General features: G+C 44.4%; 2 protein-coding genes and 1 long non-coding RNA gene across 4 annotated transcripts; 2 read left to right on the top strand and 1 right to left on the bottom strand.

Moving 5' to 3' along the window:
* Window positions 1-2,062: 2,062 nt before the first annotated feature.
* Window positions 2,063-35,049, bottom strand: LOC147006273 (uncharacterized). Its single transcript, XR_015048458.1, has 5 exons — window positions 34,948-35,049; window positions 23,251-23,348; window positions 4,297-4,385; window positions 4,013-4,096; window positions 2,063-2,449 (listed from the first exon to the last, which is right to left on the bottom strand). It is a non-coding gene; the product is annotated as an uncharacterized LOC147006273 (long non-coding RNA).
* Cadm3 (cell adhesion molecule 3) lies at window positions 6,657-37,050 on the top strand. 2 transcript variants are annotated; one of them, XM_029479784.2, is made up of 10 exons: window positions 6,870-7,077; window positions 25,111-25,212; window positions 27,713-27,853; window positions 28,160-28,312; window positions 29,004-29,141; window positions 29,516-29,686; window positions 32,234-32,324; window positions 32,771-32,940; window positions 35,843-35,968; window positions 36,766-37,050. In XM_029479784.2, exons 1-10 carry the CDS (start codon window positions 6,996-6,998, stop codon window positions 36,882-36,884), a joined length of 1,293 nt encoding a protein of 430 aa, XP_029335644.1. In that variant the 5' UTR covers window positions 6,870-6,995; the 3' UTR covers window positions 36,885-37,050. The 2 variants fall into 2 exon arrangements, with proteins under 2 accessions (XP_021015407.2, XP_029335644.1); XM_021159748.3 differs by lacking the exon at window positions 25,111-25,212 and having other exon boundaries at window positions 6,657-7,077.
* Window positions 37,051-38,984: 1,934 nt separating this feature from the next.
* Ackr1 (atypical chemokine receptor 1 (Duffy blood group)) lies at window positions 38,985-42,027 on the top strand. The gene is made up of 2 exons (XM_021172053.3): window positions 38,985-40,520; window positions 40,983-42,027. Exons 1-2 carry the CDS (start codon window positions 40,500-40,502, stop codon window positions 41,964-41,966), a joined length of 1,005 nt encoding a protein of 334 aa, XP_021027712.1. The 5' UTR covers window positions 38,985-40,499; the 3' UTR covers window positions 41,967-42,027.
* Window positions 42,028-60,948: the final 18,921 nt, after the last annotated feature.

Here is a 60,948-nt window from a genome sequence, read left to right as displayed (position 1 = left end):
ACTCCCTCTGTGTTTCATATATACATTTTCCCATACCATCTTGTGAACGCGTGTTTGCAAGCCTGTCTTCTCTATTGGATGATGAGTTCCTCTAATGTGGTTTTCATGACTTCCTCATCTTTCCGTTTTGCTTTTACCAAAGGGTGATGTTTTATAACAGCATTTAAAAAGTCGCCCTCACTTAAGGACTGCAAAAAGCAGCCCATTCCTCTTAGAATGGTCTTTGCTATCAGTTATTGGTGTTCCCAAATTGTAACCTCTCCTGGACTCATATTATTCCTCACAGATAAATATAGTTCAAACCTGGAGTGGGATTTGGGAATGGGGTGAGAAAAATCAATCTACTGAGTGTTTCTTTTTTTTTTTTTTTTTTTTTTTTTTTTTTTTTTTGGTTTTTCGAGACAGGGTTTCTCTGTATAGCCCTGGCTGTCCTGGAACTCACTTTGTAGACCAGGCTGGCCTCGAACTCAGAAATCCGCCTGCCTCTGCCTCCCAAGTGCTGGGATTAAAGGCGTGCGCCACCACCGCCCGGCGTGTTTCATTTTTTAACTTAAAAAAAAAAAAGATGAAGCTACCATTACCTGCCTATAATCTTCGAACCTATGAAGTAGAAGCAAGAGAATCAGGAGTTCAAAGTCATTTACAGATGGGGAGTGGGAAGTGAGAGGCCAGTCTGGGCTGCTTGAGGTGCAGTGTCAAAAATAAACAAACAAACAATAGTTTATATCATTTCTTAATAGGCTACCACAAAATGCCTAACCACTTGCAACCAGTATTGTTCATCACATAGAAACTTCTCAACAGGCTATGCACAAAGGAAGGAATGATCTGAGGTTGGAGTTCAGATCTGGAGAGAACCTGTAATGTTCTCACAGAGCCTGGGAATGTTTGTTCTCCAGGTGTGTTTATAAAGACTCTCGTTTTACTTACTCTATATTTACAAATGCAAAAGAATGCAATTGTTCAGAAATGTCTTAGGACTTCTCTTTGGGTCGTCCCGAGAGAAACAACACATAAATCAGCCAATAAGCCTCTGACTATTATTTTACAGCCAGTTCTTAGTTCTTGCGTTGAGAATGAACCACCAATTTGTATATAAAGTGTGGATCCTTAAAGCTATTTGTCCAAATTACGAATGATGGATGTCTAAATGATGAGTGTTTTCCACAACTACAGCAATACAGAAGAAAGTAACAGGCTGATAAAGATGTAGCTCAGTGGTAGTATGTCGGATTAGCAAACTCCAGACTCTGGGTTAGAACACCAGCAAAGACAGATAACAGACAGACAGACAGGTAGACAGACAGATCAGAGACAATTATAATACTTATAAAAGGTATTCTATATACATGTGTACACATACATTACAATCAGCTACATCATCTTATAAATGGAATATTCAAATAACTTAATGCGTACATACCTGTGTGAAAAATTCCAATGAACTATGGTTATATGCATTATGTTCTTATGTGGAAAATGTTTTATTGAGCCCACGTTCACACATTTGTCGTTTGGTTTAATTCATACTTAAGTGAAATTGTGATTCTTTTAGTTTTCACACTGGCAATAATGAGATTCATGAAATATCATTCCTGCCCTCAAAGAGTGCACAGTTAGAGAAGAAAATTACTGCAAAATCATTGCAACACAGTGAGAGAACTGTAATAGTTGAGGTATACATTTTGTACAGTGGTAGCACCCAGAAAGACAAGGTTACCCTCGGGTGGAAGGCTTTAAGCGGGTGGGAGCACCTAATCAAAGTTTGGATGAATAAACACGATTTTCATCAGGCTTGATGAGATGGGCGATCCAGGTATAGAAAAACAATGTGTGCAAAGACACTGAGGCATGAAACAAGGAAGTATCTTGGAGAAATTACAAGCAGCTTGATATTGCTAGAACACAGAATCAAGGTGAGCAGTGTGGAAATATTTCTCTGGAGAAGGCTACCGATCCCCATGTAACTGAAAATGTGCATTTTTGTTTGAAGATGATTATATATGTCTACTGTCTTTCCATAATACATCAATCAGCCAGAAGCTGGAGCAATGGTGACACACATATTTATTATATGATTTTGTTTTTGCTTGAATTTATCACAAAACAATTTCCCCAGTCTCTGCTCATATTTGTATATTTCCCCTCTGCTCTCTCACCTTTTACTCATTTCCTCTGTAACATAGTGATTCACATCCCTTCTCCCTCACATTGTCTCCTTCTACATCAATCTGAGTCCATCGACAGCCTCATAGGTCATCCTCTTGTCTAATGCCAGGCAACTCCACTTCTCTGACATTAAGAACTAAGCCCACACGACCTTCAGAGTCAGAGTCAAGCCCTGAGCAGCTCTTCTGGCTAAGTACAAAGTTAATGTAGACTTTGAGGCCTGGATGTGTTGTTCCCCATCATTGTGCAAGTGGGTTTCCTCTGGTCCCCGGGTCCTCATCTGTAATAGAGAGGTGATAGATGCTGCACAAAAGACATAGGAATATTAAAAATGTGTGATAAATGTAAAGAATTGAGCTGGAAGCTTGACCCTTAATTGTTGTGGCTATTTATAAACTCAAAGTATCTAGTGATTGCCATGCTTAAGTCACACACATACCCAGGGCGATTTAATTTGGTAGATATTTACCTTGACTTTATCTGCTTGCCTGGAAAGCTGTGGGAGGCAGTGCTGCCAAGTTATGCAACTCCAATTAGAATGATGCCCCCTGGGGTTGTGCAATATGGCTGCTCCAAGAAGGCGAAGGGGAGGAGGCTTTTCTCTGCAGTTAGTTTCTTTCTATAGTCTGAATATTTTAACTTCATCAATAAATTAGTTTAATGTCTCAAAGTACCAATAGGGTCTGTGGGCAGGGACATGTGGGGATTTTTGTAATTTGCACCATCTCTGTACCATTAGTTATTTAAAAATAAATCAAAACCAGGAATGATATGGAGAAGTCAAGCCAGGGTGGATCCATTAGGACTTTTAGGAGCCGGTTGCTCAGAATTACTTGTTGGCGGAGAGGAGGTGAGTACAGAGTCACCTATCAAGCAGGCCTGGCTTGGATCCTCTGATTACAGTTATAATCATGTTACAGCATGTTTTGCACTGGTAAGGAACTAATAAATTTAACTACATTAGGTAGCTTCCAGTGCCCACAGGAGATACTGTGTATATAAAGCACTCAGCATGAAGGCTGGCAATGATGGCTTCTCCGTTCATGGGACCATGTTTTAATCACGTGCAAGTGGCTTCCCTAGTTGCCAGCTCAAACCTGGTTAGAATGAAGATACTGGTTAAAACTGATAATTGAGTTGGGGCTGCCATTAGGACTGGTGGTTAGAATCCTTAATAGATTAGGGTTAGGATTAAAATTAGAATTCAATTAAGGTTAGAATTAAAATTCGTACCGAGGTTATTATTAAGGGTGCTGTTAATTAAAGCTGGATAATAGAAGCAAGGGGTGGCATTGGCAAGTACTGGTTTAGTTGGGTGGAAAATTGAAGAGGAAAACAGTGTGCGAACCTGCATAGAGTCTACCAAGTCACAGAGAGGAGAAGGGTCAGAGTGTGAGGGGGGAACTGAGTGAGGGCTGAGTCATATCTTCTCATAGGTCTCCTCTATAGGCGCTGCTGATCTCTACCAGATGAATACACAAAACTCACCCTCTACAAACTGAGTTCCTTCTCTTTCCCCGTTCAGCAGAAGCTGCGTGGGGAAAGAATGCCCAGGGCCCACACAGCTGTGTCTAGCCCAGCATCAGTGCCAGTATCACATTCCACACCCCCAGATACCCAGGCTGTTGCTGAGTGGACAGGGGCATGCCGGAGGCCAAGCTCTCTCCCTCTCATCACTCCCCTTCTTGGCTCCCCACAAATCTCCTTGTAGCTGCCATCTCTGTAATCCCACAGACAACCCCCCTCAGACCTTGTGCAAGTCTCTGGGAAACGCAAATTGTATGTCACGGCATTTTCGAGTGCTGAGTAACCATAGAGATCACAATCCAACACAGATACTTACATTCTACCTATTTTTATGATGAGATAATCCTTGCAGGTCACTCTTTCTTTGGCGGAGGCCCCCTTTCCTAAGCAAATGGCATGCCTGTAAAATGGGGGTGGGATCAGTGCAGATAGTGCAGTAGTAGAAGAATTATAGAGAATGGGTTCTTCCAAACAGAGTGTACACCATGTGGGAGAAATTACCATTCCGAGGTAAACAGAAGAGAGCACTTCAAATTAGACATTGTTCTCAGATACTGGATCTGATTCTCCTCAGTCCTCCTACCTCCCAAGGGTACTCACTCTCTGTCCTTCATCCAGTCCTGTTAGTCTTTACTAGGTAGCTGCAGAACACAGGAAGCCACTGGGTGTCTGAGCTCCATTTCCTTCATCTGTTCAAGAAAGACACCATCTAAGAGGACAATGATCTTGGAGGTCTTTCGCAACTCTAACATGTTTTTATTCCATAATTCTAAAAGCCAACAGCAACCTCATATTACCAAGAACTAAAACACTGCCAAAACTCATACTGATGATGATACAGGGAAGGGAAGAGGAGCCAGTAGGAAAAGAGCAGTCCAGAGTCTCATTTGCTAGCCTTAATACAGTCTCTCCAAAACAGCTCCACTTCCCCCCTCCCACCCATAGTACCCATCCATCCCTTGCAGTTACAGTAGAGGGCGGGGCCAGAGCAGCAGTCATCAGAGAATTAAGGACAGGCAGAAGGAGACCTCTGGGATGCAGCAGATGGAAGGAAAAGATGGTTAATTAGAGGACTTTGGGACTTAATCCCACATCCAGCCTACCCCCATCTAATTCACCTCCACACACACACACACTTACCCTGTTCTACCTAAATCCACTTACATGACAGCTAAGCTAAGGTTTCTTCTAGTTCAAATATAATACTCTTTATCCATCAAGAGCCTATAACAAGAAAAGCCTGATTTTTCTCACCATGGCTGGTAAGTTTGTTTTGCTTTGTAGTTAGGTTTTGTATTATTTTACCATGCCCCCTTCCTTTTCATATCGTAACTAACCTCACACCAACCTAGTCCCACCTCCATCAAAAAGTCTTATCTTCCTGCAATCTCCACCTTCCTGGTCCAGTCTCCTCCCAGTCTTACATCCGCATCTGCATATTCCTGCAATATTCACTGTCCTATCTCCTCTGCTTGGGTTTCGAAACAGTAGTGATGATCTCAGAAAGGTAACGACATGATTTGGTGTCACCAAGACAGGTCAAATTGAACCTTGTTCAATATTGCCTGGGAAGAAATAATAACCACCTAGACAGTCAGGAAACATCCAAGAGGCAAGCAGATTTCTTCTATAGAAACTTTAAACTCCAGAAACAGTGAGTGAAAAATATCGGAGCAGACCCAGACCAGCCTGCAGGGGTGCCCTGAACAGTACTCTCTCAGCCCCAGATAACTGCCTGTCACTTAGACAAGGCTTTACTGGTTACGAAATATGTTCCGCAGGCTGTCCCCAGGTTCTTAGATGACAGAGACATTGGTAACATCACCATAAAGAGTTAAGAAGCCTTGACATAAGGAAGGAATGATTACCCAAACATTAAATGCTAGCACAGGAAGGCAGCACAGAAAATGGACTGGAGATGTTAGTAGAACCACCCATATCCCACTTGTAGAATAAAGCACTATGTACTTTTCTTTACCATTCCTAATGCTGGATCTTTTATTTCTCAGTGAATGTAAAACCTGGATTAGATCTGCTAACTTCCTTTGGGTTAGATCAGGTATTCTCTAAGAATTCTTAACATACCTAAAATTCCCTGATTTCTACAATTCTAAAATTTAGAAATGTATTCTCCCAAGCTAAATTTCGACCTAACGAACCCAGAAAGATCCTCTTTTTAAACACACCAAAACTCTTTCAGAGATAACCTAGAAGAACAGCAAACACTAGGGACTTGGGACTTTTTGAATGTGAGCAAGTGCAAACACAGTCTTTCTCATCCATCTTCTCTATAGCCTCAGGGAACAAGAGTTGCATTACTCACTGTTTCTTGGTCTGTAAGAGGGTCTGTGAGTCTCGCTTTCACCCTGGGTTCTTACTAGCTAAAAGTTGAGAAGAGCCCCTGAAAGACTGAGCAGAAAGGATATTGAGGGGCGAGTTTTGGGAAACAGGGTCTAAGACAGAGCACGGAGGAGGAAAATACCAAGTAACTTTACAGGATACTTCCTTGTTTAGTGTCTGGAATAACGTCTTTAAAGAAGGCTTGAAGGAGATTAGGTCCGGTGGCCTCCTGGGGTCGGCTTTGCAAGGGATGTTGCCTGGAGCCACAGATTGTTGCTGGACAGTTAAGAAGAGGGTCTTGAGTAAGAGAACTACGGAGGTTTATGCTTCGGAGAATGCCTTGAGTAATTAGGTACCCTGGGGAGGCATCCTTGGTCACACAGTGGAGAGGGGTGTCCTAGCTTTGGGGATCCCGGTTGCCTAAGGAGAAGGCGGGGCCGGAGGACCTCAGGCTAGTGGGCACGCCCTTGCCCAGGCCTGCAGTGGACTCTGTCGCCAGCTGGCCCACCGCCCTGTCCACCTCCCCTCTCTCCACCCCAAGACTAAGAGGGGTGCGTATGGGGTCCCACTTCTGAGTCAGCTCCCTCCCTTTGCTCCACACCCGAGTGATGCTGGAGGAGCTCCCGGGGGAGAAGATGGAAGGCACCACAAAAGCGTGGAGGGGGTGTGGGAGGCGAGGGGGAGTAGGGAATGCGGCATCCAGACCCCCCCGCCACCAGCCCAGCCCCCCGTCACCACCCCTCCACCTCCAACCGAATGGTTTGCTCCGAGCGCCCTATTTAATCCCGGCGACTGCAGCAGCGCCGGCTCCCTCCCGGTACCCGCCTCGGCCCCGGGCTTGGAAGCCGCTCCGGGGTCGCCCCTTTGGACAGCGACGCCGGCTACCCAGAACCCCCGGCCCCAGTCCCCGGAGATCTAGGCTCGCCAGCGCCCAGCCAGGGAGGTGGCCAGGAAGCGCGATGGGGGCCCCTTCCGCCCTGCCCCTGCTCCTGCTCCTCGCCTGCTCCTGGGCGCCCGGCGGGGCCAATCTTTCCCAGGACGGTGAGTGAGGGAGGGGGCGGCGCCAGGGGAGGTGGCCAGTGCCCCGGGGTGGGGGTTCAGACGGGGAGCCAGGCGCAGGGAGCCTGTTGGCTTTGTTTGGAAGCGAGGGTTCAAGTCGCCAGCCTCTTGGAATACCCTTGTGTCTGTCTCTGAGCATCGCTGTCTCTGAGGACCGTGGGGTGTGCCGGCGTGTGCACCCTCCTGTGTACACGGCCGACTGTGTATGTCTACGCGTGCAGCAGGGATGTGGATCTCGGGGGTTGCTGTCTATTTTGAGCAACCGGGGTCTGGATGTGTTGATGTCCGTGTGTGTCTGGGTGTGCGCGTCTATGTTGGTGTCTGGTGCTGCGTTTCTGTGTCAGAGTCTGTGTGTATGTCTGTGTCAGTGTGTGTTGGGGGCGGAGTGAGATTTGTCGCTGTTTCAGTCAGGGCGTGTGTTGGGTGTTTGTGTATGTATGTCTGTAGGGGTTGGGTGGCCAGAACGATCCCCAAAACTGCTGTATGCAAACATTTCTGCTCCCCCGCGCGTCCCCCACCCGCCGCGGAGCTCTGAGTGGGCAGGCAAGGGGGCCTGGGTGAGGCTGTCGAGGGGGGCGTGGGCAAAGGAGAGGGGGCTTCTCCTTGAAGCAAAACAACAACACAGGGCGGAGGGGGCCCCACTTTGGCTCTAGTCCTAGTGGTGGTAAAATCTGGGCAAGGAAACCTATACTTGGGTGCGGGGCAGCAAAAGGAGAGAGCAAGATATTTGGGGAAAAGGATCTATGGGAAAACCAAAGCTTTCCTGGGCTGAACATTAATTTCTCAAAATTTAGGGTGGGGTAGCAGACTAGCCTCTTTGCCCCAGTCTGAAACTCAACCCTTCTTGGGTTTGTAAAGGTAAAGAGGTGAAGGAAGGGAGTCGGGGGAATGAAGAAAGGAGGCGGGGCCAGGGGAGAGGGGACTTGGGGAAGAGCCCCTCCCGCCCCAGGCCAGGCTATGTAGGTCAGCGCTGTGGGGGCACCTCAGCCTTCTTAGAGGCTGCTGGTGGTTAATGGGGTGGCGTGAAGAACTGTGTAGAGATAGGAAGAAAGACGCCCCAGCTCAGAGCCTCAGGTTCCCGGAGGAGGGAGGACCAGCAGTGGAGGGACTAAAGGAATGTATCCTCCTCACTCCCGCGGCCTGTCAGAGGTGGGCTGGGTGGGGGAGGGGAAAGGGAACAAGACCAGTGCGGAGCAAGGGGAAGTGGGGAGAGTAGAGGGAGGGTGGTGGCTGTGCCCGGCCAGATGCCAACGGTGGGGAAAACCAGAAAGAACCGCAGGGGAGGAGAAAGGGGAGGCGGTTCCTGGGCGATGGACCCAGTGGCCAGCAGGGATGGGCACAGGGCGGGGCGGGGTGGAGAGAGGAGGGGTTGGAACTGGGGAGGATGATGTAGAGAATTTCATCTGAGGAAAGCCGGCTGAGAGCCAGGGTGCTGGAGGAATAATAGCTCCACCTTGCCTGACCTCCTCCCCTTACCCTGTCTCTGTCCTGGTAAAGAAGCTTCCCCTGGTAAAGGGGCCCTGGGGATCCCCTCTCTACAGTTGGTTGGCTGACTCTTTCCACTCTCTACTCCCCACACTCCCCAAAGGGAGTTCCTACTATCACCACAGAGATGGCAGTCCCTTCTCTTGTACATGGAATCCCCAGTCCCCAGAGGACTGAACTGATGACCCCACTCACAGGGTAGATGAGCAGTCCTGGGGGACACTGGGCTCAGTGCAAGGCAAAGACTGGATACTGGGTGCCTGTGCCTCAGTAATGACACTCTTATAAAGCTTTGACTTTCAGTGCAGTCCCTGGCTCCCCATACTCATACCTGAACCAGAGAAAGCTAGTGCCCAAGCTACAATCTTTTGGCAATGCGAGCTATGAGTGCCAACCTTAGACGTGAAAAGAAAAAAAAATTACATCAATAAGCTGCAGGGTCTTTACCTCTAGGGAGAGCCTAGAATAAACCTGCTCAGTGACCACATCTTCATATGTCCAATGCATGACTTCGACTTGGGAGCCTAATCTTTATTTGATCTTAAAGTCCAAAGAATGAGAACTTATTATCTCAGCTTAGAAAAACAGGGCAGATGCTTATAGGAAAGGACAGAAATCAGTAACTTTAGCATGAGGATTTGAAGAGTATGGGTCAGGAAGAGAGTACGGATTCAAAGAAAATTCAACCAAGCTTCCCGAACATCTGTGTAGAGTAGAGAACTCCAGGAAGCACTGATGTTTGTGATATAACCATTAGATATCCTCTATTACATTGACTTTGTACCTTGATTTCTGAGCTAAGAAGGTGAGCTCCAATGGTGGAATATAAATATACTCATGGATGGCAGTCTGGAAGGCCATTCTGGCCAGCATCAATTGGGTGCTTCTAGTACCCCTGAGTTCACCTGGGGCTCCTGAGCAGGGTGCTAGATGATACATAATTCGCCCTGCAATGTTTGACCCAAACTAGGATAAGATGTGGCGCGAAGACTAAAGGACAAAATAACCCAGCAAGCTGATGTTTAGATGGTCAAGGATGCTATGATTGGGAGGCTAACTCCATTGAGAAGAAGAAAAACAAACTTCATGTGCCTCACAGGCGTCAGTCTCCCTGGGGCACGGCATAAATATTTCAAGTTCATAAAGATGAGCAGAGATTGAGAAGCTGGAACAAGACAGAGCCAGCTAGTTCTATCTAAACCTGGCCATTAGTGCTGTAGCCACATGCTTAGGAATTTGCCACCTGCCCTCCCTTCTGGTCTTTCTCCACTAGTACTAGCAGAAATTGGCAGCTCCAGTTTGAGAAACACAAGGCCTGTGAACTTCATGCACCCTGTGGTCATGTCTCTGGTGAGCAGCTTGACATTCAGCATTGTGGTCAGCCTTCTCAGGGTTCTTTATTCCCAAGTTATTATCAGTACAGTGATTTAACCCAGCATAAGGACAACCTTGCTTTGCTTTACCCAGGTTACAGCAACTTAACCTTGTATTTTAACTATCCCACACATGCATATCTTTTCTTCCCAAATGACCTTCTGTCCATTGCCATGCATTCTGCAGCCCCCTGGCCAGATGCCCAGTGAGGAGATCATGCCCAATATGCTGGAGAAACTCAGCATTCTCTGTAGTGCTGCCCACGGATCTGCTTGGCTGCCTACTGGCTCCACAATCCCTTTTCTGTCATCTGAGCCTCAGAAAGGAAACGTCATCTAGTCATCTAAGGATGGCAGTCTTGATTCCTGATTCTCCTTGAAGCAGTCAAGAAAAGAAACTCCATTGAGTTTCTTTTCCTTGTTATAACTGTAAGGGTTCTGTCTGTTTTTATCTCTGTTCTCTTCCTAGTTCCAGTTATCACTCTTGGGAAGGACACACTCTCCCTTAAGATTTGCACATCATCTGACACACGGAAGTTGAGGCCATTAAAGAGACACTGGAATGACAGTCTAGTTAATTTAATGAGCATCCAGACGGTGTAATGTAGGATATCAAATGGCCTCAAAAATCATGGCCAAGTGTTCTGTCCTAAGTTCTGCCTAGTCCTGGGTGGCACTGTTCTTTTTCATATTTTTCCCTAGGATCCTGATCTTTCATTCATTAAGGAAAACAAACCACAGGGAAAATTGCTGAAATTTTAAGATATGTAGTCTTTGCCCCATTGCTGGCTTCTCTGTATTCTTTAAGCTACACCTGGGGTTTGCTATAGTCTAAAGTTCTCTGCCCTCCACTGAGGACCAGTAGACTGCACTTAGATTTTCTCTCTGCCCTCTTCCAACTGAGGAAAGAAGAAATCTTATTTCAGGACTGACATGTTGGAGATATTCAGCAGCCACTTGAAGTGTGTGACTCATAGTTCTGCAGCCATAAAATTCCACAGATGGCTTGCTTCTTTTTGGTGTTCTGGTCATTTTGAAATAGCATAAGGGACATGATGCCATTGCTCTGTAAATCCTTAGATTGGACTTAGGCATTTTTTTTTTTTGCTCTCATTCACTGTACTTTCTGTATCTAATATGTAGAATGGTGTATAAAGCTGCCTTTTCTCAAGTCACGTGCTGGGGGAAAAATCTTCACAGTTGTCAGAGAAAGAAAACCCTTGGGGCTGTGCCTAGTCACATTCTTCACTGTTTCCTACTCCAGCGTAGCTGCCTACTGGCTCCACAATCCCTTTTCTGTCATCTGAGCCTCAGAAAGGAAACGTCATCTAGTCATCTAAGGATGGCAGTCTTGATTCCTGATTCTCCTTGAAGCAGTCAGCTTCTTGCTTAATGAATAATCTAGAATATTAGAAAAGTAGAGTAATTATATTTTTATTTCATTTCTCTGTAGTTCTTGTTGATTTAACCTGTAGAATCTTAAATGATAGATAATCTTTCTACCACCAATCTCTACCCCAGCCCAAAATCTTCTTTTCTTTTTAATGTCAGAGGCTAGTGCTTCCTGCTTAACTATTGTCTACAAGCCAATACACTGGAATGTTTTGCTTCCTGTATGGGGTCATCTCCTAGAGGTTCACCCATAGGCCGTGAGAACCAAAATCTCCACAGAAATGCTGTCTGAAAGACAGGGAGATAAGGGGATGGAAGGGAGGGAAGAATGGAAGAGAGAGGAAGTAGGGAGGAAGAGGAGAGGAAAAGGGAGGGAGGGAGAGGGTGATGGTTCTTTGTAAGGTCAGATGTAGCTGAGGCTAGAGCTCTTTCAACTATGCAAGTAAAACCACAGTATTTGTATGTGACAAAGCAGTCCATCCATTCTGGTCCTGAAAAACCAACCTCTGAGGAGTAGAACACATAAATCTGTTGAGTTTTTTTCCCCACACATAGTGGCTCATTAAATCTACATATTCATCATTAAACCAGAAAGTATTAAAGACTTATTTATTAATTTACCAAAATTCCCTTAATTGTAGAAGCCAATGCCTAAATATCTCCTGTAAAATATAGGGTTCTAAGCTCTAGTGACACCACTCTTTTCAAAAGTTCCTGGTCCCATATCTCCTCTCCTTGTACCAGCAAATGTTAACTACTTATAGAAAATTGGTGGCATCAGAACATCTGGGTATGCCATGTAACCTATGTGATGGTTATAACGTTTTGGCTCCCTTGCATCCTAGTGTTTCTAGGAGGGTATGGGAGTGGGTCACAGGAATTGTATATTATTTCCTTTTATGGACAATAATCCTAAGTATAATTTCAGTAGCATATAGCAAATTAAAACCACTTCCATCACAAATGAAATCTGGTAGTGGTCCTCAAAATATTTTGGATGTATACAATAGACTCAAACGAAATCCTTTAAAAAAAATGGATGTAGGATAATAATGATCCCAACGAAAGTCCGACATTAAGTTCTGTGAGCACTAGAGCTTGCTACCTTAACTTGTCCACTTTCAAATAAAATACCTGTGCTTTGAGCTCTCCATGGTGCTGGGCCCTCATGGTGTCACTCCAGGCACTTCTTGTTGCTCTCCATGGTCCTGCTCTACCTTTTGCTTTATAATCTGTGCTCTCACAGGGCAGTCCTCAAAGCTGGCTGAACTGCCCCCCCCCACACACACACACACCTCCTGCTCTGTCAGAAATATGTGTGGATCTGATCTTTTAAAAGGAAGACCAAACCCTGATACAGGGACATTGTGAGTCCTCATGACTGTAGGAAAGAAACCGAAAAGTAATTCTCAGGTTATAGATGTTCAGGAAACTGGGGTCTAGAGCGTCCTTACATGGCCTAAAAAATAACTGCATGCTTTATGGTAACCGGAATCATAGTTTAAACCAGATCTGCATATATTGTGGTTTAGATTGAGATGGCATTGCTCCTGTATGATGTGGAGGGTAGAATGAGTCTTCCTTGGTCATCAACCTACAGCACCTAATAGCACCCCGAGTCTTATGCCAGCTCTACCTTTCTTGATATAATGCTTGATTTCCTTCCACCCTCCACATCAGCAATGAAAACATGATATGTAACTGTTTAAAAACTAGGTAATAGAGGACCCCACCATATGAGAGGAATAAAAACTAAATATCAGAACCCTGATTCATTTCTTCTACTTTTATGGGAGAAGATGGCTTTAATCATAAATTTCCTGTCCTAGGTTAATGTCCGTAGCCAAATCTCAGTAGATATATCTTTAAGGTGGACTCTGGTACACTTCTGCCAAGATTCTGATGACGTCGAGTGCCACCCAGCCAGTGTGGCATCATCACATCAGATCAGGGCGAGCTCCCCTTTCCCTGAACGTAAAATGCCCCATGACAATTTTTACACAAGGGTACATTTTATATGTACAAATGACCTAGAAAGGAGCCTAGCTGGGGAGGCAGAATGTCAGAATGAATTTTCAGGGTGCCTCCTTCGTTTCCTCACTTGAAGCAAGAGGCTTCATTTGTCAAGGGCAGGTAATGGAAGCGATTTATCTCTATGAGTGAGCCTTCTGGAAGGTAGGGTTGGGGTTACAGCAACAGCTGGAGCATCTTGCATCCACTCATTTCCCTGAGCCCCTCCACTCCAGTGAAGAGCAGGACCTATTTCAAGAAGGATTCAAACGCAAAGATGCTAACTTTGCTCAATATGTCCTTCATCCCTCAGTGTGAAATCTCGCATCTGGGAAGGTAATCCAGGAGCATAACAAAGCTATACATATATATTTTAAGAACTAAAAGATTGCATTTGCTAAACACTTATTTTTTTCCCTTCTCCAGCTAGACTTGTACTAATTATATATTGATTGCTAATTATAAGCACCTTTAGCTCATTTACTTCTAGTTCAGGGTCAGGAAGGTCAGGCGTATCATTTTGCCCTGGGAAAAGGAAATGTGATGGAAGCCTGTGTCCTGGCTATCCATCTATAAGGAGGCCACAACCCATCTCTTATTTGTTTCATAATTGTCTTAGACATTAGCAAAGTGGGATGGAGAGCTCATTCTTTAAATATCAGGTGGCACTGAGAATAGACAGGACTCTGTCTCATGTGTCTTTTTGTTTATTTTACCTCCTGTGCCTTGGCCCTTTGCTTTGCAGCCTAAGCTTCACCCAGGTTAAAAACAAACAAAAACAAAAACAAAAACAAAAACAAAAACAAAAACCCTAAGTGTGAGTTTGGTTTTGGAGCTTCTGATTTAAATATGTGATACCCTTTAGAAATTCAGAAAAACTCTAATGAGTGCATCAATAACAGGTAACATGGAATGCATCATCATGTCCATCCTTTAAAGAGCCTGAGGCCAAGTTCTTCCATTATAAAATGAAGGGCCAGTTTCACCATCTGTTCCAAAGCATTTGTCATTCGGCAATGCAAAATTACAGTGGGACCATGGTGCTTGCTAGTTCTTACACTTCCTAATAATGAAATCTCCCCAAGTACCTAGGATATGTTTCCCCTCCAACTTGCAACCTATAATCTCACACAAATATAAAACACACCATCACTAAGCCCCTGAGCCTTCCATGTTTTCATTTATCCTCAACTGCTGTTAATGCCAAGTCTTTTCTGGTTTACAAGCCCTGGAGTCCAATGTCAGTGACAGATGGACTGAGCCTTAGCCCTGGGGAGGAGCGGATTCTGGCCCTTTCCTGGGGAGTTTGAGCAGAAGAAAGAGACTAAATTCTGCTTTGGGGAGAAGCTCTGAGGTTAAGCCATATGGTTTTCTGGAAGTAAGGGGTTCTGATTAATATGAGCATGTGAAATGGGCTCTGTATCTGGGTCATAATAATAGCTGTGTATCTGTGTCAGAAAAAAATAAAAACAGGCCTATGAATAATGAGAATCGTAGTGTGTTGAAGGACACTTGCCGAAGGAGAGAGAAAGGATGACCACGTTGGAAAATGCAAGCATCTTAGGGAGCAAACAGGAGACAACCACACCGAAGCTGAGACATTCAAGGAGGTTTGAAAGGAGGGGAAGAGGGGCCTTTCTGTCAAAACAACATTATTTATCATCTTGGAGACTGTGAGATTTGTAGACTTGGAAAAATGTGTCTGTCTCATAGAAGAGTTAAACTTTCAGAAAAGCATGAAGTAGGGCTGGCATGAACAATGCCGCATTCTTAAAAATACAGATCTTCTTTTTTAAGTGATAAGAATGAAGGAGAGAGAGAGAGAGAGAGAGAGAGAGAGAGAGAGAGAGAGAGAGAGAGAGAGAGAGAGAATAAATTTCAGTTAGGCTTAGGGGAGTCAGGGGAACTCGAGTAGCGTGAGTGGGTGTGTAGAGCGGAACACATATTTTTCTTCATGTAGCACTCCTAACCATTGCCCTGAACCTGTCATTCACACTCTGCCTCTGATCATCCAGTGAAGGGAAACAGTAAAAACAAGTCAGGAATATTAGAGCCAGCAGAGATAAATGCCTTCCTGCATGCCTCAGAAGAAATTAAACTTTTCCAAACTATTGTTATCACATCACGCCAAGCCATCACTCTGAGAGATCTGAAACACCACCCAAACAGCAATGCATGGGGTGGGACACTGTAAGAAGGGAATTTCCATATGCATGCAAAAAGGTTAGGTACACAGGTGCCATGTAGTTATGGCAGGATGGGAGAAAGGTGCTGAAAGCTCTACTTGAGATCTCTCACACTCCTGAAATCTGTTTGTTTGTTTTCTGCAAGTCCCTCCCTGATTTTCTGAGCTCTCCGGCTCAGTCTCAATTTCCTATCTTCCCATAACCTTTCAATACACTAAATGAATTCCATGTTCAATGCTGTTTTGTTTCCTTTCCAAAATGCTTTCCTAAAGTATGGGGGATGCATATTTTCCCAGTTTATCATGTGCATGTGCGTTTGTGCATGCATCTCTCTCTCTCTCTCTCTCTCTCTCTCTCTCTCTCTGTGTGTGTGTGTGTGTGTGTGTGTGTGTGTGTGTATAAAAATAACAAATTTATGGGACAGGTGTAATACTTTCCTGCTCAGTTTAAGGGGCACACAAAACTTTACACAAAACCAGCCTTTTAGCTATTGTGCCAGAATGCACAGCCCTTATCAAACCTTCCATGATTTCTGAAGAACGTGATCATTATGGGAAGGCATTGGGGAGACAGACCCTGAAAAAGGCTATCCCCATCCCAGGTACAATCGTATACCTACACAGAGTCTGTTCTCCAGAAGTTGTTAGTGATGTCCTTCACTGCTCTGCCTTCTGGCTCCCTCACAGGCTGCTGGTGCTGAATGCTAGATGCTTGTGAAGGGGCTAAGTTGAACGAGGAGCTGTTTGGGATCAGATGTCCCTCCTCTTTGTCTCCCAACTGCATTTGTCCTCGTTACAACTCAATATTGGCTACAGAGGGGCTTGTTTTGGTTGGGGGCCAGCCCAGGGCTCCCTCTCAGCGCTAATGCATCAAGAACACTGACTCAGTAGCAAATCAAAGCAACAGCTGTCCCCACCTCCTTCTCTGCCACCCACTTCCCAGTCTCTCTGCTCCTCAGAATCTTAACTAAGTCTGTGAGCATTCCCGCCCCCCACCCCCCAACCTACAGCAAGCCCACTTCTGCCTTCAGGTTTTTTCCTTCTAGCTCAAGAATAGGACACGCTCCTCTGCTTCTCTCCTCCCATCTAGTCCAACCCTTTTCTCTTCCACTTCACACTCAAGTGCCTGCTCCCATGACTGTGAACCGTGCATGCTCCATCAGGTAGATTCAGGAGTACATTTGAAGTCATATGTAAAAACATGTGCATGTTGCACATGCACACATACACACACACTACAGTCTTATTCTCATGGCCACTGCTTTTAGCTCTTAGCAACACAGCAATAGCCTCTGCCCTTCAAATTCTTCTTCTGGGGAAACTGCAGTCTGTAGGTAAGACTCCATGCCATCTGACATAGCTGCAGAGATCTATTCTTCATTTCACCCCAACTTCTCCAACCTGTCTGTTAGTTAGTATTCCCTTACTTCCCTTAAGGTTTGAGGTCCTTCCCACATGGAGGATGAGAAGGAGCATAGATATCACCAGATAAGAAAAATCACACTCCATAGTGGCAACTGACTCTCCGAGTTAGCTAGCCCACAATACTCTATATGATGTGGTGATAAGAACAACAGACTAGAGTTATAACCAAGGCTCCACTGACTGCCTGTGGGACTTGTTCGGATTCTTACACTTCTTGGCGGTTTGGTTTCTCATAGTTACAAGAAGCAACTGCACTTGGGCTGTAGTTCAGCAGTTTGCACATAGGCATGCTCACAAACACACATACATAACAGTTTTGGACTGACTGCTACTTAAGATCTTGTCAGTTCTGAAAGTCTATATTTGTGAGAGTCATGGTGGAGAAACTATTTGGGGCAATTCAATTTTAACAGAAAGAGGAGAAAAGTTATTGCACTCAGGTGCCAGAGTCAGAGCAAGTTTTCTTCTCATCCTAACAGTGAATGCTCTTAGGAGTAACCAGCTTTGGCCATTAGGGGTCAGTAGAAAATACTGATAGAATATGGAATCTGACTGTGGGGCTTAAGAACGCGTGTGTGTGTGTGCGCGCGCACACACACACACACACACACACACACACCTACCTTCATAACATGATCAATCTTCCTAAGATTTGCATATAAAGAATGTTTTCGAATGACTGGATTTTTGTTTACTTTTAATTTTCATGAGAAAAGAGTATTACACCAAGATCAGGTTTTCATTTTAATTCCCTTTCCACACCAAGATAGAGGAGTTAGCCAACTAGCCTGAAGGTGCTTCTCCTCATTTAGCCTGGAAAACCTTTTGTTTCCAACCTGCTGTGGAAGGAACCAAAAGATGTATGTGAAATTCATCATCATAAAACCTGTTGGAATCCAGACTTAGTCTCTCCTAACCTGACTCTGAGGTACTTTTAATAGTGTGAAGATGATACACTCCTCAACTCTTGAAGTCTCTGGCCCAGGCTTTGTACCAAACCAAAGGGTTAATTACCATAATAGAAGTTCCTTGGAGGAGGAGTGGAAATCTACCCTTCCCCCATCTGTTTCCACTTACATCTGTGCCTCTTAGGAGAGTAAAATCAAGCCAGGAGAGAGTAATGACTTTAGGCCCAAGAGGCTTCTTGACAAACAAGGCTCCAGGAGGGAAAAACTAGACAGCAACAGAAATAATATAGGGAGAAACAATAAGGAAAACCTTCTCTCAGCAACCCAATGACAGAGAGAAAACAGGGAGGGGAACAGGGAGACAGAGATCAGAGAGCAGCAGCCAAAGCATGACTGAACTCCAGGGTTCTGAAGTGTTCCTGAGTGGTGGAAAGGAGGGTGTCCGTGAGGACTTCATGATCTCACTGTGGACAGAATCCCATCCCAATGGGAAATAAAAGGAAACACACTTGAAAAAGCAGAGGGTCCCAGAATCAGAATTGACTCCCCTCGTAAGGCCTAGCCTCCCTCTGGCTATTCCTTAAGGTCACACAAGTATTGGCAAACAGGGATCTAAGAAAAGAAATAGGTGATGTGAGCCAGGAATGTAGCACAGGACGAGAATACATTGGTAGCTGTCAAAGGATGTCAACAGGGAGGAGTTTGGTAAATGTGGCACATTTGTGGCTGCCAAAGACCAGCTGTAGGAAGTTGAGTGTAAAGAGAGTCCTTTGTGATCTGAGTGTTTTTGCTCTGAAGTCAAAGTGACTCCTCCAAATCTTGGAGTTATCTTCTAAATCAGGATTCGGATGGAACTGGTCCAGTTTCCTCCAAATGCACATTCAAACATTTACTCTTAAAGAAAAATGTGGCTCTGAGAATAGAAAAACCTCCAGGGGCCAAATTCCAATTCTAATTTTGCTATGGCCATTCTCTGCTGCCTGTGACCCACATGTACACAGCAATTCACTAAGGAGCTAAAGCTGGGTGAGACTGTCAGATCTGGGAGCCCAGCAGTGAGACTCCTAAGGGTGGATACTCCATTCTAAAAGAGATTCAGTATTCTAGGCCACAGCCCCCAGTATGTTTTTCGCTTGGAGATAACACTTCTCCACCCACCTGTCATGGTAGTCGTGAGGAATAACAAGTAGGCTGGGCTGAACATTATTTTTAACTCCAGAGTTAGAGAAATGCTGAGTCATCACCAGCAGCAGCAGCAAACAGCAGCAGCAGCAGCACCATCACCATCATCATCACCATCATCGATGTCACCATCACTATCATATTAATCACCCTCATCATTACCATCAACATCATCATCACCACCATCACCACCATCATAGTCAACTCCTACTCAGAGAGCTGGTTTTCTCTAGAGTCAAGGAAGTGGGGCTCTGGATACAAGCATTCAGCTCTGGACTCAAACATTCATGAGTCCAGCTGACGTTATGCAGACCAGGACTGGTTCCTTTGTCCCACCATGCCAAATGTGCACCCATGACACTGTTAATAACGCCACCCATTCATTCTGGATCCTTAGAGCAAAGGAGACAGGGAAGATACATAAACCAACCAGTCAAGGGTCACGGTGGTATACTCTCATAGCTTTGCCTACCAGTCACTGCAGACATAATACATTTTTATTCATTTGAGTAACTCACTTATTTATTCAATAAATATTTATTGAGTCCTTACTATGTGTGAAGTCTTGTGTTTGCAGTGAAAAACTGAGTCATTGGTGCCAATGCATGCTTTGTAGAGGGGCATTATTAAGTCTGAAATCCTTGCCTGTGCTACTCCCCATAAGAACAATCAATCAGAAGAAGACAAGTATAGGGAAAGGATTATTTTGTCCTTTTAATGCTAAGAACTCTAAGGATATCAGAACCCACAGGTAAATAAAAACAAGGATTCAGAGCTGGGCGGAGGTGGCACATGCCTTTAATCCCAACACTTGGAAGGCAGATTTCTGAGTTCGAGGCCAGCCTGGTCTACAAAGTGAGTTCCAGGACAGCCAGGGCTATACAGAGAAATCCTGTCTCAAACAAACAAACAAACAAACAAAAACAACAACATTAAAAAAAGGATTCAGACCTCCCCCCCACCCCCGCCATGAAGAATGACTGAAGGCTAACAAGACAACCTTTTTGCTTTTAGCCTAGATGCTAGAATGTGGTGAAAACATAAACAAGTTTTGTCAAAAGTTTTAAATAAACACATCTGTTGTTTGGTTAACCAAAGAGCACCACATTATAGAAAATTCAGGATTGACAAAATATACCCCAAAGTGAAGGCAAATTATACAATCCAGTTAAAACCGTAATTCACTGGATGCCAATCACAGCACCACCACTACCACCACCACAAGCACCCACCCTAGCCTGATACTCTGTGATTTTTCACTGTGCAGATAAGAGCTTTGAACATTGTTTAGTTAAACTGTTCCTGACTAACAATGTAAGAGAGTCTTCCCTCTCCTATTCCTAACCTAACACCACACACACACACACACACACACACAATGCATGTTTTCACAGGCAGTACCATGAGAAGAAGCAGAAATCTTGGTCTTCATGGCCAGAGAGACCTATAATTAAAGCTTGTCCCATCCTAACCCTTACTAGATACATCACATAGCTTTCTAGTGAGCTTGTCTGGAGTTAGGACTATGGACCTCTTAACTTGAATCTTGAGATTAACACTAGGGGGCTTTATAAATATCAAGCCCTGCCTTGTAGATCTCTAGAGTCTCCATGTTCAGGGAGTCCATGCTTTTCTTTGCCTACTTCTTGTGCTTTTGGATTTTTTTTTTCACTAACAGATTCTGAGCTCTGTTCTCACAACAGAAGACACTCAGCATCTGATTCACTTAATCAATAAATATTTATTAAGCACCTTCTATGTGCAATATGCTGTATTAGGGCTAGTATTGATACTAAGATGAATCAGATATCAACTGTTCTTGTAGCATCTTTATGATTTAGGAAGGAACCCGATTGCAATGCAGGGAAGAAGGCGCCACATCTCATAAGGAAGGCAGAGAATGTAGTGAATCTCAGAGATATGGGGACAATTCCCATCTGGGACCACCAAGATGGTGGTCTTGAAAGAAGAGTTACATAAAGTAGGCTTAAAAGCTAGAGCAGAGACCCATAGAGATGGGTAAACAGCATTAAAATCAAGTTATTATGGAAAAGGGAATGGACCCAGGATGGAAATACTTTAAATGAAATTCTAAATAGCTGCTGTGCCTAGAATGTACAATCAGTAAAAGAGACAAAGTTGACAGGTGGGTTTACATCAACCTATACATGACCTTGAAGACCAGGCTAGCCAATCTGCAGAAAAATGTAAAGTCCGATGGGGTTATGGCTCAGTAAAATTCTTGCTATGAACCTAAATTTGGATTTCCAGCACTCGTCATGTAAAAAGAGCCTAGCATAGCATGTCATGTAAAGAGCCTAGCATAGCAGCATGCATCTGAACACTCAGCATCATGACTGAAGAGGCAGGTGGATGCCTTAGAAAAAGTAGGTAAAGAGCAGATAAGATGGCAAAAGAGCTTACTTACTGGCTAAGGCTGACAATTTGAGTTCAGTGCACAGGACTGCTATGGTGAAAGACTCCTGCAGGTTGTCCTATAACTTCCACACAGACACTATATGTATGTGTACATATGTATATATATGTATGTGTGTGTAAAACCATATACATATATACACATGCACATGCAAGTACACATACATACCCAAATAAATTTAATTTTAAAAGCCAATTAAAATATGAGCTGGAGAATGAGTGAGGAAGACACACTATGTTAGCTTGTGACATCTACATGCACACTTGCATGCCCATGTAGACATATACTCATGAACCCACAAACCTACATACAACACACACACATACACAGAGAGAGAGAGAGAGAGAGACAGAGAGACAGAGACAGAGAGACAGAGAGACAGAGAGACAGAGAGACAGACAGAGAGAATGAAATAGAAAGTCAAAAAGGTTTGTGAGCAGATAACCAATGTAACTAGTAAGACTGGCATTTCCCAACCTACATTGCTAGTAAGACTGGAGCTCGCCTTCATGACTCTCCCCATATACAGAGCCAGCAGCTCTTTCCAAAGTCCCCGAGTAGAATCCTTACCAACTCCACTTCAAAGTCCATATGTCCCTTTTAGAATACGCCTCAGCTTCTTCCCTTTCCTGTCCAAACATTTTGAGGGAAATCATAGTGATGTCATAAATGACTGGCACAATTTTAATCCGACGATAGTTGAAGCTTTTCGTAAATCGGCTTATAATTTATGCTATTTATCCACAGTCCTGATGATAGCATTACAATCACTCACCTGCTCCCATGGGAATGGCCATTCAGAACGTATCGCTAGCAGCCTACAATTTTTGTAAAACTGGGTAACTTTCAGACATATTAACAGAGGTCTCAAGAGTAGAGATACAAGATCGCAAGTACATTTCAGAATTAGCAGATACATCACACGTACTCCACAGAAGGGGGAGTGATGTCCCAGCCACATCCTAAATAGTGAATTCTGATAGTAAATAGTAAATAGCCAGTCTAAAGTGAATTCTCTGCAAATATACAGAGGCAATAAATGGAACACATCCCAAACACTTCATTTATTGAAGGTTACTCGTTGCTTTCTGGCTCTGAAGAGTTCAGCTGGGTTTCAATGCTATACATCACCATTTTACTTATTTATCTTATGCAGGGGAAAAAAAAACGCCTAATGAACAGGTCAGAGCAAGGAAAGGACAAGACACAGACCAAGGACAGACGAAAGAGTAGACCTGAAACAGGCTCTGCCTGATGAGCAGTATGTACAGCCTAGTGTGGAGGTGGCAAAATACTAGGCTAGTCACATGCACCAAGAGCTCATGAGGATGGAAATCTTAAGGAAATGTAGATTTAAATGGTATCGTGTCTGCTCTTAACCAGCTCAGAGTTTACATGAGGAGCCTGGTCACTGAACAAACAAGCAACAGTGCAGTGTGTGGAAATGCTCTAGAAAACAGGGAAAGCTGTTGAAAGCTGAGGAGCCCCCAAGGGGCAGGAAGGGTTCTTGAGAAGTGTGCTATTTGGGTTCCTTCAGGTGAACCAAGGAGCCTTTTTAGATGTCAACTTTAAAAGGGGTTATACCGGCCTGTCTATCCCTTGGAATTGTTCTGAGATGACATCATGGGTGAAAATCTACTCTGCAAACTGAAAGCCCCACACTGAAGTATGACAAGGCTATTTCATCAGCCCATTTGAATAAAAGCCTGTGTCCTTAGACTATCTGCTGGGTTGTATGAGGGAGCATAGGCCCCTTACCTGGCTTCTTCTCCCTGTCCCTCCAGCATCCCGTGCTCCAGGAAAGTCAATCCTGTTTCCTACTTCATATTGACACAGCACACTCCAAAACATATAACCTGGAAAATGATATGAAACACTCACTAATGTCCAGATTTCCACATCCTTGGCCTCCACACACAGCATTCCCAGAATGAGGACTTTGAACCTCAGGACTGCCTCTCTGCTGGAATCGAGAGCCCCGCCCCTCTTTCTTTCTCTCATCCTTGTCTCTCTTCTCTGTCTTCATCAATTGCTTTTGTCCCACTCCTCAACTCCTCTTTACCTGTGAGAGATGTACCTTGTCTCTCAACTTCGCTCAGATCAAAGTAAATTCACAAATCTTCTGGGAGACCCAGGTCAAAAGCAGTGGGGGTGGGGGGAGGGAGGGTGTTTACACTGCTGCCCACTGCTGCCAGCCCGCCCACGAAGCTCTTTTAGAGCTTTATCTGATGTGAGCACTATCTCGCTCTCCCCTCTCCCTTCCCCCCTCTTCCTCCCTATATGTCACCCTCTTTCAAAGCTACCCTTTCTTCTCTATTCTCTCCGCACCAGCTTGCTTTCTCTTTTTTCTTTTTTACCCTTCTCTCTCCCAAGTCCTGTCCATTTTCTCTTTTTCAGTTTTGACCAACCCACCTGCCCTCTCTCTTAGCCCCACCTCCACTTTCTTATCCCTTCGCCCCAACCCCAACCCCAACCCCAACCCCACCACACACACACACTTACTGTTGTGCATGCTGGGACCACTGACAAACTTCTCCCTGCACTGCTGTCCCAGGAAAAGAAACAATTCCAGTCTCTACTCAGCAGCTGATGATCTCACTGAAATTTTGCGATGTGATTGGCTACTCTAGGTCTCTGTGGCGGGAGATCTTGAGAAGGTGCTTAGCTGGGTTCTTTGTCTCTCTGCTCTCTCGGTTTGGGTTAGGGCTGTGAACCCCAGACACCGCTGTAGTTCACAACACAGTAAAAAAATGGATATAGTTCTAAGAGAAGTCGTGACCATTGCCTGGGTGACAAGGTTTGGTGACATCCGAGGAAGGCACAGACTCAGTGACTCAGTGAGAGTCAGTGAGAGCCTGGGAGTCTAGCTTGAAAACTTAAGAGGATCTGAGTTTACATAGAAGCTTATGCTCGGGATAGCTATAGGCGACTTCTAGCCGCAAATGTGATCTTTCCTCAGTGAGGAGGGTCTCACCTTGGAACAAAGAGCATTGGATTTGAAATCATGCATTTCATTTCTAGTCTCTATTTAATTTGTATGGCTTTGGGCAACTCATTTCATTCTGCTTCCACATGGCAAAACAGGAGTGATGACATCACCACTTTTTATAGGTTTAGTGAAAGAATTAACTGTGGAAATACATTCTAATGTATTTAAACCTGCTGTTGTGTTAATAGATAATGTGGTATAACAAAAAAGAATCCTGGATAAGGAGTTTAAAATGTGTTTTTGGTTTTCCTTTTTTTTTTTTTTTTTTTGGTTTTCCATTTTTCAGTAGCAAACCCCCCACAATCTTTTGTGGGATTCTTTGTCCTTATCTGTGAGATGGGAAAACTGAACCGAATGGTCTCCAAGACCTTTTTATTTTTTTTATTTATTTATTTATTTTTTTGTCTCGAACACCATGTGATTGACAGATAAAGCTTAGCATCCTCCTTAAATGGCCTATCAGAGACGTCATTTCCTTTCTCAGAACTCTTGCTAACGTCTCACTCTCCCTTAGGTTTGCTGATGAAGCTCCTTTCCCTAGGGGCCTACCCCTTCCACACCCCCACCATGAAAGTGTAGACACTAGCAGTTTGCACAGGGCTCATCCTTGATGGAGATTCTTTCCCCAGGCTACTGGCAGGAGCAGGATTTGGAGCTGGGAACTCCGGCTCCACTGGAGGAGGCCCTCAGCTCCACAGTCTGGAGCAACCCTGACCTGCTGGCCAGTCAAGGTGAGAAACCAGGCCCTTCATCTCAACGTTCTACAGATGTCTCTCTCATCCTCACACCATCTCCCACTCATGGTACCCCACCCCATGGTCTCTCTCCACTCATCACCACACAGCTTTCTCCTTTCCATCTGACGTCTAGATCTTAGCTCTGCACCACTACCACTTTTCCCATGCACCAACTCTCTCCCTCACTCTGCTACAGAGACCTCTGTAACCCTACACCTCTTTCCAAAAATAAAGTGACTCCAGGGGAGTGGATTACTCAAAACAAAGAGGTCCTGGAAAGGCCCTGGTAAAGAAGAACTCTTCAAGGGAGACAAGGACAGAGGGATCAGAGGTTGGAAAGTGATTTACTTCTGTTGCAAATGAACAGGGCCTCAGACACCTTCCATTGAGAAGTTTTGAGAAAAAAAGGTCACTTCCAAATGTGCTCAGTGACTACACAGAAACCTCAAAATCTGTCACAGGTTTTTAACTCTCCATTCAGGGGATCATTTAAAAAAAAAAAAAAAAAACTCAATGAGAACAGCTCTGTGCGGAGGACAGAATATAATTCCGGTGTTCAGAAATAGTGAGCTGATCTTAGGGGGTCTCTTCACCTCTGCTGCCTTGTTGTCTGTACCTGTGAAATGGGAGACGCTCCCTCATTTCCAGCTTTTACTATCTTAGGCAGCAGCAACCATCAGGCTTCATACTCCAGTTGGGAAACCACTGCCCTTAATGGCATGTCTTGCTTGACATAATTTCCAGTTTGCCTTCCCTCTCTTAGGATCAAGCAGGGTGTATTTCCTGGAAATACTGAACTAGGAAAGTAAGACACTAGGAAAGCAGGCTGAGTAGGGGTCGAGTCTGTGACAAAGAAAGCATTGGACTGACCGTCTTTATAGTGCTCTGAGGAGGATGCAGTGTGTGTGTTTCCTGGTTTCCGACGGAGCTTTGTGAATAGTGCTGGCTGTGGGATTCTGTGACCTAGAGCAGACTTTTGCACATTCCTGAATCAGAGTCTGGAGAAGGTTATTTTAGATTGGCTCTGAGGAGGTCAGTGCTGTTGGGTCACTAAAAGCGATTCTGAAGATGAGGGAATCAATATTAGGAATCAGAATCCTTGCTGGGGAACTTTAGCACAGTGCCTGGTGGTGGAAACAGATATCCTTGTTGGAGAGGTTCACAGCTAGACCTTAGGAGAAGGTTCATTTGGCATTCAATTGATTTATCAAAAAACAAAACAAAACAAAACAAAACCCTGGATTTTTTTCCTCCCTCCCTCTCTTCCTTGTCTTTCCCTCCCTCTTTCTGTCCTCCCTGCTCTCTCTCTCTCTCTCTCTCTCTCTCTCTCTCTCTCTCTCTCTCTCTCTCTCTCTCTCTCTCTCTCTCTCTCTCCCTCTCTCTCTCTCTCTGTCTCTCCCATTTTTGACACAGGGTGTATGCAGTCCGAGTTGGCCTCAAACTCAGCACTTAGCCAAGGATAACCTACAACTTTTGCTCCACCTGTCTCTACTTCCTGAGTGATGGGATAACATGTGTTCCACCACAAGTAGCCATTGTGGTGCTAAGTGTCCAATCCAGGGCTCCATGCAGTGCTAGGCAAGGACTCTATCAACTAAGCTTTTGATTTGTTGAATTTCTCTAAGGAGAGAGGAGGTAGAAATTATGCTTAGGCACACTAAAGAGAAAAATTTTTAGTCTTTTAATCTTTAAATGATATCAGGATAGGGACTTGGGTTTGTAGTTGGGGTGACAGGCAGACCTACCAGGAAAGAGAACAAACAGTTGGATTTGATTTTGCATGCCTATAATCCCAGCACTTAGAAAGGTGAGGCAGATGAACTTTGATAAATTAAAGGCCATCTTGAATACACAGTAAGTACCAGGCCAGCCAGGACTGCATAGTAAGACCTTGTCTCCACAGCAGCCACAGCACCTAATAACAGTGGTAAAGCCTGGTGAGAGATTTGATGATTGGATTAAAGTAAATGCTGGAAAAATTATAAAATATGCTAGAATGTTTCCAATTTTTAATTTCTATTTTGTTTGCTTTGCTTTCTTTGTATAGATCAAGAGCTGGTTTAGGTTTTACCCCATTACAGTTTTGGTGATTAGTCATAATTTCTTCTGCTGGTTTTGTTCTTATAATAGATGGTAACAGGAAGGCAAGATATAGGATGGAAGAGATGCGTGAGTGTTCTCAACGGTGAATGGCAGAACCATATCTAAAGAGACACATGTGTAGTAGTATGTTCAGATATGGGTGCCTTTATCCTTTCAGTGTTTGTGACCCTGTCTGTTCATCCAACATTCAACAAGAGGTGAAGCTTTCTGTGTATCCAAAGCAAGAGAAGATCAGGTTTGCCTCCCCTCCACTACCACCACCACCTCTGTTCGCTCACCCATGAAGCCTCAAGAGAATACAGAGACCAGAGCCTTGGATAGCCTGACTTAGATGAGATGGGTAGACATCCTCATAGCTCCTTGGGAAACTAACTCTACTCTACCCCTGCAGATAGCCAGCCCTGGACATCTGATGAAACAGTAGTGGCTGGTGGCACAGTGGTTCTCAAGTGTCAAGTAAAAGACCATGAAGACTCATCTCTGCAGTGGTCTAATCCTGCCCAGCAGACCCTATACTTTGGGGAGAAGAGAGGTAATGTCTCATGAATGACCATTCTCTGTGGGAACCATGGGCTAGGGGTAAAGGGGAGGCTGATGGGGAATTTTCTGTGTAATTCAAAGGCTAAGAAACATGGGGCTGTGGGCTGCTTAGTTGTTTACCAAAGAAAGACCAGTACTACAGTTCTGGCCTGGGCATGCATAGTCTTATTGGGTGCTGGAGAAGTATCACCCCAAAGAAGCTCTTATGAGGTTCCTCAATGATATTGGCCCAGGAATGGAAGGTAAACATACAAGGTACTGGCCGAATCCTGACTCTCATTTCTCCTGATTTCCCCAGCCCTTCGAGATAATCGGATTCAGCTGGTTAGCTCTACTCCCCATGAGCTCAGCATCAGCATCAGCAATGTGGCGCTGGCCGATGAGGGGGAGTACACATGCTCCATCTTCACTATGCCTGTGCGAACCGCCAAGTCCCTTGTCACTGTGCTCGGTGAGGTTCCCAAAACCCCGTGTCTCCACAGCATGCTGCTTTGCAAACAAACCTCCCTCAGTGGGTCCCCAAAGCTTCCCAGAGCCAGGCAAGCCTCCAACAACAACAGGGAAGTCCTGAACATTTCCCTTTAAATATGAGGGAAACGGAGTTCTGATCTGCAGCACTTACTGGATGATCTGGAACAAATCTCATTCTTTAAGTACAAAGTTTGTAATTTATAGCAAAGAATGATCATTCCACTACAATCCAAAAATTATATGACGAAAACACAAGCTCTATATGAAATGTCTAATCCCAGTTTCCAAGAAGATTCTTTAGTTGTTTGAAAATACAATTATCTTCACCCTGTATTCCAATTTCTATCTCTACTCTCTTGAGCCTCTTATTATCTGCAGGGCCCCTACCTGCACTCTGCGTTATCCAGTCACTATCATCCTTCAGGTGTAGCCCCCTCCACCCCTCCTACACTACCACACTTCCTCCCTTTAGTCTTCCTAAGGAAGACTTGTCCTCAGGAAGTAGATAGATCAACAGGAATATTAACTCTTTATGCTTCTATCCATCTTGCTAAACCAAAGTAGAACTCAGATGTCCTGACCCATGTAAAGGACATATCAACAGGGAGAGCTTGAACTGTGACTTCATGGTGCCTCTCCTTCCTATCCTGGCCATTCCCTATGCATGGCAGGAATCCCACAGAAACCCATAATCACTGGTTATAAGTCATCATTGCGGGAAAAGGAGACAGCCACTCTAAATTGTCAGTCTTCTGGGAGCAAGCCTGCAGCCCAGCTCACCTGGAGGAAAGGTGACCAAGAACTCCACGGTGAGTAATTCCTGCTCTGGAGTTACAGAGATGAGGTGGCTAAGGGAGCGGGTGGCTGAGATATGACGTGTGTGTGTGTGTGTGTGTGTGTGTGTGTGTGTGTGTGTGTATGACATATAAGAAATAGTGGAGATGAAGGAAATGAATGGCAGACACTCTGTGAACATGTGTATGTGTGTGAGGCTGTATCTTCTCTTTATACATTCATATCCATTTCTAACATTTTCTAAGTTTGTCCTAGAAAGACTCAATCTGAAGGGTTCAGACAATATCTATATGTGAAGATACAGTCTGTGTATACTTAAAGTGTGTGTGTATATATATATGGTGTGTGTGTGTGTGTGTGTTTCTATCTGTCTGTTTCTGCATTCCAGGGGACCAAACACGAATCCAGGAAGATCCCAACGGGAAAACCTTCACTGTGAGCAGCTCAGTGTCATTCCAGGTTACCCGGGAGGATGATGGAGCAAACATCGTGTGCTCTGTGAACCATGAATCTCTGAAGGGAGCCGACAGATCCACTTCTCAGCGCATTGAAGTGTTATGTATGTCATGGGCTTTGGGCTGAGAAGGACCGGGTGTGAGGTAGGCAGTGAGGAACGAAAAAGCTGCTGGCTGCAGGGGATGCCCCGTGCACAGACAAGGCAGCAAGCAAGGCTTCACAAGAGAAGCCCTTTAGTAAACACTGAAGGCTTGGAGAGCTGAGGTCTTTGTCTCCATGTCTGCCTGTGCTGCAGGAGAGCAGCCACAGACAAATGGGGAAACAAATGATTTGGGCTCCAATCCAATAAAACTTTATCTACAAAAGCTTGCAGCTGGCAAGATTTGGCCCATGGGCAAAGTTTACCAACCCTTGGGCTGCACCGGTGAACATGGCACTAGACTGTAAACTACGGTGGTAAATGTAGCAAGCCCAGAGTCTTGGGATATATATATATCATTACTAGTCTTGTAGTCCATTCCACTATGCACTGGCTGTGTGGTGTGAAGACAGCTCTCCCCGACTGATCTTGGTTGTTTTTTTGTTAAAGGAGTGAGGTAGGCATGGCCGTCTTTATGGCTTCTTCACACTCTAATGGTCCATGAAGTCAGGAGGTGTATGTGGAAGAGAAGCCCAACCCTCTGTGGTGCTGAGACATTCCGAGGGCTTTTACCTCCCAGTCTCTATGTTTCTCTATGTGCCCCAGTTCCGAGCTTCCACTTGGGATTCTGATTGAACATGGCCAGTCATTAGGGTCACAGCTGCATCCTTTCCCCACATTCTTAGTCATCTCCCTGGACCCCTGCTTTTGGTACTAGTATGGGATATCTGAAGAAGTTAGAATATTCGAGAATTTCTCATCTGAAGAAATCTGGAAACATTTTCAAAGGAACTTTCATACACGGAAAGGCAAGGGTGGAACTGAAGTGTGGAAGCTGAGCATGGAGGCATAGACAACAATGCCTCTCTTTTCCTAGTTTATCAAAAGGCTTGGAGATTTTCAAAAAAAAAAAAAAAAACAAGCAAACAAACCAAAAAACAAACAAACAAAAAACCCTTAGAGCTTTTAATCTTCTTATGGAAGACACAAGCTGATTAATTTCCTAACTCCCATGCTATTTAATCAGTACCTAGATCCTTCATTCAAACTTAAACATGAGTCAGTTTTGAAAAGTACTATGGTCCATTTTGAAAGACCATCAATTGGCAGGTTGCTGCTTTAGCCATGACTGAGACATACTAGCTATATGTATGTACCTTAACCAAAGCATTTGATTTCTCTGTGAATCTGGCTTACCACTCTGAATTACACTGAGAATAAATGGAATCATATGAAGAATCCTACAAACTTTCCAGGTCTAAATTATTGTAAAGTTTCTGTATTTATTAGTTCCAAGTGTGGCACTGGACCTTGGGCAGTTCCCTTGATTCCTGGTCCCCTGGCTGTAACTGAGGAGTACTTTAAGCTATTGGAGTTCCAAGAGACCCCTCTTAGATACCGGACCACCTGGCTATTACTCTCCAGGGTCCCCTTTGGCCTTTGATCAGCAGTCAGTCAACAAATGTTACATTACAGGTCCCATACTAGAGGTCTTTTTAGCTGTGAAGTCCTAGAAAACCCATTCTCTCACCTTCCCTGGCACTCTTTGTCCTGTGTGATTTAACTGAAGCGTGTTCATCAACTGCTTGTTAAGGTTGGCTCTGTCCTGAGGGAAAGTACAGCCTCTTTATCCATGGTTACAAACCAGCATCTGGTCACATTGTTCTAAGCCACCATCTGGACCCAGTCTCCAAAGCAGCCTTTTGGCATCAATGACAGATGTCATTATTCCCACACAGACCCATCTATATTGTCTCAGGCTTTTTTTTTTCCTCTGCCAAAATATGACCCCCACTCCTCACTGTTTCTGTTGCTCCCGTTCTATGTTTGGACTGACCTTTCAAAGGGATGTTTTGTGTTCAAGCATTGCTTTCACTCCAAAGCTCCCTCACAGAGTAGATGAAACTGAGAGGTGGTGAACTCAGTCAGTGTCAAGTTCACTTTCTTTGTTCATTTAAAAATACGTATTAGGTCCTGTCTATGTGCCAGACAATTTTGTTAGGCATGAATAAACCATGGCTTCTCCTCGGCTCTGCTAAGACATCCTATAGGTCCCAACAAGGGCAGCCGTGCTGGAATACCAGCACTCAGAGGTTGAGTTGCAGCGGGTTACTCTCACAGTCAATGACGGTCACAATCTGTGTTCAAGAGAGCCAGGAGGAGCTGGGCAGTGGTGGCACATACCTTTAATCCTAGCACTTGAGAGGCAGAGACAGGCGGATTTCTGAGTTCAAGGCCAGCCTGGTCTACAGAGTGAGTTCCAGGACAGCTAGAGCTATACAGAGAAACACTGTCTCAAAAATGAGAGAGAGAGAGAGAGAGAGAGAGAGAGAGAGAGAGAGAGAGAGCGAGCACCAGGAGGAAGAAGGCCTTGTTCATAGCCTTTCAAGCTTCTGAGACTTTGGGGGCGGGAGATGGAGCCTATAGCATGTAACTAGGTGAGTTCAAGGTTTTAAGGGTCTTCTATGCAGAGTGGGAAGTTTTGTGCTGACATCATGTACTTCTCCACAGACACACCAACAGCCATGATTAGGCCAGAACCTGCTCATCCTCGTGAAGGCCAGAAGCTGTTGTTACATTGTGAGGGGCGTGGCAATCCAGTGTAAGTAGAGCAGTCTTCAGTTTCCTATACTCCTCCACCTTCTCAGGTAACCATCCTCACTACACATCTTCTCCCCATGGACCCCTGATACCCACCGAGGCATATCTCCTACTCCCCTAACTGTACAGCCACACTTCTCCTTTATCTCCACTGCAAAACAACAGAAGTGAGGTTGGAACACTCCCTAGCTCAGTTCCTTTCGGTCCCCTATGGAACAACATTACAGAAAGATAGGAATCAAAACATCTCTACCTTCCCCGGATTGCACCCAAGACTGATAACCCACATCACCACCAATGCCCACTCTCTGGCCCATAGAGCATCTTCACACGCACTTTAGCATCATTGTGCAGCTTCAGATTTCCCTGATCCTAGCTCATTTTTTAATTCCTCCAGCCTTCCGGTCAAGGCCATGCTGACCGTATCTCATCTTTCTATCTCAACAGCCCCCAGCAGTACGTGTGGGTAAAGGAAGGCAGTGAGCCACCCCTCAAGATGACCCAAGAGAGCGCTCTCATCTTCCCCTTTTTGAATAAGAGTGACAGTGGCACCTATGGCTGTACAGCCACAAGCAACATGGGCAGCTATACAGCCTACTTCACCCTCAATGTCAATGGTGAGTGTCTTTGGCTTCTCTCACTCCACATTTTCCCTTCTTTGGTCATCTCTTGTTCTCCTGATGTCAAACTTCTCACTGTGTATGGTAGTTAGGGGTGGGGGATGGAAAATGCCCATGATTAGAAAGCATGGTGCTAGGCCCGAGGAGTGTGTAGCAAAGCTCAATCAATAGAAAGATGAGCTCCCACTCTCTCTCTATAGGCAGTTGCTCCTCTGGAACCATCTTTATCATCTGATGGGGAGAATATCAACTTCACTTAAAGGCCCCTCTTGAGAGCATGTGTGCTTGCTGATGAGTTCCTCCTCCTAGGATGAGATATGGTTTGCAAACTGCAGCCTCCAGTCTTTTTCCTCAGGACCCTGTGTGCATTGTAATTTGGCCAAGACGAAAACGAAACAAGCATGCACTATGCTAAGTGATGGTCAGAATCGCTTCTCTAATGCTACTCCTCCCAAAGGGACATGGAATTGCTTTTTACTGAAATTTATCTCAAAAACTGGAGCCACCAGACACCTAGAAAGTTAGGTTAGTGTCAGCATTTGCTAGTTGCAGTAAAACAGAACTAGGTGTGGTTAACTCACATTTGTAATCTCAGTGTCAGGGAGGCAGAGGCAACCTATCTTACTTGGTGATCTCTCAGCTAAGGAGGGATTATCCTGTTCAATAAATTGGGTAGATGGCATTCCTGTGGCTTGTGCAGTTAGTGCATAGACATGCATGGGCATGCATGGACATTAGTGTACAAATGCACATTCGAACACATGTGCATACCATACAAACACAAAAGAGACATTAAAACCTGAATGTCTTCAGACCCTGAAGAAAATGCAGGGTTTCTACTCATGAATGCCCAGTAAGGCAGGGAGTGGGGTGCCTAACACCCAGAATCTCAGGGATGAGAAAGAGGCCCAAAGCCTGAATGCTTGGGACCAGAGTATATACATTGATGATTCTGACTCTAGAGACAACCTCTCAGCTGGTGGAAATTCCTCAACACAGCAACAGGACTAGTGTAAGATTCCAATTGCTATGGCAAGGCTCTGGGATCTAGGCTCAGCCCCTCAGATATTCACATCCTCTCCAGATCATTTTTTATGGCAAACAGCAATGAATGAAAGTTTACATGCCCTGCAATTGCTATCTTCATTTTTGTTAAATTTATTTACTTATCCAGTTTACATCCCAATATCAGCCCTTGCTTTCTTCCCAGTAGTCCCTCATGCAAGTCCTATGGATAGCCTCGTCTGGCCTCAGCTGGTATCTTCTTGATCCTGCCCTAGGCTAAAAAGCTAAGGGAGACTAGGTTGACAGTTTACTGCCAGTGCTGACGTCTGGTGGTGGAAGGAGTTACTGCAGCCTCTTCAGGAATCGCCTGTGTAAGCCTGATAATCCCAGAGGTCATTTTGACAGTGGGAGACGGTGTTTTTCCAAGAACTGTCTACTTCTATAGCTTCCAGAGTAAATATCCAGGATTGATTTTCACAGTGGACCATGTCTCGTGTATCTTCACTCATCTTCCCCTAAATCGTGTCATTGCCCCTGCCTTGCCATGGAACACCAGGGCCACACACCGCCACTCTCCCAAGCAGAACATAAAACAACCAAAGCACAAATGTTTTCTTTTCAAATAAGGCATAGAAAGGAAGGGACTTAAAAAGCTGGCCCAGTCAAGCCTGAGGAAACATAAGGTAGGGAAGAGAAAAGGACAGGAGCCAATGAGGCTGAAAGAACCAAGCTGGGCTCATGGAAAGACAGGAGTTCTCCCTTGGGTGGGTGAGGTATAGCTGTGGCTCATAAAGCTGCAGAGACATCACGACTGTTCTGGGTGTGTGCACCTGTCCTCAGATGTTTAGGTCTCAGACAAAGGTTGGGACTTTTATTGACACCTTTGGTCCATATTGTCCTATGAGATCAGCTCATACTATTATGGATGGTGACTTCTATATCTAATGAAAGGAACACCAGTAATCATTGGAGAAACCCAATCACACCCAGTGCACAAACCTTTAGATGATGTCAAAGTGGAGAGCAAATCCTAGTTCTCCTTCCTTGGAAAGGTCAGATTGGATTTTACTGGATCACTAATCTTCCTTGCTGAAGTGAAGGAATTACTGAAGAATAAAACAAGATATGTTCAAGAAAGTGTAGGCTGGGAAGCTAAAGGCATTAAGGATGATATATCTGGGCAGGTGGGGAGGGTGTGAGATGTCAAATGCTGTATGGTAAGGCAGTTGTGTAGGTCAGAGCTCAGGCTGGGGAAAGGATGTTGGGATAGAGATTGAAGTCCTGAGTTCACCCTAGGAAGGGAGATGCTTTCCTAACCCATATCAGATTATAGCATTGCTCTCTCTAGGGAAACTTACAAGTCTCAGGCAGGGAGACACAGTAGCATTTTCTTTGCAAGGTGCTGTCCAACTGCTTAATGCTTGGATTCATCAACTTTCACTGTTTCTTCCCCAAATCGACTAAAGGGAGGAGTGCACAATACCAAGACAGGAGGTGGGAAGACATGGGATAGGGAAACACAGGTGTGTGTGTGTGTGTGTGTGTGTGTTGGAAAAGAGGAAAAGAAGAAAGTTGATATTGGTCACAAGCACTAAAGTAATGATCTCTGATTACGGTCAAACTTTGGTGCCAAGAAAGCAACTTGAATGGTCTAGTGAGAACTGGTTTGTTTATTGCCTGGAGAACACACTAATTTTCTTTAACAATGACTATGCTACCAGCATGGTGATACCCACTTGGACACTAACTTGGGCATGTCCCTTGTGCTCGCACACAGCTCCTGGTTTCTCCTGGTGTTGGTGTTATTTTCCTTTTGTGGGATTGTCCCAGGCCAAATTAGCATTTAAGTTAAAGGTCCTCCCCAATACTGACTGTATGCCTGTCCTCCCTGCAGACCCCAGTCCGGTGCCCTCGTCCTCCAGTACCTACCACGCCATCATTGGAGGGATTGTGGCTTTCATTGTCTTCCTGCTGCTCATTCTGCTCATTTTCCTTGGACACTATTTGATCCGGCACAAAGGTCAGAGATGTCAGGAGTCTCGGGTGGGTAGGGAGATCAGTTAGGGAGGGACAAACAGTATAAGGGCTTCAGAAATGGCCCTGTAAACTCTTTCAGCCCCTTGGGGTGTCTGAGACTAAAACCACAGCCAACCCCTGCAATGCCAGTGCTGTGATCACTGAGTGACAGCAACCCCACAGTCAAGCCTGATCACTTGGTAACCATCCAAGTACAATCAAACCTACCCACTCAACCAGCTGCTCCTTGCTGCTCTGCCTTCAGGTCCCTGCAAATCAGTCTCTAGCCCCTTCCTTCTTGCCCTTGTCTTCTTTTCCCTCTGTTTAGCTCCTTTACCCTTCTTCAGTCTCTTTCCTCTTCACCTTCTCTCCTATATATTTCCTTTTCTCTCTCTTTTACTTTTCCTTGTACTCTGTTACTACCCCCAGCCTAGCTGTGAAGACAGGTCATGCCTAAGTCATATCTTATGTACACACACACACACACACACACACGCACACATGTGTGCGTGCGCGAACGCACTTGCATACATACGTGCATGCACACATGCACACACTTCTTTTATCCCTTGCCTGCATTATAGATGAGATTTTTAGTTAAGAGCAGAATTCATTATTCATGGGGGTGTGGTCAGGTGAGGGATGTTGGCAACAAAATGCAAATGAGAGAAGGTGGGGTGGAAGAAAGCTCCAGGCAAGAGAAAGATGAGCAATGGTGTGAGTGGGTGGGTAGGAATGTGGGCAGGGTGGACTTCAGAGGCTGAGAAGCTTCTGAAAAGAGAAGCCTCTGTCTTCACACAGGAACCTACCTGACACACGAAGCGAAGGGCTCCGACGATGCTCCAGATGCGGATACGGCCATCATCAACGCAGAAGGCGGGCAGTCAGGCGGGGATGACAAGAAGGAATATTTCATCTAGGGGCACCCACACAACTCCTGAGCCCCTAGGGGCCCCACGGGGACTGCTGGGCTGTCACCAACCTGGACTTGTACAGAGCGACCCCAGGGCCGCCCCTCCCGCTTGCTCCCCAGCCCACCCAGCCCCCTGTACAGAATGTCTGCTTTGGGTGCGGTTTTGTACTCGGTTTGGAATGGGGGGGGGGGGAGGAGGGCGGGTGGGAGGGGTGGGTCGCCCTCAGCCCCTTTTGTGGCTTCTCTGCGTTTGGGTTATTATTATTTTTGTAACAATCCCAAATCAAATCCGTCTCCAAGGCTGGAGAGGCAGGGGCCATGGGGGTAAGGAGAGCAACGAATCTGTAATGTTCAGAGAAGGAAGTTGGAGGGATTAGAAATGAATGAGGAGCAGGGCTGGTTAGTGGGTGGGGCTTAACACAGCCCTCCTTCCATTTTTGCAGCAGATGTGGTCCCAAAGGAACCTGGGAATGGAAGCAGAGGCTAGTGGTGGCTCTTCCTCTGCCAACCCTGCACTACAGACAGGGAGACGGGTGTCACACTGCCACCTCTCTTCCATTACATAAGAAAGAAATGAGAAGGAGAGTGTTCAAAGATGTGATCTGAAGATAGCATGCAGCCACACAGGAACCCAGGGCTTCAACATGTTCCTCCCAGAGAGATTAGATTTCCAGAGAGGGTGGTGGAATCAGCCCTGTTCACCCAGTTCCCCCACAAGGTGAATGAAGCTAGGCTCTTTTAACAGAATCTGCCCTTGGGGGACAGTAGGGTTCAGTCTTCTCTCCCAGCTCCAGCAGCTGTGGAAGAGGCAGCTGTGGACCTGAACAACGTCTGCTGCCCCCCCCCCACCTCGGAGGGGCCCCTCACTCTTACCCAAGCCCCTGGACTGTTGCACGGCAACCGCTCCTCTTATGGCATTGCTCAGCAACTACTCCTCCACCCTGTGTCACCCCGTGCCCTCTCCGGTTTCCTGTGCCAGCCCTCGGTCCCTCCTCCCTCAGCAGCCAGGCAGACATGACAACAAAATTACTAAAAGGAGCTTCGCTGCAGTGAGCTGTTTCCTGCCCAAACCGAGGGAATAATGTGAACTCTGTACATGTGTGTATGTGTGTGTGTGTCTGTGCGTGTGTGTACTTGTACGTGTATGTGTTTGTGTGTGTAAGTGTGCGTAAGTATGCATGGATGTGTGTACATGTGTGTTTGTGTGAACAAGAAGAAAAGGGATTGAGAAGAAGGACAAGGGGTCTCGGGTGGGGGGACAGGGCATGGGACACATGAGGCGGGTCTTTGGGAGTGGACGCTTTATAGTCAGGACTTGTACCTCATCTAGAGGGCTGCTCCATCCTAGCCATTTCCAGACCACTCTCAATGCCTATGTGAGAGAGAGGAGTCCCAGGATGTGGTTTACCTGGCTGTTCATTTTGCCCCTCTCTGAAATACCATGCATTTCCCTGGACCTCCCATCTCTGAGCCATGGGCTAGGGCCACTGTCTCTGCTATGCACCCCTCTCCCTGGCACTGACCCTGGATCCCCATCTTCTGTACCCAGTGACTAGAAGACTGGGTGCTCATATCAGCTTTTGGTTGACTGTCTTCCTTCTTATGGCCAAGCTGGTTGCTGTGGAGAGGAGTTACTCACTCTCTCCATCCTGGCTGGCCCTGTCCCTTAGACCCAGGATGCTCTTGGGCATCACACTCCCCCTCCTCTGGCATGTCCTCCCTGCTCTGACAACAGGTGTGCAAAATGGGGCAGCTGCAATCCAGCAGGCCTGCCCACTCCTTCAGTTCAGGTAATACCTTCGTGAATCTTCCAGCCCCTGGTTAGGAATGTGGGCACCCCAGGTAGCCCCTCACTTAGCCAGGAATTCTCCTCTTATAGCAGCAAGGGAGCCCTGGGTCCCAGGACTGGGCTCCTGTCTGGGCTCCTTGTCTCCCAGCACCCGCTTTTGGGGAAATGACTTTTCCTCTTTGAGCTGAACCACTCTGTCCATATTACACAGAAGCCATATTTGTACCAGGCGGGCGGGGGGGGGGGGGGAGAGGGGGCTGTTGTGCTGTGTGTGTCTGTCTGTGGGTGGGGGTGGGAGTGGGGGAAGGGAGCAGGGAGGGGACCGTGTATCTTTATAATCTTTCTAACTCTCCTGTGCTAATCTCAGAGGGACCACCCTCAATATATCTGGATTATCCATGTGGTCAGGCTGCCTCCTTTCTGCTCCTCTCACTGCTGGCTGGGCTGCATGTAAATAAGGGCTGTCCTCATGTCCTGGGCACCTGGCACTCAAAGGGAACTGCATCCTTGCCATGCCGCTCTGTGGAGCATCTGTATGTGGAATCAAGGGACAGAGAGTGTCTGAGTCCTTTGCTTTCCAGAGAATATTTGCATTTAAAGCATGCCATCTGACTGCTTCCCCGTTACCCTCTGTCCAGCAATGCTGGCCACCTCCGTGGTGGAGGTGAAGACCTGAGCAACACTATGCGGGAAGGAAAGCTTCACCCGTTTTTGCCAAACTCTCTTTTTAGCTCCCTCCTGATATACCTGAAATTTGACCTGGGTACTCATCCATCTGAGAGGGTTAATGGCAACCCACATATTGAACATGTATCCTGTATTTCTCCTGGCCAGAGAAATAACAATTCTACCTCCCATCAGAAACTTTACCTATTGCCGAGATGCCAAACCAATGAAGCATTCTCACAGTCTGTATGTCTCACAACAGAATATGAATAGAGATTACCCAGTGGGCTATAGTCTCACATTAAAGTATGCTATCCCATGGTCCCACAGAGCCTATTTTGATGTGTCAGACCATGTGTTCTGCTTGGTGTGAGAGATGCATTCATTGAGTCCATAGGTGGTAAGGCAAATGCCCAATTGCTCCCTGAAGGAGAGTCTTTACAGAGCCTTGACAGGCCTCCAGTCTCCAGTCCCTCATACACTGAAGCGCCCATACCTCTAGATAGCAATGCCCACACCCAGGCACCACCCAGCACCTAGCACTCAGATGGAGGCACACTGATACCCAACACAGACACACAGATAAATATGTGCATTCCTCTACTCGTGCTGCCACGCACAAAAGGCCTCCAACTGAAGGCCTACTCTGTCTGGACAGAGCCAACACCAAATACCATTAGCACATCTTCCCCCCAAACAGGGGATCTTTTGAACTCTTTCCTTGGATCTCATTCAAAGAAAGAGAGAACAGAGAGAGTCATCAGACGCCTGGTCACTCCACCTTCCCAGTGCCGCTCTTATCTCTGCTTCACAAGTCACCCCTGGCCCCTCATCCTTCCCTTGCTGGAAAGATCCCCTTGCCACCTTTGGGAAAATTCCCCCTTTGTGGACCTGACCGTGTTCGTTTCCTGAGGTCATTCTGACCAGGCAAATCCAACTGCAAAACAGGAAGCCCCAGGACGGTGCCCTATGCTAGCCCAAGGTTTAAGAAGCCTGTGGGTGTGAGGTTGAGCTTCCTGAGTGTGACCCTGAATATATATATACACACACACACCCTGGCTCTGCCTAGAACCTGAGAGAAGTCATTAGCCCTGGGCACTTATCTTGGAGCCACAGCTGCTGACAGAGTCCAGGCCCTGTACTTCGCTGCCCTGAGCCTGCAGTGCCATGGGGAACTGTCTGTACCCGGTGAGTGTGGGGACCATGCTCCATAACCCTTGCCTCTGTCCTACTGCTTCTTCTACTTTCTTCTCAGGATTTTCAACTTTTCTTTCCTCATAATCTCTCATGCCCATGTTTCTTTGTTCTCAGTTTCAAAAAAATCCTTTCCCTTTCTTTCCTATTTCCTGTTCTCACTCTATTTCTTCTCTCTCCATCTTTCAGGAAGTCCCAGTAGGTCTGTCCCCACCTTCCCTCCATCTATCTGCTCTCTTAGATCTCTACACAACTCGGACCAGGTTTCTCTGTGGCTCCGACCATTCAGGCTCCTCCTCAGCTTCCCTGTTCACCATGCTCCCTGCACCTATGACCTGCCGGAAGATCCCCTTTTCTCCAAACCCAAATTCCCCTTCTGTCTAGCCCTGCACATACCCCAGCCTCTTTATTGAGGTGCTAGATGCCCTGACTATCCTTTCTGGGTGTACTTTGTAGGTGGAAACCCTTTCACTAGACAAGAATGGAACTCAGTTTACTTTCGACAGCTGGAATTATTCGTTTGAAGATAACTACTCCTATGAACACGCAAGTGAATACAGCCTGACACCAGCTGCTCCCTGCTACTCCTGTAATCTGCTTGACAGGTCTTCCCTGCCCTTCTTCATGCTCATCAGTGTCCTGGGCATGCTGGCAAGTGGCGGCATCCTCTTCACGATTCTCAGACCTTTCTTCCACTGGCAGATTTGCCCCAGCTGGCCCATTCTGGCAGAGTTAGCAGTGGGAAGTGCCCTGTTCAGCATTGCAGTGCCCATCCTGGCACCAGGCTTACACAACGCCCACAGCACAGCCCTATGCAACCTGGGCTACTGGGTATGGTATACTTCTGCTTTTGCCCAGGCTCTGTTGATAGGATGCTATGCTTGCCTGAACCCCAGACTGAATATTGGTCAACTCCGTGGCTTCACCTTGGGACTCAGTGTGGGACTTTGGGGAGCAGCTGCCGTCTTAGGGCTGCCAGTCGCCCTGGCCAGTGATGCTTACAATGGCTTCTGCGCCTTTCCATCCTCCAGAGACATGGAAGCTTTGAAGTACACGCATTATGCCATCTGTTTTACCATCTTCACTGTATTGCCACTGACTCTTTTGGCAGCCAAGGGGCTGAAGATAGCACTGAGCAAGGGGCCTGGCCCCTGGGTTAGTGTCTTGTGGATCTGGTTCATTTTCTGGTGGCCTCATGGGATAGTTCTCATATTAGATGCTTTGGTGAGGTCCAAAATTGTTCCTCTGCATACATGTCAATCCCAGAAGATTCTTGATGCAATGCTGAATGTGACAGAAGCCCTGAGTATGCTGCACTGTGTGGCTACCCCACTGCTCCTGGCCCTGTTCTGCCATCAGACCACCCGTAGATCCTTGTCCTCACTCTCCCTCCCTACAAGACAGGCTTCTCAAATGGATGCCCTTGCAATCAAGTCCTAGTTTTGTCTTGTTTTGTTTTTTCCCTACATGTCAACTTAAATTAAAGTCTATACTGCTTTTATGAAGCGGGTGCTTTCTCGTTTTGTTTGGAGTTAAAGAGAAGGAGAAAAACCACTGAAGGAGAAAGGAGGGCAGTGCATACCTTCCTTTCCTGTCCCTAGAGCTGTCCTGGAATAAAGAGAATGGTGGATAAACATCCCCAGGGAATCCAGATGTTCTCTGGAGGTGAGTGATTATTGTCTTCTTACGGAACTAGAGAAGAGAAACAGTGGGGTGCGAGAAGATGGACTCTAAACCAGAAGACAAGGCTTGATGAGCACACAAAAAGGAACCCACTGCAGAAAACAAGTGGAATGGGTAGTGAAACCAAAGCAGGAAAAAGAACAACGAGTGACAGGCAGCAAAGTCCAAAGCAATAGCCCTGCCCACTCCCCTGTCTGACCCTTCTGGGTGCTCCTTGTCATTTTTGCCTTGTCCAGCCTTGTTTGGTAGTCAGAATGGTGGCAGAAAATGAATGAGGCATGCCCTACAATACTGGAGAGTAGTTGCCCTACTAGGGCTGCCAATCACCTTGCCGAGTGATGTTTACTATGGGCCAGTCTAGGATGTATATCAAAATAGTGCAAAAATACTGCTACCTAGGGGCTGTCTTTTTCAAGTTAATTCTTCATCATGACCTGGACAACCTCCCATCTCCCCCTTTTCTCTCCCTCCCTTTTTCTCTCCCTCCCTTCTCCATTTCTCCCCTCCATATCTCTACATGCACGTATGCTCTTTTGAAGGTTTTTTTCATCACCATGACCTTGATTCCTTTGTAAGCTTCTCTCTCTCTCTCTTTCTCTCTCTCTCTCTCTCTCTCTCTCTCTCTCTCTCTCTCTCTCTGTGTGTGTGTGTATGTGTGAGTGTGTAAATGCATGTGTACTTGAGTGAATGTGAGTTTCTATATGTGCATACACATACATATGTGTATGTGTGTTCTTGCAGGTTTATTCTTCATCATGCTCCCCATCCCCCACCCCCTCCAGTGTGTGTGTGTGTGTATGTGTGTGTGTGTGTGTGTGTGTGTGTGCATGCGCGACTCTGTACATCTGTCTCTCAGTCTGTTAGGACCCATTCCCATGTTATAAGAGATGCATGCACACAGTGAAGCGTGTCTATGCATGAGCTTACATCTCAATCAGTTTCTGCAGTACACATACCTGGGCATTTGCACAGAACTCTTGCAGAGGTCCCTTCATAACTTAATTCTATGCTGCACCTACTCAGGGTGTTAGGACAGAAATCCTTAACCGGTAAGTTCACTCACAATGGTGTTCATGTCCAGTCTTTCAGTGTGTGATGTATAGAAGGAAGTGATCATGATGCAAACCAATGGTGAAGCATCTGAAAGAAAGAAATCCTGATCCAATTTATCTTTGGACTGGAATTGCCCAAGTTTCCTTTTCCAAAACCCAGCTCTCAAAAGAAGCCTTTATCCCATGCCAGTTTCTTTTCTCCTTCTCTTATACATTCTAGTATCCTAGGAAATCCGTTCCCTACACATGCCTGGTTCCGGGTCTGCTTGTTGTGACTTCGGAGGGTTTTCTTCATGTCCTACTCAGTAAAGCTTGAGTGGCCATTAGTAGAAGAGCAAGTAAGAGCCTTTTTTTATATGAGGCACCCTCACTACCAAAAAATTAACCCTCTCCCTGGAAAGATCACAAAACGAGCTTGTCCCTGCAAGCTACCTCAAACCCACCTAGGAAAACTTGAGCAGGTACTTCATGTTGGTCTGAATCCATTTAATGATCTTTCTACACTTTCAAAGATGCTTTCTATTGTCTTCTTCCCTGATGAACCTATGCATGACTTTCTGGGTTTAAGGACTGAGAAGAAAGTACAAGAAAGGGGTAGGGATGACTTAAAGCATCCTAGGCTGGAGGGTGCAAAAGGATCAGGGAATTTTCCTGGGTGGGTGCCTTGATAAAGCCTCTAAATCTCCCTCCTCTGGTCTCTTAGCAACTACCAGGTTTAGATCCTGATTGGTACAACATAAATTGAAAGGCGGGATTGTGGGGCCGATTGACACACGGAATACATTCTGAAACATAACGGAAGAGAAAGAAAATGAGGAAAAAGGAAATAATTTACAAGCCTAAATTATGTTTAGGTCTCCAACAACAGAGATAGTGAACTTGTCCTGGTGTTTTCATTTTTTAAAATTTCCATTCCAGTTGCCATTTACACACACACACACACACACACACACACACACACACACACACACACACACACACGAGAGAGAGAGAGAGAGAGAGAGAGAGAGAGAGAGAGAGAGAGAGAGAGAGAGAGAGAGAGAGAGAGAGAGAGAGGCAGCTCCAACTGCTTTCCCTAGAAGGGACTAGATTTAGAGGCTGACCTAAGTGAAGGAATGTTAAGGCTGTTTTGACTCCCTGATCCTTCCAGTATCTAGGGGATACTTGGCTTAACACTACTCTGTCTCAATCCCCTATTTCTAGAGGAGTCTCCCTCCTCACTCTGTCCGGGTTGAGAGCCTCTTGGTGATAGCTAACAGCTATGACATCTCTTGCAAAAGGAAGACAGAAACAGAAGCCAGCAGCTGATAAGAAGTCACAGTGGGTTGGAAACAAGAATGCTTATACTTATCTCATCCTCATCCCCCTCCCCCACCCTCGCTGCCTTGCTCCAAGGTCCTTTGGGATTGCCCTTTCCCTCCCATTATGAATACTGCAGCTGGGTAGTTCATCCTTAAGTCTGACTCTGACTCCAGCCAACTCTTGAAGCTTTCCTTAGGGAACTACTATCCAGACCCACTTAACCCAATGGGTACTACTAACCACTCTAAATTGGGTTGAAACTTGGCATCTTTAGTTCCAGTTCAGCCCTTCAGGAATACAAATCCTGTTTCCTTAGAGTTTAATCTAAGGGTTGGCAGGGATTTTAGCTGTGTATGAATTATTGGACATCCTGGAGAAGGAAGGGGGGGAACTCTCAGAAAGATGAGAGTCAGAACACAAGCTCTTGGGAATACATAGAGTTCCTAGGGCGGGTCAATTTACATTAAGGGAGAGATTTTTTTTTTCTTGAGGAAAGTTTGAATATCACATTGATGCTTATAATTCATTTATTTCTGACTGAGCCCCATACCCTCCAGGATTTAGGAAACAAATGTCTGTTTCGCAAATCCTTTCATCCCCCTTCATACCTATACCCTCCTTCTCTGTATCCCAACACCTTTCTTCTGTAGCCTCCGAGGAATTCTCACTGAGAACTTCACTGGGATTTCAAACCCAATTCATTGCCAACTCTAATTGCCAGGAATTTGCATGAAAACCATCCTATGCTATCTAATTATTCTGACAACAGCAGTCGGCCGTCTGGGCAGGAGGAGAATCGAGGTTTTAATTAACAATAATGCACCTTGCAGATGAATGTGGCTGTTTAGGTTAATTAACAAGTCCAAGTGTCTCCAAATCATCTTCCAGACATCTAGGTGATTCGGGTGGGAGAGGTATGGATCACACGGGGGGGGGGGGGCGCTACTTTAAGAAGTCAGTTCAGCAAAAACATTCATGTTGGTTTCCATCCCCTCTATGGCTACTGGATGAAGGGGAAGAGGGAATCTCAGAAAGGAGCTCCTAGATATTTGGGTTGGGGGGTTGGAAACAACAAACTGTTGTGGGAGTTGGGGCATCTTTTGTGCCACTTTTACATTTAGAATGTGTTTTCTTTTTAGTACATGACAAGGTTAAGTTCTTATAATTTTGGGTATCTCTTTCTTTCTCTTTCTTCCTTCCTTCCTTCCTTCCTTCCTTCCTTCCTTCCTTCCTTCCTTCCTTCCTTCCTTCCTTCCTTCCTTCCTTTCCTTCCTTCCTTCCTTCCTTCCTCTCTCTCTCTCTCTCTCTCTCTCTCTTTCTTTCTTTCTTTCTTTCTTTCTTTCTTTCTTTCTTTCTTCTTTCTTTCTTTCTTTCTTTCTTTCTTTCTTTCTTTCTTTCTTTCTCTTTCTTTCCTTCTTTCCTTCCTTCCTTTTCTTTTTCTCTTTCATTTTTTTCTTTTTTGCTGATGTAATTTCTAGCATGGTTTCCTTTGTGTGTCTTTAACTCATCTGGGGTTCCTATAGCTGCTTACACCCAAAGACCTCTCTCACAATGTCTCAATTCACCCCCTTGTCTCTCCCACCAATGAAAATTATTTGCATAGATCTCTTAAGTAGTTTTCTGGGTTCTGGGAGAAAAACAAAAATCAAAAACAAAAAACATTGCATACAGCTCAAAGCTGCACCCTTTCTCCCTCTCGTCCTGGTAATGTAACTTGTTCTCCCTGAAATCAAGTAACATGTGGCAAAGGAGAAGCACACCTCTTAGTAAGTCTTTTATCATGCTCATGTAATTTACTGCTAGCCCTGTCCTGAAGAGTTGCAGAACTTTGGTGATTAGCATGGGACTTGACTATTTCTTATTCTTTGAGGTTTATTCCCAATGACCACTTTGCAATTCTCTGCATGGCCAAGTCCCTTTTGTGTGCAAGTCTTCACATTGGATATTTTTTTTCTGCCAAAACTCTCTTTTCTGTGTTGTTTATGTCAGTGACATCACCTCATCCTTGAAGTCTCAGTACAAATCTGACCTAGCATCCAAAGGGGTATAGTTTCAGCTCCTTCATGCACTCATGTTTTCCCTACCAATCCCCCTGGGGTTTGTTCTCTCTCTCTCTCTCTCTCTCTCTCTCTCTCTCTCTCTCTCTCTCTCTCTCTCTCTCTGATTTATGTGTGTGTGTGTGTGTGTGTGTGTGTGTGTGTGTGTGTGTGTGTGTGCACTCGCGCATGCATGTGCGTGCATATCTGAATGTGTACTCCACAGAAGACAGAAAAGGATGGAAGATCCCCTGGATTCAGAGTTACAGATGTGAGCAATAAAGTAAATTTGGGTACTACTCTATAAGAGCATCGAGAACTCTTGGAAATACCACTGTCTGAGCCTCCCACGTATTTACTCACCCTGTGTTCTCAGTCATGCTTACATTCCCCTTCACAGACAACCACAAAGCCCTGGTCACTCACTGAGTGTGCCTCTCACTGCAAATTAAGAAAAAGACATGTTGGGATTTCAGGCATGAGCTACCACACCCAGCTGATGCTGTTTCCATAGCAGCAAGAATCACACATCATAACTGTCCTGGTTATTAACTTACTCTCTGAGTAGTTCAGTTCCTGTCCACCCGTTTCATCCACTACTATATGCTAGGCTTCAGGTGTACAGGGCCTGGGTATTACCAGGTCAGAGCACAGTAAGCATTTAATAATTACATAAGCAAATTAGTTGACTTTGTATGAATAAAGCATAGCTTCTCACACTGGAGGGTTCATAGTCTGGTGATAAGAGGAACATGAACAAGCACGAAAATAATTGGGGGTGAAATCTGTAAAACCAAACCATACCAAACACAATCATCAACAACAACACTAACTCTCTGAGTCCTGCAAGCTGTTTCTCTTGTGTTAATTTTTTCAGGATCCATAAGTACCGTTTCTGTGCCATTTCATGGCTGACAGAGCTCAGGGTCTCAACACAGTTCTTGAATCATGCAATGAAGAAATAATACTTGGGTTCTTCTGGGGACAATGCTAGGCTTGGGACAGCCAGGAAGAAGAGGGAAGGGCCATCATATTCCATCTGCACTTGAAGAAAAGTGAATCATGGGACACTCCCTGAAGTTCTTGGAAGTGAAGTCTTCCACTGGCTCAGAATCATATTCAGAATCCAGCCACCTCCTCAGTTTTCATCGCAGGCCAGGGAAGGGTTCACATTTCCTGGAACCTGAAAGTCATTTTCATCTACATAGTAAAGATTTCCTAATGTTCTCTACTAAGTCATTTTAGTTTAACCTTCCCAGCAGCCTTTCCCCTTCTCTACCTCTACGCTCTATTTCTTTCCTTTGCCTTTTGTCCTCTGTGACCCCCATTTTCGGGGACTAATTTATCTTTCTGATGTTCTAGGTACTTGGTCAGGTTAATGTTTTTAGGCACATAATGTGTATAATTAACTTCCTTTATAGAATGTACCCGTCAAGCAATCATGAGAGATATCGGTGATAAAGAAAGAAAATTTGTAATTATTGACAATATTATATCTGACCCATCCAGTCCCTTCCTTTCTTCCTATCTTCCTTTCTTCCTATCTTCCTTTCTTCCTTTCTTCCTTCCTTTCTTCCTTCCTTCCTTCCTTCCTTCCTTCCTTCCTTCCTTCCTTCCTTCCTTCCTTCCTTCCTTCTTTCCCTCCTAATCGGGTTTACTCAGGTTTCCACTGAACTACATTGGGCATATTTGGATCCAGGGACATACCTCTTCAGAGTCCTTAGTCACCAGATCTTCTTAGCAAGGCTTTGTCTTCGAAGTCAGTCCCAGACCTCCTGGTTAGTGCCTGTCTTGCTGGCCTTGCTTTTCCCCCAAGCAAACCAGAGGTACATATTTGCTGTCATAAGGAGGCTGTGGTAGATTCTGGAAGCCAACCCACTGAAATCCAATTACCCAGAGCATAGGGGATGGGTGCGGAGCTTGGAGCAAAAGCTTGGTGCAAATGAGTCAGCGGCGGCTCACTCTGTGACCGGAGAGGGAGCAGAGTGATTATTTTATCAAAACCACAATGATGTTCCCGGTTTCTCTGACCATCCCCTTCATCTCTTTCAAGCCGTGGTGAGGGGTGCTTTCTTCCTTCACAAATTTAGTTGATTCATAGATTCATAGAAAGAACTGGGGAACATAAAAGGGTCAGATGGAAGAAAGGGCACCGCACTAACCAAACTTACAAAGATTAAATAAAATTTAATAGAGACAAATAGAAAACTTGCATTTAAAACACCAACTGCACAGAAGAGAAAGGGAGAGATCTGGATTAACAGAAGTCTTCATATTAAAAACAACCGCCCCCCCCAATAAAATAAAACCCTTAGAGGCTTCACTTGGCTACAAGCTAATAATGATCCAATCATGTGTGTGTCAGCCAAAACGCTAATGCAGTCTCTGACTACATGAGGAGCTGCAGCATCCAGGACAAGGGAGGGCATGGTGCCACTCCTGCCCAGACAGGACGCGTATGGAATCCAGGGCTCACCTCCAGGTTCCATGTGTTGAAAGCTCTATTAGCAAATTAAAGCTCTTAAAAGTTGTTAACCATAATGATGACGATATAAGAGACCATACTTTGGCTACAAGGTTCAAATGAGGAGTGTCTTAGAGGGAGTTGGAAGAATTACCCTGAAAAAGTGGAGAAAAATGTGTGTGTGTGTGTGTGTGTGTGTGTGTGTGTTGAAGTAAATGAGTTAGGCTATAGGAAAAAATAAATATGTGTGTTTAGCTTCAGAAGTGGAAATAGTATATGAGATGAAGAAACATGGAGACTGATAAGGGACAAAAATTAGGAAACGAAGTCCATGATGGAATCTATGCCACAGGGAAGGACTGTCACACTGTTACTAATGAAAGAAAGGAGAGGGGCAAGAAGAAAACAACAGACAGGAAGAGAGAAGCCTCCTCCAACTCACACATACATACAAGCAGATAAGCACTCAATTGCTTTATGTTTTTGCTTGTCAGTGGTTAACTTACCAGACAGGAGGCATGACTTTGTGGAGACCATCAATCAACAGGAAAGGTGGAGATTAAATGCATAAATACACAAATAAATTACTAATATTTTGAGATGAAAAGCTTTGTAAGAATGTGAAGAAGAAGAAGAAGAAGAAGAAGAAGAAGAAAATAAAGGGGAAGAAGTTATTAGTGCTATACTTTCTCTTTTTTTTATGTCCAGAAAGAACTCAAGCTGAGATTGGGCAAGAGAACATTCAGAAGGCAGTACAGCGTGTCCTGTCCTTGGGGTACAGCTGAGAGTGATCTAATAGCTACCTCACAAAAGCAAAGATCAGTCACCCGAAAAGAGATTTTTTTTTTAATCATGGCGTCCTTGGCTCAACCAAAGGTATTCTAATTCAGATTTTTTGGCACAAAAGAACCCTAGATCACTCTGATAATATGCTAAATGTCATAGCTATTCAGTTTTCCAAATCTCACATTGATTTTAGTCTCTTTTTGAGTTCTGGAATTAACCATCTGATTCAGAGCTGGAACAATTTTGTTTTCTCTGTACCTGGCTTATAGAACAATGAAAGGATCTTTAGCCAGATGTGGACCTGACCTGAATTTTTCCAAAGGTAGGTACCATTCCTGGCACAAATTACTGCAGAAAAAGTGATGCTGGTGCCTGGGTGCCCTCTAGTGTTCAGAAGCTGTTGCTTCAATTCCCACTTTGTCCTGACCCAGGGTGGGTCTTAAAGTTTGCTGTTGAGAGATCCAAGAAAGAAGCCTTATTTGAAAGCAAACAAACAAAAGAACAAAAAAGTAAAGAAGTCTAAGTACATGTTTTTAAAGTTCTTTCTTGTAATTAGTGTTAATAATAGAGGGAGGTAATCGAAAGAATCACTTTCCAAATTTATCTTGCCTCCTTTCACCTTGTGTTGGTATTCTCAATTTAAGTGAAAGATATACTAGCTTTAAGGACTCAAGAAACAACTCTCTAAGGATGCAAGCCACTCCAAAGGTCAGTTCTGTTCTATGAGAAGTGACGTAATGTGCTAGTGATGGGTTGTTGGATTGAAACACTGGGTAGAGATGAAGTGTGCGAGTCCTGCACTTTCTGCTATATTACTTACCTGCTTTCTGAATCCTCATTTTTTTAGCTGATAAAATAATGACACTTTCCCTACTTAGCTCACAGGTCTGATGTCAAAATTAAATAGGCTGACAGATGTTGAAGAGGTAAAATCAGTTACCACTTTGGAGGAAATATACGGTAATTAGTATTTAAAGAAAAAAGTTTTCCCTGCAGATGATTGGGAAAATGCCTTTTGTCTTTTGGGATCATTCTATCTAATACCCATTTTCCCCTAAACTCATGAGATGAACTTCTAGTTGCTTCTCTGTTCCTGTCCTTAGGTCTCCACTCATGACCATAGGGCTATAAGTCTATCTGAAATAGCATTTAAGAGCATACTATAAGGAAGAGTTCCTTTTGACAAACAAAAGAACAAAAAAGTAAAGAAATCTAAATACATGTTTTAAAAGTTCTTTTTGTAATTAATGTTAATAATAGAGGGAGGTATAGGAATGAATGGGTGCAGGAAGGAAGTAGTGTGGGCTAGTCAGAGCTGGGCATGTTGCTGCCTTTCGACTGATTTGGGCTACATCATATAGCATTATTTTGAGTGGATCATAAAATGGTCCTGTTCTGTCAAATAGCAATGGTCCATCTGCAATTCGCTTTATCATACCTAACCATATTTAAAATTACCTATAGCCATTCTCTCTGTCCTGCTGGCTGTATTGGTGAGTTAGGTGTACTTGACATATGCTCCCAGAGTAACATAGGCATTCACGTGTAAACTTTGTCCTTGTAGCTTGCTCCCATAATACATTTCTTAGGCAGAGTCTCTGGCTTTCCTGTCTGTGGATTTGAAAAATCTAGCCCAGTGCTAGACACACAACTCACATTTTGAATGTTGTGTGTATATTAATACTGAGAACCTATTAATATAATATATACTCTATAGTGCAGAAAATGGACCCCTGCAGTCGGAAGTGAAGCAACCTTTTCAAGAATAAACCGTTAGAAATCTAAGATCTGAACCCACGTCTGTGTTCCAAAAAGGCTTCCAATCTCTTGCTCTTTCTTTCTCTTGCTCTCAGATGGCAGTGAGTCATAACAACACCCAGCCTTGACGCTATAGCTCACATTATAAATTCAGATACGACCTTCTGGAAGAGAGCTCTGAGGGAATCAGGTTCATTCTTGTACAGAAGGTGGCTGAGGCCCAGAAACATGAAAGGTTTTTCTCTCAGTTGTGTTCCTCAAAGTATAAGATACTGTCTTTATCACACTGTGCACTGGGCAGGAAGAGGTGGCAGCCAGTTGTGCTGAGGTAGGGGAAGGGAGTCTGCCTTCTCCACATTAGAGCAGCACTAAGTCAAGATAATAAGTCATGAACCTACCTAAGTGCCCCAGCTGCCTCCCTGCTGTGAATAGAGAATGGACAGAACAACAGAACAATCCCTCAGCCCCAGGGCAAACTGGACAGAATCCCTCACTTAGAGCCCACTGGCTTCTGGCCTCACCACAAGGGGCCACATCCAGATGGAAAAATGGTTAAGAGTGTCTAGCATTTACATACATTTGCATATGTTTACATACTCACATTAAGAACAAGTAGTTCATTCTCCTGCGGGTTTTCAAGTAAATGTCATTATTGCCACCTTCAGGTTGTCATGGATGGATTACGCTCTTCTCAATTGCCTTCTTACCCTCCCACGGTTCCTGAGCCCTGATTCTGGACACACTGAGTGTGTACCAGTGCCATGGGAAAGACACTGTTTAAAAGAATGCAGGAACACGGGGCACAAGCAAAGAGGTCACAGGGACAGCCTGTAGTCAAGGCAGCTCTGGCAAGCACACTTGCACTCCGTCTCCACAGAGCACCGTTGGGGGATGTTCCTGCACATCTGTCCTGAGCTGGAATATTTGTGCTAGAATAACAGCTGCATTGATTGGATGTTCTCTGTAGGCGGCATGCTTCTTCCCTGTGAAGGTGGCAGTGCAGCAGTGAATACCTCAAAGCAGATGATGCTCTCTACATGAACATAAGCTGCAAAGTTAAGCCATGGGTTCCTGGGCCCCTTTGAATAATTTTCTCATCACCATTATTACTAAATCCACTCACCTTTTCCTCATAGAATCAGCTTTTCCCACTATTTGTCTCATGCTGGATTCTTCCCAATAGACTTTTAATGGTGATCGGGCTGAGGAAGACCCAGTCTTTTAGGCTCTCAGATGCCCACAGACACTACTGTATGCTTAGAGAACACGGGGAACAAAGGACAGCTGCGGGAGCCTCTTTCATCTTTCCTTGGCTCTGAGAGGAGATTTGGGCAAGTTCATCAGCTCTTCCCCACAGTGATCCCTGAGTGTTTGAATGGTTTAAATGAGAGCTATTTCACCAACTTCACAGTTTCAGTACTCTCCTATTTATATTTATAAAACAAGTGGACAGATACCTTCTATGTGCCCCAGTCAACCCCAAGCATGCTATGTTACTGTGAGCATGACCATGTGAGTTACCATGGGCATTCAGGGGACACTCAATAATTGTCTTTTTTTGCAGTAGAGATACTATGCTGCTGCTGAGAGCTTCCGCAACTTAAAAATATTGAACAGGCTCACCATCTAGGAATGCAGAGTCTATAAAGAAACCTGAGATGTTTATTAATATTTAATAGCAGAAGGCATGTACACAGTGGTTGTCTTGTTTGGTTTGACTGCAATAATAAAACACTGTACCCTTAATGGTTTATAGACAACAACTGGGAAATCTCTGGTGTCCCTTCTATAGGGGAACTAGTCCCAAAACCTTTATATTCTACTTACTTCCTGAAGTCCTCACTCGCTCAATCTTTATATTGGGGGTGTTCTTTCTATATATGTGTGCAAGTGGAAGGAAGCAGGCAGACCCTAGACACCTAGTCAAGTACAGTCATTGAGAACAAAGGCATGGTTAGAGATTGAAGTTCAGTTCTCCTGGGATGAGTCACAGAGCTTCTCTTAGCCTCTGCTGTCATTGAAAGCAGACTCAGAAGTATCCATCACATGGAGTTACATGGAGGCTTAAATCAACTAACATGAAAAGAACCTAGCACATTATTTGGCACTAAGCAATTCTAAGATGTTAACTTAAAATATAGGAAAGGCATAATTAAGTACTAAAATACACGATCTAGGGTTGTACAATTGTCAAAATTAGAATTTAAAAAAAGTCCCTACCTTTAAAACTCTCTAATCCAATGTTTCTCAAATAATTATGCGTGGATTGTTGCCAGTTTCTAGCCTGGTTATAACAAAACTTAAAAGCAGAAAGCAATGTAGCAGTAAACTAATTTTTCCCTGGTATGGAAAACCAGGTAGTAAGATCACTAACCCATTTATAATTGTTATTGTGTTCACAAAATTAAAGAATTTAAGATTGCTCCCATTGGCAGAGTGATCTTACATGTCATCATCTTAGCTTCATCTTCTTGAAATTTCTATGTGCTCTAGAGCTCAGACATGGACAAGCATATGGAACTCATCCTTCTTCCACAGGATTGTTCTTCGGATCCTTGCAGAAAGCAACCAGAACAGAGCTGGGTATCTAGGGTAAATAAAGCCTTTTGTTTAAAGCAATTGCACCTCCTCTACTGTGTTTGTTTCCACCTCTACATTTTTATCAAGAGGATTAGGAACGCCTACCTCTGAAGAATGTCATGAGGATCAAGGAAGACAAGTGAAGTAAGAAGATTTTAAAATGATGAAGTGCTGGGCACACATGTGTCTACTAATAGGACTCAACCATATATGTATTGAGAGATATTTTTCATTTTATGATATTCATTGTACATCATCAATTTTGACTCTTCCAAACATAGATTGAGTGTGATTATTCAGTACTATCTACAAAACATTCTACCCAAAATTGAGCACAATCTTTTGCTCAAACTGACTATATGGATACAATCAACTAGGTTGGATGGTCTTTGATGAACATAAATTCTATGGCTGGTTGTCCTGTGTGCCTTTCAAATTGGGTGTTCTGGTTTGATACAGCAATCTGAGTACAAATGGATCTTGTTTTCTTTCTTATCAGCTGATATTCCTAATATCCCAGAAAAGCTATTATTTTGAAGAAAATAGATTTATTCTTTATATTTTGGCTTCAAGATTTCAGCAATTTTAAACCTATCCTTCTCAAGTTAAAAGGCCTCCTCTTTGGAGAAAATGGCAACAAAATAAGAATTTAATAGGACTGCCTTCCTTTTCTTTGACATCCGTTTCCATTTTGCCACCTTTATAAACCTCTCATTATTTCTTCTTCATTTTACATGGAATGTCCCTTTAAAAGCTATTTGAAACTATTGCTTCCCTGACCCCAGGTCTACCAATTCTACCCTACCCTGAAACACAGTGTTCCAGAGAAAGAAAAAAGATGTAGCGCATATGGATCAAAATTATCAACTTCTAGAGCTGCTTATTTAGATTCAAGTTTCAAGTTGACTACAATTTGGTTTTGTTGACCTTCTGAGAGTCACCACTTTATTTCTTAGAACCTTCATCTAAACAAATAAACATTCAATATTATATCTGTTTCCTGTTTCTCTGAGGAGTTGGTAGGTTAATTAATATATGTAATGGTGCTAAGAGAAGCCCACAGCACACAGTAACTACTCGGTACATACTGACTGTTAACACTGCATTGACATTCCAGGACCTTGTAGACGTTTGGGTTTCTTCTGAGTTTTGCACGCTTCTTATGTCTTTTGTTCAGGCCTTTATTCAATCTGAATCCATCAAAGAGAGTTTTATGGATCCCCGTGGGATTTGTTAGCTGCCTTCTCCTTTCTTTATCAGGATAACTCATGATTATTTTATTTGAACCTCAGCTCTTAGAAGTGTCCATTCCATTAAATTATTCCATTATTTCAAATCACAGGTTACAAGGTCTTAATTCTTTGCTTGGAACTTCCGGAAAGCTGTTTTCCTGATGTCTAGGTGTTACACCAAAGGAATTAGCTTCATTCAGTTATCCATCCATACCACATCCATTAACAAAAAAGGAATTGAGATAATGGCCATGCTCTATTTTAATAAGGGCCACCCTATCACTTAGTATTAACACTGGGAAACAGCACAGCCACTGTCCCTCTGGTGGGATATCATATATATGTCCTTGTCTGGGTCTTATTACTGTCCATAATTCAATCTTCAGTAGCAGTTTTCCCTCAGTGCTTTCTCCACCTACTGAGAGATGAAGATGTCAGCAGAACCAGGCAAGAATCATCAGCTGATCCACGTGAACCTTCTAGCAGATGCCAGGCTAGTTCAAGTTCCTTGTCCCCAGTAGATCTTGCCTCTCTGCCAATTTTTGCAATTCAGAGAAAAGAGATTAGAAAGATATCTATGTATCAATTTGCACACGAGCCTGTCTTATCTCCTCCGTGACAATGGAAGTTACTAGAAGGTTCCCTGTTCTAAATAGCTTTAATACAGGCCTAACATTCTACTATTAGCTAAGTCAACTGTTATCTAGCCTGGTAGGGACATTTTAAAAAAAGACACGAAGCATATGTTTAAGGCTCCTTGGGTGCCTAACTGTATGCATTGTGAGTCAGCATTTTTGCCACACCTCCACAAAAATCTACTCCCTATCCAGAATGCCTGAGGAAACTAAAAAGTACTTGAGTTCCTGGTGGACTTCACATGCCTCTGACTGATGCTGGACCCTCACATGCCCTGCTGATCATCCAGCCCATCAGAGCTATTGGCTGTTGGTGTGTTAAAAGCATTTCTACACAGCTTCAACCTGCAGAGTACAATTTGGTACCCCAATTAGCCCACGTGTCAGTTAAATATGGTTGTTTGCAGTTATAATAATTGTGGTCAAATTAAGTATAACTTCCATGAGGGCATAGGGCAGATTTCTGAATTACTCCAGGCACCAATGGAAGTTAGTAAAAATAGCATAGCTCAAATGTGTTGGAAATCTAGGATGTCTCAGGCTCTGGTTTTTGGAGTGGAGAATACAAAGATGAAAGGAACAACAGAAGCTCTTAAAAATGTCTTATAGATGGTGAACATTGGCTTAAAAACAGGTCATAGTGACATAGTGTGGTGAGCATAATTAGTACAGGAAGCCAAGGTTGCCTCCAGCTAGCTACAGTGTAGAACTTCAACCTAAAGCTCAGGAGAGGCACGTGATAATTTGTCACCTATTAGAGAAATATTTTTGCCATTCAAAATAAAGCTCACCTTTGATTAGCCTTTGGGTTCAAAGCTGAACAAAATCAATTGCCTGTCTGCAATCTGTGGATGCTCCAGACAAGAACATGTGAGAAGGGATCAGTCTTTGTCATGGAAAGGTCTGAAAAAAAAGGTGAGAGGACTGGAAGAAGACAGTTGAGGGAAGGGCTTCATGGTCATGCCTGAGTTCCCAAGGCAGCCATGTACCAAGCCAAGCAGGAGGCTGACACTGAGAAGACTTGGGTTGGTTGACAGGAGAGTTGGTTGCTTGAAGTGATGACGGCTGGAGAGGCCATTCCATCAGGGCCTTCTGGAATACTGCAGATTCTTCCAGCAATGTCTTTTTAGTCAACCAATCCACAGTTGAATCAATGACAATTCTTATCTCTTAGCAACTTGGAGTCACAGTCAGCATCCTGGTTTCTCTCTTGAAATTATATCAACTATTCTTTTTTTTTTCATTTTTATGTTGTCTGTTATTTTAGTCAGGGCTTCCATAATATGCAAAGGCATTGTTAGTGATTCAAGGTACCAATTTCACAGAGTGTGGCTCAGGACAGGACATTCCTTACCCAAATGCCTCAGATTGCTTATGAAGAAGTCCTCTTTACTCTTTCTTACTTAAAATATGTTTTAAGCTAAAACACAGTTACATCATTTTCCCCTTTCCCTTTTCTCTCCCCATCCCTTTCCATGTTTTCCTTATCTCTGTCAAACTGATAGCCTGGTTGTTTTGTTGTTGTTGTTGTTGGTGGTGGTGGTGGTGGTGGTGGTAGTGTGTGTGTGCGCTCGAGTGTGTGTGTTTTGTTAAATCTCTGGGATTTGATCGTTTGTATTATAGACCATCTGCTTTCATTCACCTTAGCAACAATCCTGGTCACACCAAGACTAGGAAATTTCAGATTCCATAATAAAGTAATTGAAAGAGTTTGTTAATTTTTTTCCTGTCATCATATGGTGGACAAAGAATTCAAGATCCTCTTTTCAGAGGATGAAGTGAGCAATCTAGAGACAGATGTAAGTGGGTAAATTTGTTACCAAAGATCAGGACCTATCCTGGTAAGCAGAATGAAGCTAAGGACTCTGGAAAAAGCAATGAAATCATCCTGTACAGGGAGGGACAGCATCATGGTCAAGGCAGAGAACGGTAAGCAGGCCTAAACCTAGGAGTAAAAGCAGTGGGTGGCAGGAGAGGCGGGCAGCTGTTAGACCAGTGCGAACTTTGTGGAAAGAGTAAGAGAGCATAGATTTTATCTGGTCTCCAGTGCGGACTCATACACTGCTTTTAATCAGGGAAATAAGATGAGCAAGGTTCCATTTAATTTAATTAAAAAGAAATCATAGGCAAATCACTTTGGAGATTGTTGAGGCAAAGGACTCAAGGGAGCAAATTATGAAGTGTCTGTAATTGGCCTGATAAGAGGTGGAGTGACCTGAAGCAGGAAAGCCACAGGTTGGCTAGGGAGACATTGCTGAAGGAATATCTGGGCTACAAAATCAGCAGGATGAAACTGGGAGGGGGCAAAGGGAGATGGAGAAGTCAGCAGAGATAGCAGTGGCTGACACGTGATACCCATTTGATAAATATTTATGTCAGCATAGGTCTCTCTTGCCAGGGTTGATTTTTCTGTGGTTAGTACTGAACGCTAGCTACTAAAAAGGAGAATCCTAGTCCTAGATCACTATGTGATCTCTAGAAAGCCATACTGTTCCTTCTATAAAATGGAAATTTTACTTTGTTTTGGAAAAATACTGCAGAGCAGTGGGGGGAAGAGAACAAAAACATAATGCAATGCTTCCACAAGAAGATATATTCCAAACTTCGAATAAGCAGCGTAAATAAATTTTCAGAAGAGCATTCATAATTTGATGATTGACATGATCTTCTATTATTTCCTGCACCCTCCCACCACATACATTTTTTTATGAATACAAATCTTACATGTCCAACATTTTAAAAGAGACTATGGTATATGTTTCAGATTACCTATAGTAGTTGGTACAACGTTACATACATTTTCACTATTAAAAGTTTACTTGGGCTGTGTTCCATCTCTTTGCAGGGTCTTAGTTTTGATACCAAATACTTCAAGTATGTGCTCCTTCACTCTTCCTTCACTCTTCCATCCAACTAACAGACGGTTACAGAGAGCACAGTCAAATGCAAAAATGAGTAAGACATCAACAGTTGACACATAGAGTGAAGAGGCTACCAAAGCAGATAAGTACTCAGGATGCCATAATGTAAGCTGGGATGTGAATAAAGCTATGAAAGAGATATAGATAAAGTAATGTGGCTGTCAGAAGAAGAGAGTAATTACTTCCAGCGAGAAGACAGTAGTAAAGGCAGATGTCTTTGGGAGATAATATACCAGTTTATGCCCACACAGAAAATTATGTAGCTTTTAAACTTGCCTGAAAGTTCCCAACTAGAATATCTAGAGATGGCTGGCTTGGGGCTGGGGTATGTGCCAACCTAGGAGGCAGAGTTCTGATAGAGTGAAGCCTGCCAGACCAGTCCATGGTCAAATTCCACTGCTCTGGGCTTAACAAAGGTAAATGTGTGGGCTGGTCTATAACTTTGAAATTAGAATTCCTAGGGTCCTTTCTCAGCACAGGGTTCTTAATGTAGTGACCTTTGATAATAGGCGTGACTAATCTTATCCTTCAGGTGCCTCATCTGAAGGGTCATTTCAAATGCCTGTTTAGCTTTTGAAAATCAATGGACATGATGATTGTCATTAGTGTTATAGATAATTGGCTCTGAGTGCTTGCTACAGGCTGTGTTACTGTCTAAATGCATGATGCATGTATCCACAGGAACCCTGTGTAGTAGGTCCTCCTGCACACCCTTTTACTAATAGGCAACACCAGAGTGCCAATAATCATCCAAGGTTACACAGCTGGGAAGTAATGGATAGTCTACGAAGTACCAGTACTGTGGTCTCTGAGCCCATGCTAACAGATCATGATACCTTCTTCTACACCAGCATCCTTTATAAACTGCAGCAGTGCTTTATGTAAATGATAATACTGCCCTCATGCAGCACCTTACTGATCCAGAGGGAAAATCACCAGAGGCTGCAACAGGGAAAAAGAAAGACACACAACAACTACACCATCAAAATTTGTACCAGTTGTTTTTCTTGCCTGGTTGCTCAGGACATAAAACTACGAACGATATCACATACACAAACTTTCAGCTCATATGAAAACCCTTGTCTCTTGAGTGCAGACTTCTCACCGTGCTGTTAAAGATATGCCCCAGAAGTTGAAGTGTCCTGAGTAAGGCTACAGGATTTGCAAAGAAGAGAACTGAAAACTCTTTTGTCATTGTAGGACTTAGAAGTGTTAGCTCAGTTTTTGGTCTAAGTGCCCATGTCATGTAATTATCCTAATAATTACCTGGTTTTTCTAAGCCAGGGTGAGACGGGAGAGCAGAGGAATCCCACTGCCCTGCTGTGCATTATCTCACTTGTGTCTTGGCTCAGGACATCCATGATCACACCTCTTACCTCCTCAACATCCAGTAGCCACTTCTTCTGAGAGGAGAATGAATTTCACTGTATCGGGGTTTGGTTTTCTCTGTTCCTTTAATGGACCTATCTGCTTTCAGTTTAGCACACTTGCGTGTGTTAAAAATACTCCTTCAAGTGTGCTTCATTTTGGCATCCAGAAAAAACTCAACTCATGCTGACATTCTATGGCTCTGTTACTTTGGTTTTTGTAAGTGGCTGAAACCAATCTGATAAAATTATTTAAACTGTTTTCCTGGACGATAGTGGCTTTCTGTGTGATTCAGATAAGATGTGTACTTTGACGGGAATTTAGGCTGCTGGCACAGAGCCCCTAAAGAGGTAGAACCCTGGAGAAGGGGTTATAAAATAGGCTGATGCTAAACTCAAAGTAATATCAAAGCATAAGCAACAGTAGTGTTTATTGAAGGCTGAATCAGAGCCAGAAATGCTTTGGATTTTTAATGAGCATTTCTTAAATGTACTTTAGGAAAACAATAAAGATCATATATACTGCAATTATTTTCTCCTGCCTTTAGAGTGTCTGTAAATGTATCCTAGGATACATCAGCTCCAGGCATTGTGTAAATTGTGTTC

This window comes from Mus caroli, unplaced genomic scaffold (assembly GCF_978045245.1).
Source record: "Mus caroli unplaced genomic scaffold, Mus_caroli_1 scaffold_1, whole genome shotgun sequence".
Taxonomy (NCBI): Eukaryota; Metazoa; Chordata; class Mammalia; order Rodentia; family Muridae; genus Mus; species Mus caroli.
This window is presented reverse-complemented; position numbering and strand designations above follow the sequence as displayed.

Excerpts from the sequence above, each read along its gene's own strand:
- Cadm3 (XM_021159748.3), top strand. The coding sequence starts at position 6,672 with ATGGAAGGCACCACAAAAGCGTGGAGGGGGTGTGGGAGGCGAGGGGGA. Across the intron at positions 27,854-28,159 it reads ATACTTTGGGGAGAAGAGAG|CCCTTCGAGATAATCGGATT; the intron begins GTAATGTCTCAT and ends TGATTTCCCCAG. Across the intron at positions 29,142-29,515 it reads AGGTGACCAAGAACTCCACG|GGGACCAAACACGAATCCAG; the intron begins GTGAGTAATTCC and ends TCTGCATTCCAG.
- Ackr1 (XM_021172053.3), top strand. The coding sequence starts at position 40,500 with ATGGGGAACTGTCTGTACCCG. Across the intron at positions 40,521-40,982 it reads TGGGGAACTGTCTGTACCCG|GTGGAAACCCTTTCACTAGA; the intron begins GTGAGTGTGGGG and ends TGTACTTTGTAG.